The sequence below is a fragment of the Rhinoraja longicauda genome, chromosome 23, assembly GCF_053455715.1.
Source record: "Rhinoraja longicauda isolate Sanriku21f chromosome 23, sRhiLon1.1, whole genome shotgun sequence".
Lineage (NCBI taxonomy): Eukaryota > Metazoa > Chordata > Chondrichthyes > Rajiformes > Arhynchobatidae > Rhinoraja > Rhinoraja longicauda.
Window position 1 is genome coordinate 30,869,428 of NC_135975.1, and position 72,089 is coordinate 30,941,516.

General features: G+C 46.9%; 1 protein-coding gene across 1 annotated transcript; it reads right to left on the reverse strand.

Moving 5' to 3' along the window:
- Positions 1–497: 497 nt before the first annotated feature.
- Positions 498–20,097, reverse strand: ldhba (lactate dehydrogenase Ba). The gene is made up of 8 exons (XM_078419977.1): positions 19,943–20,097; positions 15,680–15,811; positions 14,352–14,469; positions 13,335–13,508; positions 12,214–12,387; positions 9,208–9,325; positions 6,319–6,442; positions 498–840 (listed from the first exon to the last, which is right to left on the reverse strand). The coding sequence occupies exons 2-8, from the start codon at positions 15,803–15,805 to the stop codon at positions 673–675; spliced, it is 1,002 nt and encodes a 333-aa protein (XP_078276103.1). The 5' UTR covers positions 15,806–15,811; positions 19,943–20,097; the 3' UTR covers positions 498–672.
- Between the last annotated feature and the right edge of the window lie 51,992 nt (positions 20,098–72,089).

The following is a 72,089-nucleotide window of genomic DNA, read 5'->3' on the forward strand; positions in this document are numbered from 1 at the left end:
CCTCAAACCTTGACGCTCCAGAGAAAACAATCCAAGCTTGTCCAACCTCTCCTTGTAGCTAAGACATCCTAATCCAGGTAGCATTCTGGTAAATCTCTTCTACACCCGCTCCAAAGTCTCCAGGTCCTTCCTGGAATAGAGGCGACCAGAACTGCGCGCAATACTCCAAATGTGGCCCAACTAAAGTCTTATGGAGCTCGATCGGGACTTATTGGCTCTTACACTCAATGCCCCGACCAATGAAGGCGAGCATTCCACACGCCAAGAAAAGGCAGGAAGTGCTGGAGTAACTCGGCGGGCCCGGGACTCTGACGCGGCAAGACAGCAACCCTATCAACTGTGCCACATGTTCCCCCAAAGATGCTGCCTGACCCGCTCAGTTACTCCAGCACGGTGTGTCTTTTTTTTTTTGCTCAAGATTCCAGCACCTGCAGTTCGTCGCGTGAAACACCTGCAGAATTTATTTTCAGTACTCCAAGGGCCATCAACAATTGTGAAACAATGGAAAAGGCACAGAGGCGAATGCATTTTATTGTTTGTAGGTAGGTGACAACCACATTAGGGGTTATCAGCTGTATTTAGTATACGTATCAGTCATGGGTATACATGGTAACACCACCACTCTCAATGCAAGACTGTTCTATATATGGTTGGTTTACAGTTAGCTTATCATTACAGATCCTTCAGTTCCTTCTGAATGGCCCAGAGAGTGTCTGCACTCTTCCTCAGCTGGGCCACCTCCTCTTCCTTCAGGGTTTGGTTGATGACGGCAGTCAATCCTTCGGCACTCAGGACGCAGGGCAGACTCAGGAAGACCTCATTTGGAATGCCGTACAAGCCCTGGGGATAAGGATACGTCACACAGTCAGAGGGGAGCAGGGCACTGTTTACAGACAATCAAACCTTGTGTTGCATCCACATAAAGGCCAACTTTAGTTTCGTTTACGGACACAAAATACTGGAGTAACACAGCGGGCGGGACAGGCAGCATCTCCGGGTGACATTTCAGGTCGAGACCCTTCTTCTGACTGAGAGTCAGGAGAGGGGGAAACTGGAGACAGGGAAGGGAAAGGTGTGAAAACGACAGATCAAAGCAGATGCTGCTCAAGGAAATGTAGAATTTCTCCACTTCTACAAATGTAGAACTGTGAGTGGGTGGGTGAATCTCGGGGAGGGTGGAGAGGAAAGTGGATGGGAAACCGGGGGAGTATAGACTTCAGTGATCATGGATCCTGGATATGGAGAGGATGTTTCCACAAGTGGGAGAGTCTAGGACCAGGGGTCATAGCCTCAGGATTAACGGACGTTCCTTTAGGAAGGAGACGAGGAGAAATTTCTTTAGTCAGAGGGTGGTGAATTTGTGGAATTCTTTGCCACAGAAGGCTATGGAGGCCGTCAATGGATATTTTCAAGGTAGAGATTGATAGATTATTGATTAATACGGTGTCAGGGGTAATGGGGAGAAGGCGGGAGAATGGGGTCAGGAGGGAGAGATAGATCAGCCATGATTGAATGGCGGAGTAGACTTGATGAGCCGAATGGCCTAATTCTGCTCCTATCACTTATGAACGGGATTGCCCCAAGAGCCAGTATAGATTCGAAGGGCCGAACCATCTCCTGTGTTGCAAGATGAATATATATATGGAATTATCTGGGTTAAACAAACCAGTCCTGGTGCCTGCAAAGCAAGGCACGATTTAGGAGCAGAGGGGGTGCAGAAGACTTGTGTGACCGACAATGAATGATTCTAGGTCACATCAGCTCCATGCTAGGGTGTTGCAGACAAAGCGTAAATTATCCCTGGCGCACACACCTCATTCTGCAATCATTCTTAATTGCCGGCAATATCAGTCATACTTTTCGGCAAGAAAGTTACACAATGTATTCAAAGTGCTGCTTTGAACACGTGTAACTAGTCCTGTGTTGATCTGCGTGGGAGGAGATGGATTGGCAGCCTCCCCCTGCCCAAGCGAAGTCCTTTGGCCATTTTTCTGTCACTTACCATGATTGAGATACGGCACTAAAGCAGGCCCTTCAGCCCACCGAGCCCACGCCGACCATCAATCACCCGCTCACGCTAGTTCTACGGTATCCCACATCTACTCCATACACACTAGGACGGCAGAGTTGCTGCCTTACAGCGCCGAGAACTTGGTTTGATCCTGACCACAGGTGCTGTCTGTACGGAGTTTGTATGTTCTCTCCGTGACTGCATGGGTTTTCTCCGGGTGCTCTGGTTTCCCCCCACACTCCAAAGATATGCAGGTTTGTAGGTTAATTGGCACTGGTAAAGTTATAGTGACCCTAGTGTGTAGGAGTGATTACTGGTCAGCACGGACTCGGTGGGCCAATGAGACTGTTTCCGCGCTGCATCTCCAAAACTAAAAACTAAAGTACTAGGGGAAAAATCACAGAAGCCAATTAGCCTACAAACCCGCACGTCTTTGGGATGCGTGAAGAAACCAGAACACCCGGAGGAAACCCACGTGGCACATGTGACAATAAAATCACCATTGAATCGATGATAACTGACCTATTTTTCTCCCACTTAACCCCATTCTCCTGCCTTCTCCCTGCAACCTTTGACGCCCTTACTAATCAAGAATCTTTCAACCTCCACTTTAAAAATACCCTATCACCCGTACGCTTGTTCTATCCTACACACGAGGGACAATTTACACAAGCCAATTAACCCACAAACCTGTCCGTCTTTGGAATGTGGGAGGAAATCGGAGAAAACCCATGCATTCACAGGGAGAATGTACAAACACTGTTCAAACAGCACCCGAGGTCAGGATCAAACCCGGGTCTCTGGTGCTGTGCCACAGTGCCGCCCTTAAGTCAAGTCAACTTTATTTGTCACATACATATACAAGATGTGCAGTGAAATGAAAGTGGCAATGCCTGAGGATTGTGCTAAAACTACAAAACAGATTTTTTTTTTTAAACACAAAAAATAAATTAATACAGTGAATTAAATTAGTCCCTGGTGATGTGAGAGTTAACAGTCCTGATGGCCTGTGGGAAGAAATGTGCCTTACTATAAACTTAAATATATTTCCTAACCGATCTCAGCCAATATCAAATTCTTCATAACATTTCCACATTACCAACTGGAAATTTCTATTTATCTGATGATTAAAAGTGCAAACTGCATTGGAACATATCAAACTTAATATCAGACTTAGAATTAAGTGTAAAAAAAGTTAACATCTCTCAGCTGAGGTAGGGGAAATTATCTTGCTTCATGCATTTAAGCAATCAGGAGCAATTAACAAAAAAAGAGAGATAGTGCTTAAGTATCTCAGCGAGTCAGGCAGCATCCCTGGAAAGCAGAGATAGAAGACGTTTTGTGTCAAGATCCTACTTCAGACCTGAAAAGTCATCTATCCGTGTTCTCCAGAGATGCTGCCTGACCCACTGAGTTATTCCAGCACATTGTCTCTTTATTGTTAAACAGCATCTCAGTTCCTTGTTACCGCACTTAAATCATTTGTAATTTCAGTATATACTTCACACAAGTCTTGCTTTAACATAGCTCTACAAATATTAAGGAAATAGAGTCCTCATCTGTCATCGATGGGTTAAACCAGCTGGGAAATGCGTGCAGTTCTGTGGAGAACCACATTAATAATGCAGTCACCCACTGGAATGGATAGAAATGGCCGAGCGATATTTATATTGCTTTGTTTTAATTGCAATTACTTTAGTGCTTCCAATTATTCAAGTAATTTTTTTAAATTAGATTTTTTTCCCTTCAAATTCAGATTTTAAATAAAATAATTTTGCAGGTCATTCCACATTAGTTCAGTCCCTGATAGTTTTGAGTTGAACACATTATCACGGAGATAATTAATAATGCAGACATCTACTTGTGGTGAGGGAACATTGAATGGAGGCACGCAGAACATTTTTATTGAAAGCTACAATACAAAGGCTAAATTGGCTTCTGCAAATTGCCCCTAGTGTGGATGTGATAGTGGGACAATATAGAGCTAATGTGAGCGGGTGATCGATGGACAGCATGGAGTCGGTGGGCTGAAGGGCCTGTTTCCATGCTGTATCTTTAAACTAAATTACAACAAGAAACCGCACTGGTAAGGGAAGTATGGCAAATATTAACAGGTCATTTACTGGAAACAATTCCCTTGCCGGTATAGAAACAAAGAATTGCAGATGTTGGTTTATTAAAAAAAAAGACACAAAGTGCTGGAGTTACTCAGTGGGTCAGGCAGCATCTTTGGAGAACACGGATAGATAACGTTACAGGTCAGGACCCTTCGTTAGATCCGAAACGTCACCTATCCGTGTTCTCCAGAGATGCTGCCTGACCCACTAAGGTACACCAGCACTTTGTGCCTTTATTTTTGTAAGCCAACATCTGCGGTTCCTGGTTTCTAAACCTGGCAAGGGAATTGTTTCCAGTTAATATTTGCCATAAACAAACCACCTGCTTTATTTCAATAAGCAGTAATTAATGGATGGAGATGGTGTGGGGAAGTGATGGGTTAAGTTTATTATTGTCACTTGTACAGAGAAATGGTGATGTACAGAGAAATGGTGAAAAGCTGTTTTGGATACTATCCAATCAGATTAAATACTATAATATATAAATAGTTCATAAATTCTAGGATTAGAATTAGGCTATTCTGCCCATCAAGTTTACTCCACCATTCAATCATGGCTGATCTATCTTCCCCTCTCAATCCCATTCTCCTGCCGTCTCCCCATAATTCCTGACACCCGTATTAATCACAAATCTGTCAATATCTGCCGGTGTCAATATCGATTGACTTGCCGTCCACAGCCGTCTGTGGCAATAAATTCCACAGATTCACCACCCTCTGACTAAAGAAATTCCTCCTCATCTCTCTAAAGATCAGAGCAGCACGGTGGCGCAGCGGTAGAGTTGCTGACAACGAATGCAGCGCTGGAGACCCGGGTTCGATCCCGACTACGGATGCTGTCTGTACGGAGTTTGTACGTTCTCCCCGTGACCTACGTGGGTTTTCTCCAAGATCTTCGGTTTCCTCCCACCCACCAAAGACATACATGTATGTAGGTTAATTGGCTTGGTTAACGTAAAAATTATCCCTAGTGTGTGTAGGATAGTGTTAATATGCAGGGATCGCTGGTTGGCACGGACCTGGTGTGCCGAAGGGCCTGTTTCCGAGCTGTATCTCTAAACTAAACTAAATAAATGAAGCTCCCCCCCTCATCTTTCTAAATAAAATCAAGTTAAACTCAAGTACAATAGACAGAGCAAAGTGGAAGAAACAGAGAGGCGAATTGCTATTGAGGGCGTGCAGCGTAGGTTTACTAGGTTAATTCCCGGAATGGCAGGACTGTCATATGTTGAAAGACTGGAGCGACTAGGCTTGTATACACTGGAATTTAGAAGGATAAGAGGAGATCTTATCGAAACGTATAAGATTATTAAGGGGTTGGACACGTTAGAGGCAGGAAACATGTTCCCAATGTTGGGGGAGTCCAGAACAAGGGGCCACAGTTTAAGAATAAGGGGTAGGCCATTTAGAAACTTTTTCAGTCAGAGAGTTGTGAATCTGTGGAATTCTTTGCCTCAGAAGGCAGAGGAGGCCAATTCTCTGAATGCATTCAAGAGAGAGCTAGATAGAGCTCTTAAGAATAGCGGAGTCAGGGGGTATGGGGAGAAGGCAGGAACGGGGTACTGATTGAGAATGATCAGCCATGATCACATTGAATGGCAGTGCTGGCTCGAAGGGCCGAATGGCCTCCTCCTGCACCTATTGTCTAATATAGTTTATGTTTAGGGCTACTATTATCATGTACCGTGGTACAGTGAAAAGCTTTGTTTTGTACGCTATCCAAACAGATGAGATATACCATACATCGATACAAGCAAGGCAAACTCAGGTAGAATAGGTAAAGCAAAGGGGAAGATACAAATGTTGGATATAGTAATACATTGACACAAGGAACTGCAGATGCTGCTGTATAGAAAAGACACAATGTGCTGGAGTAACTCAGTGGGTCAGGCAGCACCTCTGGAGAACATGGACAGGCGACGTTGTGGGTCAAGACCTTTCTTCAGATTCATTTCAGGTTGGGATCGTTACTATACGTTATACCATATATAAATACAACCAAGCCAAACTCAAGTACATTCGGTCGAGCAAAGGGGAAGATACAGAAGGGAGACACACAATGCTGGAGAAACTCAGCGGATCATGCAGCATCTCAACAATGTTCTAGGCATCGTAACACGTTAGTAGGTGTGGAGAGCTCAACCCTCTGACACGTGAAGTAAATCAGTAAGTAATGCAATAGGCTTCATACCTTCACCATGGTGGATACTGGGTGAACTCTCTTCAGATTCTTCAAAATGGACTCAGTCAGTTCAGCAACACTGAGACCAATGGCCCAGTTGGTGTATCCCTTCAGTTTAATCACTTCGTAGGCACTAGGAGAGATCCACATTTATATCAGCCATATTTGCATCCGATAGTCACCTCAACCGAAACTCTGACAAAGATAGGCGGCACAGTGGTAGAGTTGCTGCGTCACAGCGCCAGAGACCCGGGTTCAATCCTGACTACGGGTGTTGTCTACATGGAGTTTGTGTATTCTCTGTGACCATGTGGATTTTCTCCGGGTGCTCCGATTTCTTCCCACACTCCAAAGACGTGCAGGTTTCTAGATTAATTGGCTTCTGTAAATTGTTCCTAGTATGTAGGGTAGAGTTAGTGTATGTGTAATCACTGGTCGGTGTGGATTCAGTGGACTGAAGGGCCTGTTTCCATGCTGTATCTCAAATTAAACTAAACTGAAATGGAATGGAGAGAAAATTGATGTTGCAACTCATGATAGGCAGATGGACATGCAGGGAATGGATTACATGCTGAAAGAGGAGGATATAGATTACATGCTGAAAGAGGAGGATATGGATTACATGCTGAAACTTGGCATATGTTTGACATGGACACTGTGGGGCCTGTTCTTATGACAATAGACAATAGGTGCAGGAGTAGGCCATTCAGCCCTTCGAGCCAGCACCGCCATTCAATGTGATCATGGCTGATCACTCTCAATCAGCACCCCGTTCCTGCCTTCTCCCCATACCCCCTCACTCCGCTATCCTTAAGAGCTCTATCCAGCTCTCTCTTGAAAGCATCCAACGAACTGGCCTCCACTGCCTTCTGAGGCAGAGAATTCCACACCTTCACCACTCTCTGACTGAAAAAGTTCTTCCTCATCTCCGTTCTAAATGGCCTACCCCTTATTCTTAAACTGTGTCCTAAGTTCTTATTCTTGTGCTGTACTGTACAGCGAATGCAGCGCCAGAGACTCAGGTTCGATCCTGACTACGGGTGCTGTACTGTAAGGAGTTTGTACGTTCTCCCCGTGACCTGCGTGGGTTTTCTCCGAGATCTTCGGTTTCCTCCCACACTCCAAAGACGTACAGGTATGTAGGTTAATTGGCTGGGTAAATGTAAAAATTGTCCCTAGCGTGTGTAGGATAGTGTTAATAGTGTTAGTGTGCGGGGATCGCTGGGCGGCGCGGACTTGGTGGGCCGAAAAGGCCTGTTTCCGCACTGTATATATATGATATGATATGTCCTATATATTGCGAGATTGTTGGTGAGAAACTGTGATAATGTAAAACTAGTGGTGAACGGGGGATCGGCAGTCGGTGTGGACTCGGCGGGCTGAAGGGCCCGTTTCCATGCTGTACGAACACAAGAATTAAATCTAATGTTCATAAGTCATAGGAGCAGGAGGCCATTTGGCCTATCGAGTCCAGTCTACGGTACATTGGGGATCTGAGGCAATGAAAGATGTATAAAATGACGGCAGAATGAAGAAAATGGCACGATAGGGTGGGCAGCAGATTGGGCAAAACCGAAAGTGCTGGAGAAACTCGGAGGGTCGGGCAGCATCTGTGGTAGGAAGGACAGGTGTTGTTTCGGGTCAGGACCTTTCTTTAGACTCGGACTTAACATTGGGGTGTTTCAGAGTGATGGAGGATCGAGGATGATCAGACTGTGTGGAAACAGGCCCTTCGGCCCAACCTGCCCACACCAACCAACATGTCCCATCTAGACTAGTCCCACCTGCCTGCATTGGGCCCATATCCCTCTAAACCTGTCCTACTCATGTACCTCCCTAAATGTTTCTTAAATGTTGCAATAGTACCTGCCACAACTACCTCCTCCATACATCCACCAGTTTGTGAAAAAGTTCCCCTCGGGTTCCTATTAAATCTTTCCCACCTCACTGTAAGCCTCCACCCTCCATAAGAAGAGGTGGTCTCAGGAGTTACTGCAAGCCATACACTGACGTGGTTCAGTGTTCGTTGCCCAGCGGGACTATACCCTGCAATGCTTCAAAGCAGTGTTGCCCTGGGGAGTGACGTCCTCCAGCACATCTTTGAAATTGGGTCTTGGCAGATGGGGAGACTTAGAACCTAGAACAGTACAGCACAGAAACAGGCCCTTCGGCCCACAATGCCTGTACCGAACACGATGGCAAGTTCAACTCATCTCTTCTGACTACATATGGTCCATATCCCTCCATATCCTGCATATCCATGTGCCTGGCCAAACATCTGGATCTATCCAAACATCTGGCCTGATGTGTCTGCTCAAACATCTGGATTGAATAGTCACCATCTCATCTCTCCCTCTCTTTGGCGAACAAAAAGGGTTTGGCTGCTCAATGCCGACTAAAATAGCAATGCTGTTGAATTTATAGGCATCTTTCATCTTTGAACAATTTGGGCAGCATGGTGGCTACTGCCTTACAGCGCCAGAGACCCAGGTTCAATCCTGACTCCGGGCGCTGTGTGTACGGAGTTTGTACGTTCTCCCCGTGACGTGCGTGGGATTTCTCTGGGATCTCTGGGTTTCCTCCCACACTGCAAAGACATAGAGGTTTGTAGGTTAATTGGCTTGGTATCATTATAAATTGTCCCCAGTGTGCAAGATAGTGTCAGCGTGCGGGGATTGCTGGTAGGCACAGATTCAGTTGGCCAAAGGGCCAAACTAAACTAGCTGTTGGCAAGCAACTGAAAGTAGATTTCAAATGCCTTTATTACATCTCATTGTGTCTCAACTGATTTTATTTGTGATGTGTGGTTAAAGCATCATTTAACTCCAATAAAGGCCCAAGACACTGACCTCTATACAATTGGCTTATACCAATCTACATTCAAGCATGATCAGGTACCTGTCCACGACCATCTTATGGACATCTTTCCAGTCCTCCTTGTCCTGAGCAGTTCCAATATCTGGATTCAGCTGCTGGAGTCCAACTCCGGCCACATTGACGCCACTCCAAACGGGAACTATTAAAGCAAAGCATCTGAATGTAGACTGTCTCCCGATGCTATTCCACAGCAGCCAGGGCAAAACGCCATCAAACTGTTACGTGCAGCCTCCAGTGTTAAAGGCGCAATGAAACTTATAGCGCATCGCGTTCAACAATGCGACACGCTCCAATTTTAACACCTTTGTGCAGCTAATGCTGGTTCCAACTCAAAACAATTGAAATATCAAAACACTAAAACTCTCGTTCGTTTGTTTGTTTGTTCCTGAACTACAGCCAAAACGGTACACGATAGCGCGACTGTTTTAGGCCCACCTTACTCACCGTCGTCCCTTTGGTGCTAATGGAAGAAGTTTAATTGAAATCGGTGTTATAGTTTTAAAGTTATTCACATTTTAAAGTTTAAATCTATCTCCGAGGGAGGGGGGTGGAGGAGGGATGATTAGGGGGGTTGAGGGGGATGGAGTGGGGGAGGGGAAGGGGGGGGATGGGAGGAGGGGGGGCAGAGGGGAGTGGGGGAAGGAGAGGATGCTCCACTAATGCAGGAGAGGTTTGGGCCCAACGGGTCCACTTGGTCTAGTTTGTAATAAAAAAGGAACTGCAGATGCTGGTTTATACCAAAGATCGACATACAATGCTGGAGGAACTCAGCGGGTCAGGCAATATCTCTGGAGAAAATGGATAGGTGATGTTTCGGGTTGGGTGTGAAAGGTCCCGACCCAAAACATCACCCATCCATTTTCTCCAGAGATGCTGCCTGACCAGCTGAGTTACTCCAGCATTTTGTGTCTTTAATTGATTCACCAATGTGGAACTAGTTTAGTTTGTTACTGTCACGTGTACCGAGGTATTGAAAAGCTTCTGTTTGCGCGGTAACAGGCAAAGAAAAGACGACACGTGAATCCAATCGAGCTGTCCACAGTGCATAAAGGGAACAGTTAGCACAAATCAACATAGCATATCTTATGCCAAAAAATCCCAGCTGGTTTACAGATGTATGTCAGTATTTCCAACTTTATTCCCAAGGCTCTGAAAAATGTAATCCATGACAAAAGTAGGATGAAAACCACAATCCGTTTTAACTCATTAGACACCGTTGTTGGGCTGACTGCAAAAAGCCCGTAATATTGGGCTCAAACCATTAGCTACCGACTGTAAACATTGCCAATTAGTTCAACGTTTAGTCAAATATTTCAAGTGTTTCGAGTTGGAAATAGCTCACCTCCGATAAACTTCCCATGTAAAATACACGGATAAACACCCTATTCGAGTGGACATTTGGAAAGATGGCAGTGGACGGAAGACAAGGTTGGTGCCGGTGAGTGGGCGGTGGGCTCACCTCCCCTGCCCTAGGTGGCGCTCTGGCGGTTTCCGGGGTCTGCTGTGGGAGGCACCCACCCCAGGTCATGGAGGCTGAGCGGTGGCGGGGGGGGGGGGGGGAGGGGCCGTGGGTGGAGATGTGGGCAGGGTGGAGTGGGCCGCTGGAGGCCGTGCAGCAGCCGGGGGTCACGTGGGAGGAGGTGTGGGCGGGAGGGAGTGGGCCACTGGAGGCCCTGCAGCAGCCGGGGGTCGCGTGGGAGGAGTGGAGTGGGCCACTGGAGGCCCTGCAGCAGCCGGGGGGTCGCGTGGATCGGGTGCCACTGGAGGCCCCACAGAGGCCAGACGAGCGCACGGATCAGACGCGGCATGCAGCGGCGAACGCACTGACACCTTCGCCAGGCCAGGCCCACCCCTGTAACTCCCACCCAGTACCGTCGCCCGGACAATGGGCCTTTATGGCCAAGATAACACTCAAACATAAATCTTGAAAGGTACACGATGGCACCAGAAACATGGCAACTCTTCGGTGAAGTCTACTATTTTTACATGACAATCATTGTACTCTTGTACTTATGAATGATTGTGCTTATGTATAAGTATGATTTTACTGGATTGCATGCTAAACAAAGAGTTTCATTGTAACTAGGTCCATATGACAATAAATTCATAAGTCATAGGAGCAGAATGGGGCCATGGCTCCACCATTCAATCATTGCTGATCTATCTTCCCCTCTCAACCCCATTCTTCTGCCTTCTCCCCATAACCTTTACTAATCAAGACTCTGTCAATCCCCGTCTTAAGAAATACCCAAAGTCTAGGCCTCCAGCCTGTATGGCAAAGAATCCCACAGATTCATCACCCTCTGACTAAAGAAATTCCTTTTCATCTCCTTCCTGAAGGTACGTACTTTTATTCTGAGGCTGTGACCTCTGGTCCTAGACTCTCCCACTGGTGGAAACATCCTCTCCACATCCACTTTATCGAGGCTTTTCACTATTCAGTAGGTTTCAATGAGGTTCCACCTCATCTTTCTAAACTCCAGCCTGTACAGACTAGGGAACCCTCAGATGGTAAACAATGCTGGTTTCAAATGAATAACTAAACCCTGTGGTTTTAACTTTATCAGCCCAGATTCACTGAGATTGTAGGGTTAGAATGAACTCCATTTGATTCAACCAAGGAGTGTGCAATATCTGTGACCCTTACTAATTTGGCAAGATACATTTAAGGGCGGCACATTGGCGCAGCAGGTAGAGCTGCTACCACACAGCAACAGTGACTTGGGTTCGATCTTGCCCTTGGGTGCTGTGTGGGTGTGTGTGGAGTTTGCACGTTCTCCCTGTGACCGCGTGGGTTTCCTCCGGGTGCTCCGGTTCCCCCCCCCCCCCCCACATCCCAAAGACACCAGGGGTTTACAGGTTAGTTGGCCCTCTATAAGTTGCCCCTAGCGCGTAGGGAGTTGGTGAGAAAGTGGGATAACGTAGAACCAGTGTGAGAGGGTGATCGATGGTCGGCGTGGACTGGGTGGGCCGTGGGGCCCGAGGCCACGTTGTATCCGTGAACTAAATGCAACCGTCGAGCCTTACCGCTGGAATCGCCATGTTCCCCGAGCACCCAGCCGTGGCAGCTGGTGGGATGCAGACCGAGCTTCTCCGCCATCAGGTACCGGAATCGGGCAGAGTCCAAATTGCAGCCGCTGCCAATGATGCGATTCTTCGGGAAACCACTAATTTTCCAAGTGACGTAGGTCAAAATGTCCACTGGAGCCACAAACAAAAAATAACAAGAGGCCTTCAAAATTGAAATGGTTCACAGTGAAATCAACCATAAAACAGCTGCCCAATGAAGGCAGGTATTACCGTAACATTTAAGAAACATTTAGACAGGTATATGGATAGGATAGGTTTAGAGGGATGGGCGAAATGCAGGCTGGTGGGACTAGTGTAGATGGGACATGGTCGGTGTGGGCAAGTTGGGCCGAAGGGCCTGTTTCCGCACTGTACGACTCTAATTCAACTCTTACTGGGTTAATAAGCTGCTGGCTGTGACAAGGGTTAGTGAAGTAGATTGCTTTAAAAATACCCATTGATTTGGCATCTACAGCTGTCTGTGGCAATGAATTCCACAGATTCACCACCCTGGGCATAGCTTTTGAACAACGAGCAGACTTCAAAAGTGGGAAAGTTAAGACAATCTGTCCAAGGACTTTGGACACAAAATGGCAGAGAAACTCAGCAGGTCAGGCAGCATCTCTGGAGAACTTTAATTTATTATTTTTTTAACTTAGGCGTCACATGGCAGTGGTAGAGTTGCTGCCTTACAGCACCAGAGACCCAGGTTCGATCCTGACTACAGGTGCTGTCTGTACGGACTTTGTACATTCTCCCTGTGACTGCGTGGGTTTTCCCCGGATGCTCCGATTTCCGCCCCACATCCCAAAGTCGTGCGGGTTTGTAGGTCGATTGGCTTCTACCAATTGTCCCTAGTGTGCAGGATAGAAATGGTGTGTGGGCAATGGATGGTCGGTGCAGACCCGATGGGCCTGTTTCTGCACCGTCCCTCGTGAAGTCTAAACCTCAGCGAGCCAGGCAGCATCTCTGGACAACATGGATAGGTGACGCTTCGGGTCGGGACCCTTGCTGCTGATACTAATGTTGTAGCTGCCAGCTTTGGGAAGCCAATCTCCCCTCAAGGTCGGTGCCGTTACCTGGATTGGCGACCACGATGATGGTGCAGTTTGGGCTGAATTTCACGATCTGGGGGATGATGAACTTGAAGATGTTGACGTTCCTCTGGACGAGGTTCAGGCGGCTCTCTCCCTCCTGCTGGCGGGCCCCGGCAGTCACCACCACCACCCGCGAGTTCGCAGTGATGGAGTAGTCTGGGCGACAGGCGGGTCAAACCATTCAGTCACAAACGCACAAGACTCAACAAGTGAACTACAACTTGCAACCTGCCTGCATGTCTGTTTTTAAGGTTTCTCTCCCTGCAATCCACAATGCGAGCAAGAACTAAAATAAGAAAAATTGTGGTCAATGCTCACGATCAAAGGAGCACGGCGGGTAGAGCCGCTGCCTCACGGCACCAGAGGCTCCGTTTCGATCCTAACCTCGGGTGCTATCTGTGTGGAGTTTGCACTTTCGCTCTGTGACTCTGTGCGTTCCCCCCCCCCCCCCCCCCCCAAAAACATTCATGTTTTCTGCCACATCCTGACTGGGCCAGATTCAATTGGGGAAAGGTATTTTTTTTTTTTAAAGGGCGGCACAACCGCGGCTTCTCCGCACCACAGCCCCCGGTTCCATCCCTGCCTCGGGTGCTATCTGTGTGGAGTTTGCACGTTCTCCCTGCGACCACTTGGGTTTCCTCCGGGTGCCCCTGTTTCCTCCCACATCCCAAAGACGAGCAGGTTTGTAGGTTGATGCACCCTCTGTAAACTGCTCCTTGTGCAGGAACGGATGCGAAAGTGGGACAACATAGAACTAGTGTGAACAGGTAGACGCTTGATGGTCGGCCTGGACTCAGTGGGCTGAAGGGCCCGTTTCCGCGCTGTGTCTCTAAAGTAAAATCCCAATGACGTGCAGGTCGGTAGGTTAAGTAGCTATACATTTCTCCTAGAGCTTGGGAGAATGGTAGAATCTGATGGGAATGGGAGCAGGACAGGTGCTGGGTGGTCAGTGTGCAACTTGAGCCTACATTGCAGTACCACACAGTAATCCTCAGTCACCTTTGTTAGCCATGATCTTTGGAGTCTTAAGGAACAGACTGCCATGAAGAAGATCCATCATTTCTCCTTTCAGTTTGTCTTCCAGAACATCCACCAAAGCCATATCGTCCGTAAGTTCCTGAGAAAGGGAGTGGTGTTTCGTTACAGTGGTGCACTTTTCTCACTCCCACTCCCACGTCTGAAGAAAGGTCTCGACCCGAAACGCCACCTAGTCCCTCTCCCCCGAGATGCTGAGTTGCTCCAGAATGTTGTGTCTATCCGTCTATATCTCTCCTATCCAGGTATCTGTAGTACTTATGTAGGGCTTGATTATTTGGAGTATTGCGTGCGGTTCTGGTCACCACATTACAGGAAAGACATGGAGCCCTTGGAGAAGGTGCAGAGGTGGTTTACTAGAATGCTGACTGGATTTGAGGGTATTAGCTACAGGGAGAGGTTGGTTAGACGGGCGGCACAGTGGCGCAGCAGTAGAGTTGTTGCCTTACAGCGAATGCAGCGCCGGAGACCCGGGTTCGATCCCGACTACGGGTGCTTGTCTGTACAGAGTTTGTACGTTCTACCCGTGACATGCGTGGGTTTTCTCCGAGATCTTCGGTTTCCTCCCACACTCCAAAGATGTACAGGTTTGTAGGCTGATTGGCTTGGTAAATGTAAAAATTGTCCCGAGTGGGTATAGGATAGCGTTAATGTGCGGGGATCGCTGGGCGCCGCGGACCCGGTGGGCCGAAAGGGCCCGTTTCCGCGCTGTATCTCTAAAACTAAAAAACTAGACTTGGACTAGAATGCTGGAATTTGAGGGGACACTCGATAGAAGTATATAAAATTATGAGAGGGAAGAATAAGGTCATCAGTCAGAACCACTTCCCCTTCTCCCCTTCTCCCCCTCTCCCTCTCCCCCTCCCCCCCCCCCCCCCAAGATAAAAATGTCCAACGTTAGCAGGCATAGCTATGGTGAGGGGAGTCAAAGTTTAATGGTAAAGGGCGGGGTACACAGAGTAGAGGGGCCTGGGGTGGTGTGAAGGCAGATACAATAGTGATGTTTAAGAGTGATGTTCTAGATGGGTGCATGTATATGCAGGGAATGGAGGGATGTGGATCGTGTGCAGACAGATGAGTTCAGTGTAACTGACACCGTGTTCGGCACAATCATTGTGGGCCAAAGGGCCTGTTTCCATGCTGCACTGTTCTATTTCGATGATTATACTCCTGTAACAATATGTTTGACTGGATAGCATCCAAACAAAAGCTCCACACCGTATCTCGGTACACGTGACAATAAGTAAACCACTGTCAACATTGAAACAGATGGGACACGAGACCGAACGTACCCTCAAGAGAATGCTGACAGCACATGCCATGCCAACCTGGCCCACGCCCACAATGGTGACCTTATTCCTCGAAGCTTCACCTTGAGCATGAGAGACGGGAGTGATCAGCTTCTCCACAGTTGTCATGGTTTCCTATGACGGAAATAAAAAAGAAACACATTTCATAAAACATTAATGCAGTTTGTTTCACTTTCAAAAAATGACTAAATAGTCGTATCTCTTTAGCAAGTGCTGCTGAGGTTTCAACACGAGGTGACGTGCTGAAAGAAAGTTTAACTTAGAGATACCGCCTGGAAATAGGCTCAACAAGTCCACGTCAGCCATCAATCGCCCATTCATACCAGTTCTATCTTATCTCACTTTTGCATCCACTCCATATACACCAGGGGCAATTTACAGAGGCCAATTAACCTTAAAAAAACCACATATCGTGGGAGGAAACCGGAGCATCCGGAGGAAACCCACACAGTCACAGGGAGAACGTACAAAACACAGAGACCATTTGAGGTTAGGATGAGATCTGGCTCTTTGGCGTTGTGAGGCAGCAGCTCTACCAGCTGTGCCACCCTAAAGTGTGTTAACTAAAATAAATAGTTTCATTATCAGAAAGCTGCATGCATTACAATGATGAAGCAGCCTTTATGCTGTGCTAAGAAAGGCTTACAGTGCAGCCTGAAGCATCATCTTCAACAGGCTAAATGCCGCTTTAGAGATCTGTTTTAATCCTGCAGTATATCCGTGTTCAATGGGGGTCAGAGATTCTTTCCACTACAGGCACTCAGCATGCGTGCCACACATTCCCGGGTAAGAACCCTGTGTAACCCGTCCATGCCTCAACCCGAATAGTGCAAGTAGCGAGCACCTGTCACGGTTTCACAACTCTCTGGTATAATAGAGGTGGCAAAAACTAAAGAGCCTGGGCTGCTAAGAAAGAGACCCAAAGAGGCTTAAGAAGGATCAGAGGAAGAGTTCTTTCACCCAGAGAGTGGTTGTAATCTGTCATATTATTTCAGGAGTGCTGGTGGAAGCAGAGTTTGCCACAACATTCTCAGCACAGTGGTGCAGTTGGTAGAGCCGCTGCCTCACAGCGCCAGGGCCGCTGGTTCGATCCTGACCTCGAGTGGTGTCTGTGTGGAGCTTCCACGTTCTCCCCGTGACTGCGCATGCTTCCTCTGGGTGCTCCCGTTTTTTCCCACATCCCAAAGACGTGCGGGTTTGTAGGTTGATTGGCCCATTCACATTGAATGGCGGTGCTGGCTCGAAGGACCAAATGGCCTACTCCTGCACCTATTGTCTATAAATTTTCCGCTAGTGCGTAGGGAGTGGATGAGAAAGTGGGATAACATGGAACTAGTGCGACCGGGTGATGGGTGGGCCACGTGGACCCGGTGGGCCAAAGGGCCCGTTTCCCTGCTGCATTTATGAACTAAACAAAACTTATGCATCTGGGTGAACAATTGAATCTACAGGAAATTGCAATTGGAAAAATGTCCATGCTGGAAAAAGTGCAGTGGACATTTATAGGGATGTTGCCAGGACTCGAGGGCCTGAGCTACAGGGAGAGGTTGGGACCACTCCTTGGAGCACAGGAGACTGGAGGTTGATCACAACTGAATGGTGCAGTTGTGATGGGGGCCTGGAACGCACTGCCAGAGGTGGAGGTGGAGGCAGATACGATAGAGGCTTTTAGACAGGCACATGGAATGGAGGGATATTGTTTACATGCAGGCAGAGGGGATTAGTTTAATTTCACATCATGCTCTGTCTGCATATTATGGGATGCAGGCCTGTTCCTGTGCCATATTAATTTTTCGAAGACCCTGGAAGAGATGGAGTATTTGACAGCCATCAAACTAATCACTAACCCAAGATAGATACAAAATGCTGGAGTAACTCAACTGGGCAGGCAGCATCTCTGGAGACAAGGAATAGGTGACGATTTGGGTCGAGACACTTCTTCTATTTGACAATAGACAATAGGTGCAGGAGGAGGCCATTCGGCCCTTCGAGCCAGCACCGCCATCCAATGTGATCATGGCTGATCATTCTCAATCAGTACCTCGTTCCTGCCTTCTCCCCATACCCCCTGACTCCGCTATCCTTAAGAGCTCTATCTAGCGCTCTCTTGAATGCATTCAGAGAATTGGCCTCCACTGCCTTCTGACGCAGAGAATTCCACAGATTCACAACTCTGACTGAAAAAGTTTTTCCTCATCTCAGTTCTAAATGGCCTACCCCTTATTCTTAAACTGTGGCCCCTCGTTCTGGACCCCTTGAAGAAGGGTCTCGACCCAAAACATCACCTATTCCTTTTCTCCAGCGATGCTGCCTGACCCACTGAGTTACTCCAGCATTTTGTGTCTATCTTAAGGGTAAACCTGCATCTGCAGTTCCTTCCCACACACCACTAACCCCCAACACATCTTCACACAATCAATGGCCACTTGTTCCATTTATTTTGGCTTTGTAAACTTGCCTATATATAAATGACCTTGCAGAAAAGTCAACCTCTCAGTATAAATACACAATAGCTGGAACCCTACTTAAAATGCCAAAATAGATGAAGGCAATTTTCCAAGTCTCTATTCACTTGAACTCATCCAAAATAGCTCCCCATGCACCTCGATGATAACAGCAAATGCACACGTGCTTCGATTGCAGTGGCAGCTAGCTCTCTCGTTTAACATGCGCTCGCGTTAAATCCCCTTCAAAGCTTTTACCCTGCCCTTTCCCCATGACCTCTGGCCCTCCAAAACCCCCGTTTCTCACCCCCTCCCCTCCATCTTTCAGTTTGAAGACGGACTCAGACCCGAATCGTACTATCCCTGTTCTCCTGAGATGCTGCCTGAGCCACTGAGTTACTCCAGTACTGTCTCTGTTCCACCCTTACTGGCCTCTTGCATGCGACTTCTCGTTCCCCCTCCCCCCTACTCTCCCCACTCTCTCCCACCCCTTCAACTGAGAGACCCAACTCTCTCGCCATCTTGTCCTCAACCTCCCCAAAATAATCTTTCCTCGAATGAGATTTGGTTTGAAACCTCTATTGCCCCCTCTCTTTTCGTTTTGTGTTATTCATCTGGGAGCCTCCATCAGTTTAAAACTGTTGTGCACGTACAGATGAGACACTCTGCCAAGATGCATTCTTTGGTTGAATGCCCACTGTCGGACTCGCAGCGGGTTTGAAGAGGCGTTTAAAAAAATAAAAAAATAAAAACTTTCCCCCCCCCCTGACGACTTGCAAAGCTGAAGTCTTTTGAAAAATTGGTAAATAACTTGGACGTCAGGAATGAAGTTAGACACATCTTAGATATGGAACACAGGGCATGTACCACAAGGTGACATTCAAAGCCCGCACCGTCGCTGGCTACTTTCAACCGCTTCACTTCAACCAAATATCAATTTACATTCCAGCAATAAAAAAAAGTTGTTTTTTTGCTAAATAAAACTGCGAATTAACAAATGCAAGACAGTACATCATGCATCCTGAATCTCTTTTGAGAGTCAGAATTGAATGTGGACTGAATCAAAGGATAAGGGGGGAAAAAGCAGGAACGGGCTACTGATTTTGGATGATCAGCCATGATCATATTGAATGGTGGTGTTGGCTCGAAGGGCCGAATGGCCTACTGCTGCACCTATTTTGTTTCTATGTGTAGAGTGGATGTATGGTTTTTTTTCGAACAAGTATCAAGATTCATTTCTTCCACGCTTTTATTGTCTTCACGGTTATTTGAAGAATCTAACGTGGTGTAAAACGAAGACCTCTCTTTGTCTTCGCCTCTTACTTGAAGGTCAGACTTATTGGGCCGAAGTGGCCTGATTTGCAGGCGAGGCGAGGCGAGGCGCCCAAGATTACATTGGCAAACAAACACAGCGACCAGCCACATACCGATGCAATGTTACATTCATTTCACAGAACCGCATGCATTCGCAGCCAATTCGCAGCAACTTTTTTTTAACAAAACGCACAACTTCTAAACTTGGGGGAGCACATTTTATTTTTAAAGTATTCAATTAAAAAATATATACTCCTGGCCTTGAAAGAATGAGAAGCACGTAACTGATCGCTGTAAATACTGCCACGTTACCAAGGAATGCAAAGTCAGACACAAACGACTCAATTATGAAATGCGAATTAAGTTAGAAATCCACACTCGGGCGGTAAAAACAGCAAAATGTTGTTTTTTTAAAATACAAGGCAATACTAAACTGTTTGCAATCTGTGCATTAAGGCACGTATTAGAAGAAAGCCTCCCTCTGTACCTTCTTGTCTGCCGCTTGCTTGCTCGCTCGCTCCTCAGTTTCTTTGCTGTTGAAATGAACTTTTTCTTGCCCTTGTTTCGATGTGATTGGCCGTTCACGTCACACTGACTGAAAGGAAACCGAGCCTCACTTCCTCGGCTCTGATCCTCCCGGGTCACGACTTTGCCTGTGGTTTTAGCTTTATTATTATTGTCACGTGTAGGTAGGTCTGTAGATTAATTAGCGTCTGAGACCAGTTCCAGGGTGAACCGCAGGATGAGTGAGGCCATGCTCTTTGGCAACTGGCCCGACCGATCTACCATCCCCTTCACCATCAAGCCTGACTTCTTCAAGGTGCTGGCGGTCTGGTTTGGGGGGAGAATTGGCTGGAGCGGATAGCCGAAGTGGGGAAGAAACTGGAGCTGGGGAACCAGTGATCCCTCTCCATCACGGGAAAAATCTTTGAGGTGCTCTGGGGTCTGCTGTACTTGGCGCAAGTGTGGCCCGTCCCACCCTCCTACGCCACAGGGATCACCCAGGCCGTCTTCCGCTTCATCTGGGGGTCGAGGATGGACCAGGTGCGACGGGCCACAATGCACAAGTCAGCAGAGAAAGGGGGTAAAAGCGTGCCCAACGTCGCCCTCATCCTGATGGCCACCTTCGTGTGTGGCTGCATCAGGCGGAGCGTAGAGCCAAGGCACGTGGGCACCAAGTGCCACTACCTGCTGAGGTTCTACCTGTCCCCGGTGTTGCGAAGGATGGGCCTGGCACAGATGCCACGCAATGTGCCAGTCAGCTGGACATTGCCGCACCATCTGTCGCCCGTGGAAAGGTTCTTCCGGACCAACACCTTTGACCACAAGTCCATCGGGCAGTGGTCAGCACGGAACGTCCTGCAGGCACTGCAGGGGAATGACTCCATGGGTCCTGTGGCGTGGTTCCCAGAGCAGACTGCCCAGCTTGTCTGGCAAAATGCCTCATCGCCAGAACTCACCAACAAGCACCAAGACCTGGCTTGGCTGGCGGTGAGGGGAGCCCTCCCAGTCAGATCCTTCCTGCACCGCTGGAACCTCATCTCATCATTAATAATAATAATATTCATTTATTGTCATTGCAACAAGTACAACGAAATTAAAAAATAGCCAATCCTGACGGTGCGTAAAAACATATATGCAATAAATGCAAAAACAAATAAATACAATTATATTAAGTACAAAAGTTTTAACAGTGTTGCCTAGTGCAGTGTTCAGTTCTCGTATGGCCCTGGGGTAAAAACTGTTCTTAAGTCTGTTTGTTCGGAATTTGATCGACCTGAAACGTCGACCAGAGGGCAGATGAACAAACAGACGGTGGCCGGGGTGGGATAGATCTTTTATTATTTTGCCTGCTCTACTGAGGCAGCGTAGGCTGAACAGGTGCTCCAGGGAGGGCAGTGAGCAGCCGATGATCTGGGCCGTCGTGATGACCCTCTGAAGGGCCTTCCTGTCCTTTTCTGAGCAGCTGGCATACCATGTGGTTATACAGTATGCCAGCACACTCTCGATGGAGCAGCGATAGAAGGACATCATGAGCTTCTCCTGCAGGTTGGTTTTCCTGAGGATCCTCAGGAAGTGGAGTCTCTGCTGTGCCTTCTTCACTGTGGTGATGGTGTTGGTAGACCAGGTAAGATCCTCTGCGATGTGCGTACCCAGGAACCTGAAAGCGGGTACCCTTTCCACACAAACCCCATTGATGTAGAGTGGGTCGTATTCTGCACTGGTTTTCCTGAAGTCTATTATAAGTTCCTTTGTTTTGGAGGAGTTCAGGACAAGATTGTTCACTGAACACCATGCTGCCAGCCTTTGGATTTCATCCCTGTAGGCTGTCTCATCTCCTCCTGAGATGAGTCCAACCACAGTCGTGTCGTCCGCGAACTTGATGATGGTGTTGGTGGGATGGGTGGGGGCGCAGTCGTGAGTGTAGAGGGAGTAAAGGATGGGGCTCAACACACAGCCCTGTGGTGAGCCGATGCTCAGTGTAATGGTGGAGGAGAGGTGAGGGCCTATTTTGACGGTCTGGGGGCGGTTGGTCAGGAAGTCCTTGATCCATTGGCAGATGGTTTGGGAAAATCCAAGGTCAGAAAGTTTGGTGACCAGTCTGCTCGGGATGCCGTGTTAAAGGCAGAGCTGAAGTCGAGGAAGAGCATCCTCACATAGCTCCCCTGGTGTTCAACGTGGGTCAGTGCAGTGTGAAGAGCAGTGTCGATGGCATCCCCTGTAGACCTATTTGCTCTGTAGGCATATCCCTCTTTGGAAGGATATGGACCAAATGCAGGCAGGTGGGACTAGTGTAGCCGGGACATGTTGGCCGGTGTGGGCAAGTTGGGCCGAAGGGCCTGTTTCCACACTGTATCACTCCATGACTCTGTAGGCCCTTCGACCCAACTCATCTGTGTTGACCAAGATTACCCATCTAAGCTCATCCCATTTGCCTACATTTTCCCATATCCCTCTAAACATTTGCTTTCGATATACTCGTCCAAGTGTCTCTTAAATGCTGTTATAGTACCTGCCTCAACTATCTCTTCTGGCATCTTGTTACATATATCTACCACCCTCTGTGTGAAAACGTTGCCCCTCAGGTTTCTATTAAATCTTGGCCCTCACCTTAAACATATGCCCTCTCCTTTTGATTCCCCTAACTGGGTAACAGGCTGCATGCATTCACTCTATCTATTCCCCTCATGAATAGAAAAGGACAGAAAACCATCATTATACGGACCATAGAAGAGGGAATGGTGTCCGTTATTACAAATTGTCCGCAGTAATTGAGTCAGGTATCATCAATGTAGTAGTAGAAACAACAAAACTGCAGTTGTTGGTTAATACACAAAAGGACACAAAGTGCTGGAGTAACTCAGCGGGTCAGGCAGCATCACTGGGGAAAAGTCATTGCATTTTATTCTGCCAATATTTCAAACAACTCCACAAGAATCCCCTGCGAATCTGCAATTACTGAGAGTAATTCAGAATGGCCAATTAACAAATACAATACAATACAATACAATATATCTTTATTGTCATTGTACAGGGGTACAACGAGATTGGGAATGCGACTCCCATACGATGCAATGAATTAATTAGCTAGTCAGTATTAATTTAAACAACCCAATGAAACAAATTGTAACAGTTTTAAAACAGAATAAAGTGCAAGTAGATCTGTGCCGGTTAGTTGGTCTGAAGAAAGGTCTTGACCCGAAACGTTACCCATTCCTTCTCTCCAGAGATGCTGCTTGTCCCACTGAGTTACTCCATCCAGCATTTTGTATCTATCTTTGGTTTATACTATAACTAGCATCTGCAGTTCCTTCCTTCAACAAAGCAACCCTTTGCCCTTGAGAAAATTCCAAGCAATTTTGATCACACTTCCTCCGAGATATATTTGCTGCAGTTACTGATTAACCCTGTACCAACTAACCAGCGTTCTAGCAAACCAGACCTCTTCAGAGGACAGTAAAGAGTTAACTCTATTTGAACCAGCACCTGCAGTTCCTTGTGTCCACAAAGAGTTAAACGTGTGGCTGTGGAACCAAAATCACACACTCTAAAGTCCAGGTAAACACACTTATTTCCTCAAGGTTATCATGAGTTGCTTTGAATTACAAGGGCAAATAATATTAAAGAAAGGAGATGTGAGGAATTGCAGATGCTGGAATCTTCAGCAAAACACAAAGAGCTGGAGGTACTCAATAGATCTGTGGAGAGAATGAACAGATGATGTTTCGGGTCAGGACCCTTCTTCAACGTATAATAATAAAGAAATACAACTTTTACACGATTGATTGACAATATGCAAAAGCTTCAGTAAAGTTTGAACAAGGAAACTGTGATTTTCGGCTTTGCCAAAAACTTTTTCGTAATTTTGGGACTCAGTGCTCGTTTCCAACCTAAAGCCAAAGAAAGCTGTTTCAAACATTTTTGTGGAGACTTTAAGAATCTGAGTGAGTTAAGCCATAAGATTTTGGTTGGACCGCATTTGTTGTAATGAGCGAAGTTACAAGAAAAACGTGGAGGCTTTGGAGAGGGTGCAGAATAGAATGTTGCCTGGGTTAGAGGGTATTAGCTACAAGGAGAGGTTGACAAACTTGGATTGATTTCTCTGGGACGCCAGTGGTTGAGCGGAGAAGTGCGGGTGTCAGGGGTCATTGGGGAGAATGGGGTTGAGAGGGAAAGATCGATCAGCCACGATTGACGGGGTAGACCTGAGGGCCTAATCCTGCTCCAATAACCTGTGAATTTATGAACATATGGAATTCTGAGAGGCATCGATAGGGTAGACACTCACAACCTTTTTCCCAAGGTGGAAATGTCAACAACTAGAGGGCATAGCTTTGAGGTGCGAGGGGTAAAGTTTAAAGATGTGTGGGCAAGAAATCGGTGGGTGCCTGGAAATCGGTGGGTGCCTGGAACGCCCAGCGAGGGGATGGTGATGGAGGCAGATACGACAGTGGCGTTTAAGAGGCTTTTAGATAGGCACATGGATATGGAGGGATATGGGTCACGCACAGGCAGCTGAGATTACTTTGACATCGCATGATGTTTGGCACAGACATTGTGGTCTGAAGGGCTTGTTCCTGTGCGCTCATGTTCGATGAGAGTGGCTGGCCTTTTGTGAGAGTGGCTGTAATAGAGACAAGATTTTAGTACCCAGTTCCAAGCTGTTCTTGTGTGAAGTTTAATAATACTGTGAAGAACATCATTGAGGCGTGAACGTAGTTAGTCCACCGTGAGGCAAAGACAGACATAAGATTAAGAAGTAATGAGAGAGAAAATAAATAATTAAAACCGCAGAAATGGTAAATAATCGGGACAGTGGATATCATTTCATCCCGAGGTAGTGGAAGCTAATTCACTGGATGTATTCAAGAGAAAGTTAGATTTAGCTCTTAGGGCTAACGGAATCAAGGGATATGGGGAGAAGGCAGGAGCAGGGTACTGATTCTGGATGATCAGCCATGATCATATTGAATGGAGGTGCTGGTTCAAAGTGCCGAATGGCCTACCCCTGCATCTATTTTCCATGTTTCTGTTTCTGTTTCTAAAACTGCTGATTCACACCTCCACCAGCCTGCTGTCATTCCTAACCTCGGGTGCTGCCTGTGCGGAGTTTGCATGTTCTCCCTGTGATGGTACGAATTTCCGCTGGGCGCTCCGGTTTCCTCCCACATCCCAAAAGAGTCCGGGATGGTAGATTGCCCTTCATGTGCAGGTGAGTGGTAGAATCTAAGGTGGAGCTGATGGGAATGGTGGTGTATACAATGTCAGGGCAAGATTAATGTATTCAAATGGTGTTTGCTGGTCGGTGATGACTTGGTGGGACAAAGGGCCTGTTTCTATGCTGTACGACTCGATGAATGAATGAATGAATGAATGAATGAATGAATGAATGAATGAATAAATAATCTTTAGTGTGCAAGTATGCATATACAAGGAATGTGCCTGGTACTCCACTCACAAATGACAACACAAACATACAATTAACAATTAAGAATAAAGCATAACCACATCAAAATAATAAGGATACAACATTACATGTGGGTGAAAATAAACCAGAGCAAAAAAGAGACTCCAGACTTTGGTTATTGAGTAGAACTACCACTCGTGGAAAAAAAGCTGTTTTTATGTCTGGCTGTGGCTGCTTTGACAGTCCGGAGTCGCCTTCCAGAGGGAAGTGTTTCGAAGAGTTTGTGGCCAGGGTGAGAGGGGTCAGCGATGATCTTGCCCGCTCGCTTCCTGGCCCTTGCAGTGTACAGTTCGTCAATGGGGGGAAGGTTGCAGCCAACAACCTTCTCAGCTGTGCGAACGATCCGTTGCAGCCTCCGGATGTCGTGCTTGGTGGCTGAGCCAAACCAGACCATGATGGAGAAGGTGAGGACGGACTCAATGATAGCAGTATAGAATTGGACCATCATTGTCTGTGGCAGATTGTGTTTCCTCAGTTGCCGCAGGAAGTACATCCTCTGTTGGGCCTTTTTGACTGTGGAGTTGATGGTGGCCCCCCCCCATTTAAGGTCCCTGGAGATGATGGTTCCAAGGAACTTAAATGACTCCACAGATGTGACTATGGTGTTGTTGATGGTGAGTGGGGGGGGGGGGGGGGAAGGGGGGTCTCTTCGAAAGTCTACAATTAGTTCCACTGTCTTGAGAGCATTGAGCTCCAGGTTGTTGCGATGGCACCAGGACGCCAGCTGTGTCACTTCCCATCTGTAGGCAGATTCCTCCCCATCCTGGATCAGTCCAATCAGGGTAGTGTCATCCGCAAACCTGCGGAGCTTGACAGAGGAGTCTGTGGAGGTGCAGTCGTTGGTGTAGAGAGAGTAAAGGAGAGGGGAGAGTACGCAGCCTTGCGGTGCTCCTATGCTGAGGGTCTGCGGGTCCGAGATGTGCTATCCCAGCCTCACATGCTGCTTCCTGTCTGCCAGGAAGTTGGTGATCCACTGGCAGAGGGGTTCAGGCACAGTCAGCTGGGAGAGTTTGGAGTGTAGTAGCTCTGGCACAATGGTGTTAAACGCAGAGTTAAAGTCCACAAACAGAATCCTGGCATAGGTCCCCTTGCGGTCTAGGTGCTGGAGGATGAAGTGCAGGCCTAGGTTGACTGCATCATCCACCGATCTATTGGCCCTGTATGCAAACTGCAGGGGGTCCAGCAGGGGGTTTGTGATGTTTTTCAGCTGGGACAGTACAAGTCTTTCAAAGGTTTCCATGACTACAGAGGTAAGTGCGACAGGCCTGTCGTCATTAAGACCAGCGATCCTTGTCTTTTTGGGTACAGGGACAATAGTGGAGACCTTGAAGCAGGCAGGGACTGTGCAGGTTTGCAGGGACTGGTTGAAAATGTCTGAGTAGATCGGTGCCAGTTGTTCGGCACAGAGCTTGAGGGTAGAGGGGGAAACATTGTCCGGTCCTGGAGATTTCCGGCGTTTCTGTTTTCTGAATAGCCTCTTCACCTCCGCAATTTCTATTGTTAAACTGGAGTCATTCTGTGAGGATGTGCAAATTGGTGATTGCAGAGAGGGGGGGGGGGGGGGGGGGGCAGTCTTTACAAACTCCAGATGTTCTGACACAAACAGTGAGAGTTCCTGATTGACCAAGAATCATTGGTTGTGACATGGATGGGTGGGCTTGGATTTATTTACTTCAACATCAGACCATCTAGTGCCCTGTTGTGATGTGCCGCATGTGAGCAATAAGTCACAGGAACTGCAGAGTGTTCACTGCAAATGAGATACCATTGAGTTCACCCTAACAGGCACCAGTGGAGAGTCCCTTGGCTGCTCGACTCCAAAATGAACCAGGACTGGTTTGATGAGAATGATAAGAATGGTGAGACTGATTTGGGCTGGCACAGGGACATAGCTGGTGGAGCTGCTGCCTCACAGCGCCAGAGACTCGGGTTGGATCCTGACCTTGGCTGTTGTCCGTGTGTGGAGTTTGCAGGTTCTCCCTACAATCGCTTGGGTTTCCTCCGGGTGCTCTGATTTCATCCCATATCCCATATGACAGGCGAGATTGTAGGTTAATTAGCCCTCTGTAAATCAACCCGAATGTGTAGAGAATGGAAGAATAAGTGGGATAATATAGAGCTAGTGTGAACAGGCCATCGGCGGTCAGCATGGACTCTGTGGGCCGAAGGGCCTGTTTCCATGTTGCATCTTTCAATCAATCAATTTCATTAGGAGATTCAGGAGCTAATTAACTCCAGGGCATCCTTGGACTGGAAAGTCCATCATTCCTGAAGAGGGCAGAAAAACTGTCTTGGAACCCGAAGGCCAATTTTCAATATAACACCAAAGTTGTACCCACCGAGTCCATGTCAACCCTTGATCACCAGTTCACACTAGTTCACCCTTACCGCAACCATCGACTCCGCCGATCCTCGCCTCTCCCCCGACTGCCAGCAGGTCAGGGCCGTCAGTCAACTCACCTGGATTCCATGCCTCGTTCCGGACCGAGAGTCTGAAGAAGTGTGTCGACACGAAACGTCACCTATCCATGTTGTACAGAGATGCTCCTGACCCGCTGAGTTACTCCAGCACTTTGTGTCCTTTTGTGTATTAACCAGCAAATACAGCAGTTTGTTTTAACTACTTATACAATGATAATACGTTACTCCATTATAACGGACATTTGGTAATAACAGACACCCCCTCCCCACTATGGTTCATTATAATGAGGGTTTACTGTCTTTTTTTATGGTATATCTGTTTAGACAGCATGCCAAAACACAGCTTCTCTCACAGTACTCAGTACACGTGACAATAATAAAACTAAAACTTGTTCTCTCTCTCTCTCTCCGCCTCTCCAACACCGAGGAATCTTTTCTATCTACTCTGTCCCCTCTCTGCATAGCTTTATTTACCTGCACTCTTTCATCTAATGGAAAGGCCTCAAGTGTTTCCAGCCATCGTTTAAGTTGAATATGCCACAATGTAGCGCAGCTGGTGGAACTACTACCTGACAGCGCCAGAGACCTCCGTTCGGTTTCCACTCACACTTCAAAGACTTACAGGTTTGTAGGTGAATTGGTTGTTTCTGCGCTGTATCTCTAAACTAAACTAAACTAAACTAAACTAAACTAAACTAAACTAAACTAAACTAAATTAAAGTAAATTTGTGTCAATGTTACAGCTGGCTGTAAAATGCTCTGCATTGTATCAATAGTGCCTGTTAAGTTGAACTGAAAAGAACAAATATAATTAAATTGCACAGTGTTAAGGTTTGGGTGGGCCTTGTGTGCTTAATCCTTGCAAGGCCTCATTAACTTGTGTGACGTTACACCCGCTGACTGCACTTTAAATAAAGCTGGTGTGAAATCTGTAATCTTTGATCTATAACATTCTTGTTACACAGTTTGGTTTAGTTTAGTTTCGAGATACAGCGCGGAAACAGGCCTTTCGGCCCACCGAGTCCGCACTGACCAGCGATCAACACACACCATCCTACACACACTCGGGACAATTTACATTTATACCAAGCCAATTAACATACAAACCTGTACCTCTGTGGAGTGTGGGAGGAAACTGAAGATCTCGGAGAAAATCCACTCAGGTCATGGGGAGAACGTACAAACTCCGTACAGACAGCACCCGTAGTCAGGATGGAACCCGAGTCAAGGCAGCAACTCTACTGCTGCGCCACCGTGCCGCCCTGACTTTAGTCCTAATCACCGCTCCTATTTACTGCAAAATAATTCCAGAGCAGGTTACGCTCCTGGGGAATTGATGCTTCTTTTAATTCTACATGTACCCTGAAGATTTGTCCTGTGTCAACCCATCTCAATCACCTTCTCACTGACCCCTTTTTATTATTTACCAACAAGAACAAATCCTGCTTTTTCCCCATAAAAGTCACAAGAAGTGCTGGAGTTACTCAGCGTGTCAGGCAGCATCTGCGAAGAACAAGGATGGGTGACGTATCAAGTATGAAGAAGGGTCCCGTTCCAAGACGTCACTCGGGTCTCGACCCGAAATGTCACCCATTCCTTCTCTCCAGAGATGCTGCCTGTCCTACTACGTTACTCCAGCATTTTGTGTCAATCTTCGGTTTAAACCGACATCTGCAGTCCCTTCCTACACCTGTCCTTGTCCTCCTGACTCGCTGAGTTACTCCAGCATTCTGTATCTTTTTTGTTAAATTAGAATCTGCAGTCTTTCGTGTCAACCCTGAAATGAAAAGAAAAATAAAAGAGTGTCAGCTAAGGAGAGACGAGGAGTGGAATGTAAATGCAGATGGAGGGATGTGGGTGGAAGGTGAGAGAGGGGGAGATAAGAGTGATATGGCAACTTGAAGGTGGCAGATGAGTATTGGCGTAGAATGTGTTTCTGTTTTGAGTGTAATCTGCAATTTGAGCCACAATCCTTTACAAACCTTTTACAAAAATATTCCTTGGTATAATGAAAGGGTTTTAGATGGCAGAGTTTGACGTGTAACATGGACGATAGATAACAAATACATATTTACTCACGGTATTAATCCATCGGCTGGGAGTAACCTGATTTTAAAGTAGAACATAGAGATTCCTCTCTCATCCTTCTGAACTCCAGTGAGTACAGGTTTCAAATGCTCCTCATACGTTAGCCCAATCATCCTCGAGATCATTGGGTTAACATGTGAGGAGCGTTTTCACGAGAGTTTCAAAAGGATATTTCAAAAGGATATGTATCATTCCTTTTGAAATAAAGTGAGTTTCAGATGTTGCTCCTACAAAAAATGGGGAGCATCTTCAGAGAGAGAGAGAGAGCTTATTATTAAATGCAATTGAATATGAAGTCTGGGAGTAGATTTTGTAGAACTGAATTCTCAGGTGAGCAATGTCTTATGTAGATGGAAAATTTAAAAGAGAATATTGCACAGTAGTTTGATTTCTCCTTTCAACTCGTTGCAGATGGCACATTTTTTTAATCTTCTCTGAACATACTCCCATGAGGGTGAAGTCTGTGGCAAGTCTTGAAAGCAAAAATACATATAGGACAAACTGATGGATTTAGTTTAGTTTAGTTTAGGAATACAGCGTGGAAACAGGCCCTTCGGCCCACCCAGTCCGTGCCGACCATCGATCACCTGTACACTAGTTCTATCCGACGCACTAGGGACAATTTACAGAAGGCAATTAACCTACACGTCTTTGGAATGTGGGAGGAAACCAGAGCACCCGGAGAAAACCCACGCGGTCACAGAGCGAATGTACAAACTCTGTACAGACAGCGCCCTTAGTCAGGATCGAACCCGGGTCTTTGGCGCTGTCAGGCGGCAACTCTACCGCTGCGCCACTGTGCCGCCCAGTTCCCTTGTTGCTGTATCATTGTGCGCTCTGAATTGCTGTAATCCTTGATGTGCTCTGGGTTGCGGCCTTTATAGATACATGAATGAATCTACTGGATGTGCAAGGGACAGCAGATGTTGGAATCTGGAGCAAGACACAAAGTATCCCCGATCACCCGATCTCTGCATCTGGGGAGAGAGAAAGAGTGTAGTTTCAGGTCAATGACCACTGAGAAAACAAGTGTGTTTTACGTTGCAAAGAGGGAGAGGACTGGAGAGAACAGAGGAGGTGTCAGAGAAAGGGGGACAGTGTGTGGACCACACTCAAACTGGAGGAGCATCACCTCATATTCCACTTGGGTAGCTTACAACCTAACAGTATGAACATTGATTTCTCATATTTTAGGTAACCTCTATCTCCCCCCTCCCCCTCCCCTTCCCCCTTTCTCCCCCTCTCACCTGTTCCCCACCTGGATTCAGGACCCTATTTCTCTCACCCCCTCCCATCTACATTCCTTCCTATAGCTTCACAATTTGCAACTCTTCAATCCTTTTGTATCGTGTCTTCTGTTTTGCCACCTCTGGCCTTTATTCCAACACCATGCCTCTCAAACCCCCCTCACCCTCACCCGTGTTCACCTATTACCTGCGAGGCTTTGTCCTGCCCTCCCTCTCTTCCAGCTCTCTGTATTCATGTGCACTCTATGGTGCTGCTAATTGTTTTATCAATGTGTGCCCTCCTGTTTTCCAAGGTGTTACTGTACACTATTGTGTGGACTACTCCCATGTGTTGCTCTGCCGTGTGTTTGTTTGTACGTATAACTGCTGTGGCATTGCCTCCTCTGCAGTTTCCCATAATTGCCCCTCGCATTGTCCGCTGCTTGGTGATCTTAATTGCCACATTATTACGTACTCCACCGTTTCCTCAATTCCTGTATCATTCTGCACGTCAGGGCTTTTGAAACCATTGTGACATTGTACATTTTACCGTCTTTGACAGCTGGGACCAGTCGTGGTGATTAGTTCAGTAAATAACTTGCAGGCAGCATCGAGACTATTATATTGGATTCGCGGATCATTTTGGCTGTGAACATTATAAACTAGTGAGGTTCAGCCCTTCATTTTGACCCCCCCCCCTCCCCCTAATTGTCCAGTGCATTAATAAAGTAATACTCCTTTTGTTGCGGAGCTGGAGAGGGAAATTGATTTGGAAACTGCACATAATGGCTCTGGTATTGTTCGGCCAATTTTCACAAAATGAGAGAGAATAATTTTTTCCCCTCATTCCTTTCAACTCTGCCTTCGTGTGGAATATCAGTCTTCCATCCAGACTTTTAAGAATAGACTAGACCAAGTGGACCTGTTGGGCCCAAACCTCTCCTGCATTGGTGCAGCACCCTCTCCTCCCCCCCTCCCCTCTCCCCTCTCCCCTCTCCCCCCTCCTCCCTTCCCCTCTCCCCCTTCCCCCTCTTCCACCCCCTTCACCCCCTTCCCACCTCCCCCCCCCCTCCCCCCTCCTCTTCCCCTCCCTTCCCTCCCCCTGCCCCTCTCCCCCTTCCCCTCCCCTCCCATTCCATCCCCCTCAACCCCCCCTTATCCTCCCTCCTCCTCCTCCCCCTTCCTCCCTAGGAGATGGATTTAACCTTTAAAATGTGAATAACTTAAAAAATATAACACCGATTTCAATGAAACTTCTTCCATTAGCACCAAAGGGACGACGGTGAGTAAGGTGGGCCTAAAATTGTCGCGCTATCGTGTACCGTTTTGGCTGTAGTTCAGGAACAAACAAATAAACAAACGAGAGTTTTAGTATATAAAAAATTTAGATGTTTGGTTTTGGTAGACACAAAACGTCGGGGTAACTCAGCGGGACAGGCAACATCTCTGGAGAGAAGGAATGGGTGACGTTTCGGGTCACAGCCCTTTTTCAGACTTTATTGGTATTGGTTTATTGTTGGCACTTGGGCCATGATACAGTAAGGAACCTTGTGTGCTTGACATGATAAGACCGTAAGACATAGGGGCAAATTTAAGCCAATCAGCCCATCGAGTCTGCTCCACCAGTCCACCATGGCTGACCTATCTTTCCCTCTCAACCCCATTCTCCTGCTTTCTCCCCGTAACCTTTGGCATCCTTCCTAATCAACAACCTATCAATCTCTGCTTTAAAAATACCCAATAACTTGGCCTGCACCGGCAATGAATTCCACAGGTTCACCACCCTCTGGCTAAAGAAATTCCTCCTCATCTCCATTCTATAGTTTCGAAACGATTTGACCGGATAGCACATTGGCGCAGAGGTTAGAGATGCTAACTCACAGCGCCAGGAACATTGGTTCGATCCTGACCTCAGGTGCTGTCTGTATGGAGTTTGCACGTTCTCCCTGATATAGCTGGGGTTTCTCCCACTGAGTTACCCCAGTACTTAGTGTCCTTTAGTGGATTAGCAACTAATCCAGCGTCCTGATGCATCGCACTATGAAGATGGACTGGACGGGAGGAAGTGACGGGCTTGCAATGGACTGGGCTGTGTTCACCACTCTCTTGACCATCAATTTCAGGCAGTCAAGGGCAGGGCATTAGCCAGACCAGTCTGAGATGCACCCTGCCAAAATACTTCCTGCAGTGCATCTGCAGAAGCTCAAGGGAATTCTCAAGGAAGCCTAAGAAAATCATCACTTTAATCTTTAGAGATACAGCACGGAATCAGGCCCTTCGGCCCAATTTACAATGTTTACCAAGCCAATTAATCTACAAAACTGTATGTCTTTGGAGTGTGGGAGGAAACCGGAGCACCTGGGGAAAACCCACGCGGTCATGGGGAAAATGTACAAACTCTGCACAGACTGCACCCGTGGTCAGGAACAAACCCGGGTCTCTGGCGCTGTAAGGCAGCAACTCTACCGCTGCGTCACTGTGCCACCTGATCAGTGTGAAGGAATCAGTGAAGTTGCTGGTGACATAACTGCCTAGGAAGTTGAAGCAGTCAACCATCTCAATACCAGCTCCATTGATGAGGACAAGGTTATGTTCACCACCATCCCTCCCTCCCTGCTGCTTGCTTAGGTCAACAACCAACCTTTGTCTTGCTGGAGGATACAACATGGAAACAGGCCCTACTGCCTGAAGAAGGGTCTAAAGGAGGGTTCCAACCCAAGACCTCACCCATCCTTTTTCTCCACAGATGCTCCCTGACCCGATGAGTTACTCCAGTTATTTCGTGTCTACCCTCAGCCCACTGAGTTCATGCCGATCTTTGATCACCCGTCCCCACTAGTTCTATGTTGTCCCACTTTCTCTACCACTCCCGACATATTAGGGGCAATTTACAGAGGGCCAATTGACCCACAAACCCGCACATCTTTGGGATGTGGGAGGAAAGTGGAGCACCCGGAGAAAACCCACGCTGTCACAGGGAAAACGTGCAAACTCCACATAGAGAGCACCCAAATTCAGAATTGACTTTGTGTCTCTGGCACCGCGAGGCAGCAACTCCACCAGTGCCAGAGATTAAGTTGGCACCATACTTGATAATTGGTCACACTGCTTGATGCAAACAACATCCTAAAATTCATGATTAGTTCATTGAAATGCTGTAACGTTTGTTAATGGAACCTTACATCTAATCCTGCGTCATTTCATTCTGTGCATATAGCAATTAATATAATTGTTGTTGGAAAGATGAAGTTTATGCATTACATGGTAACAATTGTGTTGAGTGCCATTGATTATAATTCAAATGATTAATTTAGTCCATTGACTGCCATCTGCAGGACAAAATTACCAGTCTAACATTATTCCACGGTCCTCACTGTAGGAGGTACAAGAGGCTGCAGATTCTGGAACCTGGAGCAAAACCTAAGCTGTGCAGGAAGTAACTGCAGATGCTGGTTTATACCGGAGACAAACACAAAATGCTGGAGTACCTCAGCAGGTCAGGCAGTATCTCTGAAGAAAAGGAATAGTTGATGTTTCTGGTTGAGACCACTTCTTCAGACTGAGAGTCAAGGGAAACTATTGGCCGTTCCAGGTCAATTGGAACTAACCAATATAATGTCCTCAACTAACCAATATAATGTCCTCATCTTCACTGTATTACCATATTCTGTTCTCTGTATTGTCCCCTTTGCTCTACAAACTGTACTTGAGTTTGACTTGATTGGCTTCAGTTCCAAAGGTAATTTTTGAGCACCCAACATTATCAAAGACCTTTCCCACTCCGGTCATTCCTTCTTTTCCCCGATCCCATTTGGCAGAAAGTACAGAAGCTGGGAGGTGTGCAACACCAGACTCGGGAATTTCTTGATTAGTACGGGTGTCAAGGCAGGAGAATGGGGCTGAGAGGGAAAGATAGATCAGCCACGAATGAATGGCGGAGTAGACCTGATGGGCTGAATGAGCTTCATTTACGCATGGCGTTCTTCAAAGAAAAGAATCTTTGATGACCTTGGGGAATTCTGTAACTCTCTATAGATAATAATAACTCTATCGAAAGAGCAGTCACTTGTGTAATGCAGGAGATAACGGAGGCAGCTTAGTTTAGGAGGTTCCCACAGATAACGGTGCCTTCTGCCACAGAGGTCTGGTCCACATCACAATGCAACAGAGGGATTAGAATAACAGATAAGAATTTAACATTTGTCGAACTGCTGATAGTTTTAGGTGCAGTGCTATTGACATTTCAGGCATGCAAGAGCTGGATGTTTAAGTGGGAATGACATTTAATATGCCATTGTATACATAGATATATTTTTGGTATTCGGTTTAGATAGGCTGCTTCTTTAAAAGACAATAAATTTAAATGAAGCACAGGACAGCACGGGTGGCGTGTCGGTACAACGACCGCCTGACAGCGCCAGAGACCCGGGTTCGATCCTGACTGTGGGTTCCGTCTGTATGGAGTTTGTACGTTCCCCACGTGACCTGCGTGGGTTTTCTCCGGGAGCTCCGGTTTCCTCCTACACTCCAAAGATGTACAGGTTTGTAGATTAATTGGTTTTATAACATTGTAAATTGTCCCTAGTGCGTTAATGTCCGGGGATCGCCGGTCGGCGCGGACTCAGTGGGCCGAAGATCCTGTTTTCGCGCTGTATCTCTAAACTAAAGGTGTTTTTATTTTAATTCATTTGATTCAGTTCAGACCATAAAGAGACAAAAATATAACCCTTCTCCTTGACAAAGCAAGTTAAAAAAAATGGGATTTCTAAACATGCAATCTCCTTTTGTAAATGCTTTGAATTATTACGTTGATGCATTTCAGTGAAATGCTTCAATTCTATTTCTGAGGCATGTTATAGAAACCAAGTATTGTAAGGCAAATTGCAAGGGTGGGCGAGTGGCGCAGCGGGTAGAGCCGCTGCTTCGTAGTGCCAGAGACCTTGGTTCGATCCTGACCTCGGGCACTGTCTGTGTGGAGTTTGCACCTTCTCCCTGCGGCCACGTGGGTTTCCTCCGGGTGCTCCGGTCTCCTCCCACATCCCAAAGACCTGCTGGTTTGTAGGTTTGTAGTGGACCTCTGTAAATTGCCCCCCCCCCCCCCCCAGGGAGTGGAGGAGAAAAGGTATAACATAGAACTCGTGTCAACGGGCGATCGATGGTCGCGTGGATTTTTTTCCATGCAATCATTCAGATTTGATGCTCGTTCCTGGTAGTGAGGCTTGAAGGGAGGGCAACATCAAACCAGTGTCGGCATTTGATTGACATAATTAATTGAAAGAATCAACTTGGAACCAGGCCCTTCGGCCCAACGAGTCCACACTGACCCATTCTGCGTCTGTGCTGACCTAGACTTTTTCTCGAACTGTAAAGCTTTACAGCAATACAGCTCGAGAGAAAGTGCAGATTAAAAAAAGTTCCAGGGCCACAACGAGGTAGGTTGGAAGATTGGGAATTCATCGTTATCTTATGAGAAGTCTGTTCAGTAACCTAATACAAGCGAGGGGCAAGAGACTTTGGAGCTACAAATAATTTTCCAGAGGAACTCAATGGGTTGAGCAGCGCTCTGGAGGGAGGTGTGTGGGGAGACAGGGTTGTGGAAATTTAACTTGTTTTATGTCTTTATTAGTTCTGATAAAGGGTCTCGGATTTGAAATGTCAATGGAAAAGGACACGAAGTGTTGGAGTAACTCAGTGAGTCAGGCAGCATCTATGGAGAACATGGATAAGTGATGTTTCATAAGGCCATAAGTGAACTGGGCCATTTGGCCCATCAAGTCTACTCCGCCAATCATTCGTGGCTGATCTATCTCTCCCTCCTAACCCCATTCGCCTGCCTTCTCCCCCTAACCTCTGACACCTGTTTCGGGGCTGGGCCCTTCTTCAGACTTAGACAATAGACAATAGACAATAGGTGCAGGAGTAGGCCATTCGGCCCTTCGAGCCAGCACCACCATTCAATGGCTGATCATTCTCAATCAGTACCCCGTTCCTGCTCCCCCCCCCTACCCCCTGACTCTGCTATTCTTAAGAGCTCTATCTAGCTCTCTCTTGAATGTATTCAGAGAATTGGCCTCCACTGCCCTCTGAGGCAGAGAATTCCACAGATTCACAACTCTCTGACTAAAAAAGTGTTTCCTCATCTCTGTTCTAAATGGCCTACCCCTTATTCTTAAACTGTGGCCCCTGGTTCTGGACTCCCCCAACATTGGGAACATGTTTCCTGCCTCTAACATGTCCAACCCCTTAATAATCTTATACGTTTCGATAAGATCCCCTCTCATCCTTCTAAATTCCAGTGTATACAAACCCAGTCGCTCCAGTCTTTCAACATATGACAGTCCCGCCATTCCGGGAATTAACCTAGTAAACCTACGCTGCACGCCCTCAAGAGTAAGAATATCCTTCCTCAAATTTGGAGACCAAAACTGCACACAGTACTCCAGGTGCGGTCTCACTAGGGCCCTGTACAACTGCAGAAGGACCTCTTTGCTCCTATACTCAACTCCTCTTGTTATGAAGGCCAACATTCCATTGGCTTTCTTCACTGCCTGCTGTACCTGCATGCTTCCTTTCAGTGACTGATGCACTAAGACACCCAGATCACGTTGTACGTCCCCTTTTCCTAACTTGACACCATTCAAATAATAATCTGCCTTCCTATTCTTACCACCAAAGTGGATAACCTCACACTTATCTACATTAAACTGCATCTGCCATGCATCCGCCCACTCACACAACCTGTCCAAGTCACCCTGCAACCTCATAGCATCTTCCTCACAGTTCACACTGCCACTAGCTTTGTATTATCGGCAAATTTGCTAATGGTACTTTTAATCCCTTCATCCAAGTCATTGATGTATTTTGTAAATAGTTGCGGTCCCAACACCAAGCCTTGCAGTACCCCACTAGTCACTGCCTGCCATTCTGAAAGGGACCCATTTATCCTCACTCTTTGCTTTCTGTCTGTCAACCAACTTTCTATCCATGTCAGTACCCTACCTCCAATACCATGTGCTCTAATTTTGCCCACCAATCTCCTATGTGGGACCTTGTCGAAGTCTTTCTGAAAGTCGAGGTACACCACTATCTACTCACTATCCCGTGGTCTAGGCTTAAGCTCACTACTCACTATCCCGCGGTCTAGGCTTAAGCTCAGGGGTGACCGCGCTTTTGCGGTTACAGCTCCTAGACTGTGGAACAGCATCCCTCTCCCCATCAGAACTGCCCCCTCCATCGACTCCTTTAAGTCCAGGCTCAAAACCTATTTCTACTCCCTAGCGTTTGAGGCTCATTGAGGAGGCGCTGTGAACTGTTTGCGTGCTACTGTATGTTTCATTTTTTTTTCTTCCATTGGAACCTAATCAGATGTACAGCACTTTGGTCAACGTGGGTTGTTTTTAAATGTGTTATACAAATAAAATTGACTTGACCACATCCACCGGCTCTCCCCTGTCAATTTTCCTAGTTACATCCTCAAAACATTCCAGTAGATTAGTCAAGCATGATTTCCCCTTCGTAAATCCATGCTGACTCGGAACGATCCTGTTACTGCGATCCAAATGCTCCGCAATTTCGTCTTTTATAATTGACTCCAACATCTTCCCCACCTCTAATGTCAGACTAACTGGTCTATAATTTCCCGTTTTCTCTCTCCCTCCTTTCTTGAAAAGTGGGATAACTTTAGCTACCCTCCAATCCACAGGAACTGACCCGGAATCTATAGAACATTGGAAAATAATCACTAATGCGTCCACAATTTCTAGAGCCACCTCCTTAAGCACCCTGGGATGCAGACCATCAGGCCCTGGCGATTTATCAGCCTTGAGTCCCATCAGTCTACCCAAAACTTTTTCCTGCCTAATGTGGATTTCCTCCAGTTCCTCTGTCACCCTAGGATCTCTGGCCACTAGAACATCTGGGAGATTGTTTGTATCCTCCTCAGTGAAGACAGATCCAAAGTACCGGTTCAACTCGTCTGCCATTTCCTTGTTCCCCATAATAAATTCCCCTGCTTCTGTCTTCAAGGGACCCACATTTGCCTTGACTATTTTTTTCCTCTTCACATACCTAAAAAAGCTTTTACTATCCTCCTTTATATTATTGGCTAGTTTACCCTCATACCTCATCTTTTCTCCCCGTATTGCCTTTTTAGTTATCTTCTGTTGCTCTTTAAAAGAGTCCCAATCCTCTGGCTTCCCACTCTTCTTTGCTATATTATACTTCTTCTCTTTTATTTTTATGCTGTCCTTGACTTCCCTTGTCAGCCACGGGTGCCTCTTACTCCCCTTAGAATCTTTCCTCCCCTTTGGGATAAATTGATCCTGCAACTTCTGCATTATTCCCAGGAATACCTGCCATTGCTGTTCCACAGTCTTCCCTGCTAGGGCCTCCTTCCAGTCAATTTTGGCCAGCTCCTGCCTCATGCCTCTGTAATCCCCTTTGCTATACTGTGATACTGACACCTCCAATTTTCCCTTCTCCCTCTCAATTTGTAGAGTAAAACTTATCATATTGTGGTCACTGCCTCCTAATGGCTCATTTACCTCGAGTCCCCTTATCAGGTCAGGTTCATTACATAACACTAAATCCAGAATTGCCTTCTCCCTGGTAGGCTCCAGTACAAGCTGTTCTAAGAATCCATCTCGGAGGCACTCCACAAACTCTCTTTCCTGGGGTCCATTACCAACCTGATTTTCCCAGTCTACCTGCATGTTGAAATCTCCCATGACCACCGTAGCATTACATTTGTGACATGCCAATTTTAGCTCCTGATTCAACTTGCACCCTATGTCGAGGCTACTGTAGGGGACTTATTGTAGGGGAGATTGTGGTGGGGGGGGGGGAGAGGGGGTGAAGAAAGCTGGGAGTGAGGTGGGGCAGGACAAAGTGTGGCAGGTAATAGGTGGACACAGGCAAGGGGGTTGCTTGACAGGCCAGAGATTAAAAGAGAGGGCATGAGATGAAAAGATTGAAGGGTTGTGAATTATGAAGCCGGAGGAATGAGTGAGGGTGGAGGGGGAGGTGAGAAAATGTTAACAGTTTTGCATCCCATTCAAGAACACATTAAACTAAAGACCATCTGTGATACAACTGTGTTCATGAGACTGTGAACTACTCACGGATCTCAAAGCCCTTACCTGTTCAAAACAAATTTGATGTGTGTAGATCTGGTCTTTGTAGCTTCATATTAATTTGCCCCTTTACAGTTCAATTTCTATTTGCTCAATCAGTTTAGGCGTTACTGATGGAAGTACCCCCTGAGAATGTTTTCCACAGTAACTTAATCGAATGGAGACACAAGGAACTGCAGATGCTGGAATCTTCAGCAAAGCACAAAGTGCTGGAGTAACTCAGCGGGTTAACTCTGCATCCCTGGAGAACATGGATAAGCAACGTTTCTGGTCAGGTCCTTTCTTCAGACTGATTTCAAGAGCGGGGAGAAAGCTGGAAAAGGCTAGCCATGTTCTCCAGAGATGCTGTCTGACCCGCTGAGTTGCTCCAGCATTTTGTGGCGTGAACTGCAATTTTTTTTAAAATTATCTAATTAAATAAAAAAAGACAACAAATCAGTCCTTTTGAGTCAAGTCTATTTTCTGTGTCTGGTGGTTGCGTGTGGTTTAAATCTATGCAACGATATCACCAGATCTAATGAGCCCAGTGGCTGTGCTTTGAGTACTTTAGGATGGGGAAGCCTGTTGTTCTACATTTTACCCCAGGCAAATTCCAGGATGTCATTCGAGTGGAAGGGAAACATCCCATAGTCTGAAACATTTCATGCGGAAGCTCCTTTGCTGAAGCCCTGAAAGATTACAGAGCACGGTTACTGAACTCTGCAAAAGTGCTTAATTGAACTTTGCTCCACAGAAAAATGAAAAACAGCCAGTCAAATTAGAATGCTATTTTTGACGATTGTGCTGTTTAATATTTGGAAGATCTCACTTTGATCTTGTTTTAGATTTGGGATCTTCACAAATCGCAGTATACATTAGTTCGGTTTAGTTTATTGTCACGTGTACGCAGGGACCGTGAAGAGCTTTTTCGTTGCGTGCTATCTGGTCAGCAGAAAGACTAGGCATGATCACAATCAATCTGCCCACAGTGTACAGGTGCGGAATGAGGGGAATAAAGTTTAGTGCAAGATAAGATCCAGTAAAGTCCGATTGAAGATAGTCCGAGGGTCTCCAGTGAGGTAGATGGTAGTGCAGAACATTGTTCTCAGCATTGAGGCTTGATTCCTGGGATGGCAGGACTTTCATATGAAGAAAGACTGGATAGACTCGGCTTGTACTCGCTGGAATTTAGAAGATTGAGGGGGGATCTTATAGAAACTTACAAAATTCTTAGGGGGTTGGACAGGCTAGATGCAGGAAGATTGTTCCCGATGTTGGGGAAGTCCAGAACAAGGGGTCACAGTTTAAGGATAAGGGGGCAGTCTTTTAGGACTGAGATGAGAAAGTTTTTGTTCAAACAGAGAGTGGTGAATCTTTGGAATTCTCTGCCACAGAAGGTAGTTGAGGCCAGTTCATTGGCTATATTTAAGAGGGAGTTAGATGTGGCCCTTGTGGCTAAAGGGATCAGGGGGTATGGAGAGAAGGCAGGTACGGGATACTGAGTTGGATGATCAGCCATGATCATATTGAATGGCGGTGCAGGCTCGAAGGGCCGAATGGCCTACTCCTGCACCTATTTTCTATGTTTCTATGTTTCTATCAGTTCCACAGACAAAATCCCATAGTGTGGAGGTGAATTGAACAGTACCCTAGTTTATGGAAGAATTGACCACAAGCCTGATAACAGAGGGGAAGAAGCTGTTCCTGAGATGAATGGTGCATAGTTTCAAGCTTCTGTATCTCCTGCCTGATGGGAGCAGCAATAAGGCACATTTTTAAGGCAGAGATAGATAGATTCTTGATTAGTACGGATGTCAGGGGTTGATGGGGAGAAGGCAGGAGAATGGGGTTAGGAGGGAGAGATAGATCAGCCATGATTGAATGGTGGAGTAGACTTGATGGGCCGAATGGCTTAATTCTGCATCACATGACCTTATGAGCTAAGGACGATGGGACAAGTCTGATTATGTGGGCTCCTTCCTCAAGGCAGCGTGAAGTGTAGATGGAATCAGTGGTGGGGACTCGTCTTTACCTATTCGATGATCATGTATTTTTTTCCTTTAAGACTTTACTTAAAATGTATTTTTCTAACATGGTATTTGGTCACCTAGAGGACCCCTGGTTAAATTTAGGGTTTGATTACACATTTATAAAATTCATTGGGGGGTTTGCTGCTGTGTTAAACCAGAAACATCAATATTAGAGACTGGAAAAACAAACTGCTAGAGGAATTGAACAGGTCAGGCAGCGGGTCAGGCAGCATCTCTGGAGAACATGGATAGGTGATGTTTCACAGAGTGCTGGAGTAACTAAGCGGGTCAGGCAGCATCTCTGGAGAACATGGATAGGTGACGTTTCACAGAGTGCCGGAGTAACTCAGCGGGTCAGGCAGCATCTCTGGAGAACATGGATAGCTGTCCTTTCAGGTCAGGACTCTTCTTCAGACGGATAGTGGTTGATTGAAGAACGATCCTGAACTGAAATGTCGTCCATCCATTTCCCTCCACAGATGCCACCTGACCTGCTGAGTTCCTCCGGCACTTTTATTTTCACTGGAGATTCCAGCTTCTGCAGTCTCTTGTGTCTACAACATAAATGCTAGCTGACTGCCATCTGGTGTTCGTTGACAATACTGCAATTTGATGTGCTCTAATTTAGCAGCAAGAACTGGAGAAACATGCAGTGCAAAAGGTGCTTCCAGGTTAGGGATCACAACATTTATAACCTCGTGTGTTTACATAGCTTTCTCTTCAAAGCATCAGTGCTCTGCACCCCAACATCTTCAGCACGGTCTCACTTCTCTCTGCCTGCTGAAACTTCTTGTTAGTTTAGTTTGAAGATACAACAGGCCCTTCGGCCCACCAGTGTCCATGCCGACCATCGATCACCCATTCACACTAGTTCTATGTTATCCCTCTTTCTCATCCACTCCTTACACACGAGGGGGAATTTACAGAAGGAAAGGTAGATCATTCAGGATTGAATGGCGGAGCAGACTTGATGGGCTGAATGACTTAGTCATTCTGCTCCTATGTCTTATGAACTTATCCCACTTTCCCATCCACTCCCGACACACCAGGAGCAATTTACAGAGGGCCAATTAACCTACAAACCCTCTGGGATGTGGGAGGAAACCAGAGCACCCGGAGGAAACCCACGTGGTCACAGGGGGAACCTTGCAAACTCCCACGCATAGACAGCACCCGGGGTCAGGATCGAACCTGGGTCTCTGGCGCTGTAAGGTGGCGGCCAGCCCCCGGAGGGCCAGGCACCAGAGTCATATCCCGGCAGGCAGCAGGGACCGGGAACCCCGCCCGGAGTTGGGAATCTTGTCCGAGGCTCGTCTCCTGCTTGTCCCCGACCACTGGGGACCTGAGAGGTGGTGGAGGAGAGAGTCGGCGACAGTGGCAGACGTAGGAGAAAAGTGCCGGCAAGAAGAGCTGGCAGAGTTGCCTCCAGCACCCTGAAGGCTGTGGGATGCACCCGCCCAGAGGAACGAAGGCTCAAGGTGGCCGGGTGAGGTGAGGGACGGAGGTACGCAGGACAACTGGCCAGAGGTGACGGCTGCCATGGGCCTCTATGACCATTGGCAGCTGGGACTGTGAAAATGGCAGAAGGCAGTGGAGGCCAATTCTCTGAATGCATTCAAGAGAAAACTGGATAGAGCTCTTAAGGATAGCGGAGTCAGGGGGTATGGGGAGAAAGCAGGAACGGGGTACTGATTGAGAATGATCAGCCATGATCACATTGAATGGCGGTGCTGGCTCGAAGGGCCGAATGGCCTCCTCCTGCGTCTATTGTCTATTGTCTCGACCCATTCCTTCTCTCCAGAGATGCTGCCTGACCCGCTGAGTTACTCCAGCATTTTGTGTCTACCTTCGATCAAAACCCAGACTTTGGGTCGATCCCTGTTCCTCCCCTGTCTGTGGTTCTGCTGCTTGTGGTTTAGTTTAGTTTAGTTTAAAGATGCAGCACAAAAACGGGCCCTTCAGCCCACCGAGTCCGCACCGATCCAGTGATCCCGCACACTAATGCTATCCTACACACTTGGAACAATTTACAATTTTCACCAAAGCTAATTAACCTACGAACCTGCACGTCTTTGGAGCGTGGTAGGAAACCGGAGCACCCGGAGAAAACACGGTCACAGGGAGAACGTACAAACTCCGCACAGACGGCAGCCGTAGTCAGGATTGAACACTAGTCTCTGGCGCTGTAAGGCAGCAACTCTACCGCTGCGCCACGTGATTCGATTATGTGTCACATGATCTATAATCCTTTCATTGACAGGTCCCAAGGACTGATGGCTCTGTTGAGGGTTGTAGGGCTGGAAGGTGAAGATGGGTCCCAAAATGAAACATTACCTGTCCATTCCCAGCACATTGTCTTTTACTCTGTTAAGTCAACTAGGTGCATGTTACCCTGTCTAGACCTCCGATAAGCTTAGTCTCAGTCTCCTTTGTCTAGACCTCCGATAAGCTTATACCTCAGTATCCTTTGTCTAGACCTCCGATAAGCTTATACCTCAGTCTCCTTTGTTCCAAAGAAAACAACCTCAGGAGAAGCATTCTTTTTTGTCGACAAAATGTTGCGGGAATCTTTAGTTTTAGTTTATTTAGACAATTTCCAATTTTTACCAACGCCAAATTAACCTACAAACCTGTACGTCTTTGGGATGTGCAGAGCACCCGGAAAAACCCCACGCCATCACGGGGAGAAAGTACAAACTCCGTACAGACGGCAGCGGTGGTGAGTTACACATCAATATTGTTTACTGTACATCAATTGAGTTGTTACGTTTTTTTTAAAGAGGTGCCGGTACAGAGTGCCGGTACAGTAGTCGCCCTGCCCAGGAGTGCCCAGAAGTGAATACACTTCTCTACGCAAGGAGTGGAGGGATATGAAACACATGCAGGCAGAGGAGATTAGTTTATCTTGGTATCATGTCCAGCACAGTTATTGTGGGCCGAATGGCCTGTTTCTGTGCTGTACTCTTCTGCGTTCCGTGCCTACAAAATAGACACGTTAGTGTATAAATGCTACTTGTGTAAGAAGGAACTGCAGATGCTGGTTTAAACCGACGTTAGACGCAAAAAGCTGGAGTAACTCAGTGGGACAGGCAGCATCTCAATGCTACTTCTTTTGAACCTTGCATCGTCCCTTATTGGCGACATACTTTAACCAGAGAGCACAGCAGAAAGGAATTAACCCGATTTTTCGAGTTAATTTAATCAAAAGTATTTTAGAAACATAGAAACATAGAAACATAGAAAATAGGTGCAGGAGTAGGCCATTCGGCCCTTCGAGCCTGCACCGTCATTCAATATGATCATGGCTGATCATTCAGCTCAGTAGCCTGTACCTGCCTTCTCTCCATACCCCCTGATCCCTTTAGCAAAAAGGGCCACATCTAACTCCCTCTTAAATATAGCCAATGAACTGGCCTCAACTACCTTCTGTGGCAGAGAATTCCACAGACTCACCACTCTCTGTGTGAAGAAATGTTTTCTCATCTCGGTCCTAAAAGACTTCCCCCTTATCCTTAAGCTGTGACCCCTGGTTCTGGACTCCCCCAACATCGGGAACAATCTTCCCGCATCTAGCCTCTCCAACCCCTTAAGAATTTTATATGTTTCTATAAGATCCCCCCTCAGTCTTCTAAATTCCAGCGAGTACAAGCCCAGTCTATCTAGTCTTTCCTCATATGTAAGTCCCGCCATCCCAGGGATCAATCTGGTGAACCTTCTCTGTACTCCCTCTAAGGCAAGAACGTCTTTCCTCAGGTTAGGAGACCAAAACTGCACACAATACTCCAGGTGCGGTCTCACCAAGGCCCTGTACAACTGCAGCAGAACCTCCCTGCTCCTAAACTCAAATCCTCTTGCTATGAATGCCAACATACCATTCGCTTTCTTCACTGCCTGCTGCACCTACATGCTTGCTTTCAATGACTGGTGCACCATGACACCCAGGTCACGTTGCATCTCCCCTTCTCCCAATCGGTCACCATTCAGGTAATACTCTGCTTTCCTGTTCTTGCCGCCAAAGTGGATAACCTCACATTTATCCACATTATATTGCATCTGCCATGCATTTGCCCACTCGCCTAATCTATCCAAGTCACTCTGCAGCCTCCTAGCATCCTCCTCGCAGCTAACACTGCCACCCAGCTTCGTGTCATCCGCAAACTTAGAGATGTGCTCCGCTCTTGCTCCCCATCCCCCCACTCGCAACAAGGACAGGATCCCCCTCGTTCTCACCTTCCACCCCACCAGCCAGCGGATCCAACATATCATCCACCAACATTTCCGTCACCTACAACAGGACCCCACCACTGGCCATATCTTCCCATCCCCTCCCCTCTCTGCATTCCGCAGAGACCGTTCCCTCCGCAACTCCCTGGTCCACTCGTCCCTTCCTACCCAAACCACCCTAACCCCGGGCACTTTCCCTTGCAACCGCACGAGATGCAACACCTGTCCCTTTACCTCCCCCCTCAACTCCATCAAAGGACCCAAACATTCTTTCCAGGTGAGACAAAGGTTCACCTGCACCTCCTCCAACCTCATCTATTGCATCCGCTGCTCTAGATGTCAACTCATCTATATCGGCGAAACCAAGCGCAGGCTCGGCGATCGCTTCGCTGAACACCTGCGCTCGGTCCGCATTAACGCCACTGATCTCCCGGTGGCCCAGCACTTCAACTCCCCCTCCCATTCCCAGTCTGACCTCTCTGTCATGGGCCTCCTCCAGTGCCATAGTGAGGCCCGCCGGAAATTGGAGGAGCAGCACCTCATATTTCGCCTGGGCAGTTTGCGGCCCGGTGGTATGAACGTCGACTTCTCCAACTTCAGATAGCTCCTCTGTCCCTCCCTTCCCCTCCTCCTTCCCAGATCTCCCTCTATCTTCCTGTCTCCACCTATATCCTTCCTTTGTCCCACCCCCGACATCAGTCTGAAGAAGGGTCTCGACCCGAAACGTCACCCATTCCTTCTCTCCCGAGATGCTGCCTGACCTGCTGAGTTACTCCAGCATTTTGTGAATAAATCGATTTGTACCAGCATCTGCAGTTATTTTCTTATACTTAGAGATGTTGCATTCAATTCCCTCGTCCAAATCATTAATATACACTGTAAATAACTGGGGTCCCAGCACTGAGCCTTGCGGTACCCCACTAGTCACTGCCTGCCATTCCGAAAAGGACCCGTTTATTCCTACTCTTTGCTTCCTGTCCGCCAACCAATTTTCTATCTGATAAGCACGTAGACCCATTCAAAAAACAACGAACACAAGTGCTTTCGAGTCTGTTGTTGGTTATAGGATATCGTTTTTCAATCAGTATCACACATTTAGATTACAATGTTGGCTAACTAGCTCATTGTTACGAAGTGGTCGTTTTGTAAATAGAACATAAAAATAACCTGCTCCAGACAAAAAACTAATTTCCATAAAATTATTATCTTTTGTTCTCTCTTTTATGAAGTGCGCAGTTTGGCACAATGCTCCAGTTTTCAATAGTTTGTTTCTCTTCCATTAATTTACCACTGTAAAGGCCATTTGTATTTAGCTACACACAATTGCGATTTTGATTCAGAGAAGGCAACAAAAGATCCCAATAGACTAAAGCAAAGCACTCCAAATTCCAGATATCAACTGACCTGTGCTTGTTCAGGTGCTTTTACTCAATGTGGCCTTGGTTGTATTCAGTATTTTTTATTTGGCTTCACAAACGACAAGCAATTATTTAGAAAGAGAACAACAACTCCATTTGCATGTGACACATATCTGTGTATTAAGTGATGGCTAGCACAGCCACATCGAAACAAAGGCCAAGAAAGCACACCAATGCCTCCACTTCCTTGCAAGGCTTAGGAAGTTTGGCATGTCCCCAACAACTCTCACCAACTTCCACAGATGCACCGTAGTAAACATCGGGATGAACAGGATGCATCATGCATTTAGCGAGATGTATAACAGCATGGTTTGGGAACAGCTCCATCCAACACCAGAAGAAATTGCAGAGAATTGTGCGCAGAGCCCAGACCGTTACACAAACCAACCTCCCATTCCTTGGATTCCATTTACACCTCACGCTGCCTCGGCAAGGCCACCAGCATAATCAAGAACCAGTCTCACCCCAGCCACTCCCTCTTCTGCCCTCTCCCATTGGGCAAGAGGTATAGAAGTGTGAAAACGCACACCTCCAGATTCAGGGACAGTTTCTTCACAGCTGTTATCAGGCAACTGAATGAACCATTCAACCAACAGCTAGAGAGCCGTCTTGAGCTGCTGTCTACCTCATTGGTGACCCTCGGATTATTTTAGATCGGACTTTACCTTGCACTAAACGTTATCTCCTTTATCATGTAACCTCAGTACACGTGACAATACACAAAACTAAACTTCTCCTCTCTCCCATCAGGCAAGAGGTACATTTGACATGTTGACATTTTTTTTGTTTTGCAGCCCAGATTCTGTTTTGTTTCGTTTTTTTTTGTTTGTTTGCTTATTTTAGTTTAGAGGGGGTAAATGTTTTTTCTTTTTTTTTTCTTTTTATCTTTAAAAAAATAAATATATATATAAGTTCTCTTTTAACCTTTTATCTATAATTACATAGAGACTGGGAGGTCTATACCCTATATGTATTTTGAAATTTGATTTATATTAAGGCTACATTTGTTGTTAATGTAATCCTGATCCCTATGTATCAATATCACTGTTATGCTTATTCTTTTTGAAATTTAATAAAAAGATTTGAAAAGAAAGAGGTACAGAAGTTTGAAAATACATATCTCCAGATTCAGAAACAGGCTTTATCTTGCACTAAATGTTGTACCCATTATCCGTACATTGTAGACAGCTTAATTGGAATAATGTAGAGTCTTTGTTTGGATAGTACACAACAAAAGCTTTCCACTGTACCTCAGTACACATGGCAATAATAATAAACGGACTAATCTAACTAACACAAATCTAATGATGCAAACCGTTATTGCAGAACTGAATATACAGGTGTTGATATCTTTCAAACAAAACATGAAACTATGGTCAAGCAGAAAGCTAATGTTAGTGTAGAAAATCCCATGGCATTCTTTGCGGAAGGGCAGAATGTAAAGGAGAAAAGGGGATTTAAGGGTTAAGGTGTATGTGACCAAATGCTACATGAAGATGAACTGTCACTAAATTAAAATGCATACCTCAGATGCCGGCAAGTCTACTTCTGTGTAGATGCTGGCTTGAGATTGCAGAAGAGGTGTTGTAATCTGACAAAGGACAGGAAACGGATACAAAGGAAGAGCACCGAGTAGACGCCGAGCCTCTTAACAATTACCGAGCCTCTTAACAATTACCGCAAGGTTGAGCCCCAGGAAGATGTGTTTATGTTAATATACTGAATTAATGACCTCGGACAATGGCCAGTGATAGTGGGTGATGATTCATTGAACTCCTAACCTCTTGCAAGACCACCTGTGTTGGGTGTCTGGTTCTGTTATCACTTCTAAAAACCCATTGTATTTGGTGCATAAAAATGTTGCTGAAACACTCTGTAGGTGAGTGGGGTCTTCGAGTGACTACTAGTTGCAGCTCTCCCACTCCTGCTGGCGTAATAAAGACTCTAATGTTTTACCACTTTATGGTATTGTTGTCTGTCTATTAGAATCGAACTTTAACAAGGGTGCTCTTCAGGTTTTCTTGAGAATCTCAGGAGGCTACAGAAAATGGTGGGCATTTCCTGGTCTATCACAGATATCAATCTCCCCACCATGGTGGGGCAGCTCAAACAACAGCAAAGCATCACTCCCAGATAAGCTCAATGCATTCTACACACACTTTGCCAGGCAGAACACTGATGTGGCTTCCCAGGTCCCCATAACCCACAATAGTGTTAGTCTCAGTCACAGAGGCCCAGTCCATCGCAGGTACAGTACAGACACAGGTACAGGTGCTGCCACTGCCTCCCTCTCCCTCCTCTCTGCCTCCTCCCCCCATCCCCCTCCCTCTCCCACTCCCCCTCCCCCACCTCCCTCCTGCCTCCCCCTCCTGCCCCCCCTCCCCATCACCCTCCCCTCCCCCACCTGCCTCCCCCCTCCTGCCCCCCATCCCCATCCCCCACCCTCTCCCACTCCTCCTCCCCCACCTGCCTCCCCCCTCCTGCCCCATCCCCATTCCCCTCCCTCTCCCACTCCTCCTCTCCCACCTGCCTCCCCCCCTCCTGCCCCCCTATCCCCCTCCCTCTCCCCATTTCCCCACCTCCTTACTGCCTCCCTTATCCCTCCTCCTCTCCCCCTCCCCCCCTCCACTCCTCTCTCCCCCCCCTAAGGAGTGCAGAATATAGTTCTCAGCATTGTAGCGCATCAGTTCTATTGACAAAGTCCAATGTCCACAATGGGGTAGAGATGAACCGGACACCTCTATGGAGTTTATAGAGGGACAGTTCAGAGGGGAAGCCAGACAACAGGGGGGAAGAAGCCGTTCCTGGGTCTGGTGGTGCACGCTTTCAAGCTTTTGTACCTTCTGCCCGACGGGAGCAGCGAGAAGGAGGATTGACCGGGGTGGGACAAGTCCTTGATTATAGAAACAAGGAAATGCAGATGTTGATTTACAAAAAAGACACGCAAAAAAGACCCAAAGTGCTGGAGTAACTCAGCGGGTGAGAAAACATCTCTGGAGAACATGAACAGGTGACTTTTCAGGTTGGGACACCTCTTCAGATTTGGACGGCATGCACATGGATATGCAGCGAATGGAGGAATATGGTTTACGCGCAGGTAGAAAAGAGATGGCCTTGGAATCATGGTCGGCACTGACATAGTCAGCTGAAATACCTGTATCTGACCTATGTTTATGTTCTCAGGAACTCTGCTGCAAAATCAGAAAGAAATGTACAGGTATCATCTTATTTAATAAGCAGCAGCTCTGGAAAGAGTCTAACGTGGACAACCTGGTCTTGGACAAATGGTTTAATGCGGACTGGTGGCATGCTTTAGATTCATTGGCTTTGGCTGGTGTTTCTGGAAGGAGTTTGCTTGTGAAGATTACTCCCTGTCCTCTATAGTACCGCCATGCCTACACTTCGGACGCATTGGCTTCCACTGACTAATGGAGATGTGCCAGGGGAAAAACGGACCCTGGCAGCCACCCAGAACAAAGACCCAGTGGCCACCGAGAACAAAGGGCAGCACGGTGGCACAGTGATGGAGTTGCTGCCTTGCAGCACCGGAGACCCAGGTTCAATCCCGACTACGGGTGCTGTCTGTACGGAGTTTGTACGTTCTCCCCGTGACCGCGAGGTCTTCGGTTTCCCCCTGCACTCCAAAGAAGTACAGGTTTGTAGGTAAATTGGCTTGGTGTATGTGTAAATTTTTTTAGATTTAGAGATACAGCGCGGAAACAGGCCCTTCGGCCCAACGAGTCCGCGCCGCCCAGCGATCCCCGCACATTAACACTATCCTACACACACTAGGGACAATTTTTACATTTTACCCAGTCAATTAACCTACAAACCTGTACGTCTTTGGAGTGTGGGAGGAAACCGAAGATCTCGGAGAAAACCCACGCAGGTCAAGGGGAGAACGTCCAAACTCCGTACAGACGGCGCCCGTAGTCAGGATCGAACCTGAGTCTCCGGCGCTGTATTCGCTGTAAGGCAGCAACTCTACCGCTGCGCCACCGTGCCGCCGTGTGTATAGGACAGTGTTAGTGTGCGGGGATCGGTGGTCGGCGCGGACGTGGTGGGCCGAAGGGCCTGTTTCCGCGCTGTATCTCTAAACTAAACTAAAATATATATATATGGATATACAGAGGCAATTGGGCATGATACCAGATCAGCAACGAACAAACTGACACGCATGCACAAAGATGAACTCACCCAAGAGCATCTAGGTTCATCCCGGAAGTTTCCCAACCTCCCCCCTCTGGCTGGACTTTTTATAAGAACAAGAATCAGATTAATTGGTCCAATATCCATGAATCTGATGGAGCTAAGGCTCGTTTACCTGTGATAGCACCCGAGCCTTGGATCAAACCCGGGTCTCTGGCTCTGTGAGGCAGCGACTCTACCAGCTGTGCAACCATGCCATCCTATTCAAGGTTGAGCTGAGATAGGTATTTCAATATTTGAAAGATCGATTATTGTGAGGGACATTGTGGGGAACTTGCACAGTAGAGGAGTTGAGGCCCGTATAGATCAGACATGACCGTATTGAGTGGTGGGGCAGGCTTGAGGAAGCTGAAAGCCTACTCATAAGTTCATGTGGGAAAATAACTGCAGATGCTGGTACAAATCAAAGGTATTTATTCACAAAATGCTGGAGTAACTCAGCAGGTCAGGCAGCATCTCAGGAGAGAAGGAATGAGTGACGTTTCGGGTCGAGACCCTTCAGACGTTCATAAGTTTATAATAAGTTCCAGGAGCAGAATTGGACAATTCGGACCATCAGGTCAACTCCGCCATTCAATCATGGCTGGCCCATCTCTCCCTCTCAACCCCATTCTCCTGCCTTCTCCCCATAACAGTATAACAGAGCTTTATTTGTCATTCGGTACCGAGGTACCGAACGAAACTACATAGCAGTCATAAAAAAAAGAACACAAGACACATGACCCCAACACAAACGTCCATCACAGTGACTCCAAACACCCCCTCACTGTGATGGAGGCAACAAAACTTCCACTCTCTTCCCCACGTCCACGGACAGACAGCTCGTCCCCGACCGACCCGCACAGTCCCCGCAAGGGGATGGAAGTTCCCGCGGCCGAATCGCACCGGGCGCTGAAACGTCTCGCGGCCGAGCCGGGCGATGAAAGGCCCCGCGACCAAGCCTTGCGCAGCTAAGTCCCGTGGCCGAGCCGCACCAGTACTAATCGTGAATCTATCAATCTCCGCCTTAAAATCTTCCATTGACGGCCTCCCATGCCTCTGTGGCAATGAATTCCACAGATTCACCACCATTCGACTAAAGAAATTCCTCCTTTCTAAAGGTACGTCCTTTTATTCTGAGACCATGGCCTCTGGTCCTAGACTCTCCCACTCGTGGGAACATCCTCTCCAAATGCACTCTTTCACCATTCGGTAAATTTCAATGGGGTCCCCCTCATCCTTCTAAACTCCTTCTACTCTTGCTCCAACTGTTCCCATCTGCCCACCCCACATCCCTTATTTGCTCCCATTCTCCACCCTCCTTTCCCATCGCCCCAGTTGCCTCCACCGATCACTCGCCAGCCCCTGTCTTATCTCCACCCCTCTCCCCCCACCTAACTCCATCCACCAACCCACCCCTCTTCTCCTGGACTCTCCTATCGCCTGCCATTCCTTTGCCCTCCCCCCCTTCTTTATACTTCTTTATACTGCTTACCTGCCCTAATCTCCTTCAGTCCAGAGGAAGGGGCCTAACCTGAAACGTCCTCTGTCCATCTCCCTCCACAGATGCTGCCTGACCCACTGAGTTCCTCCAGCAGTTTGCTTTTTGATCCAGATTCCAGTTTTAGTTTTAGATTCCAGCATTAGTGTCATAGAGTCATCGAGTCTAAAGCATGGAAACAGGGCCTTCGCCCCAACTTGCCCACACCATCCAACGTGTCCCATTTACACTAGTCCCACCTGCCTGCATTTGGCCCATATCTTCTAAACTTGTCCTATCCATGTACCTGTCTAAATGTTTCTTAAACGTTGTGATAGTACCCGCCTCAGCTATCTCCTCCGGCAGCTCGGTCCATACACCCACCACCCTTTGCGTGAAAAGTTGCCCACCAGTTTCCTATTAAATCTTTCCCCCCTCACCTTAAACCTATGTCCTCTGGTTCTTGATTTCCCTACTCTGGGCAAGAGACTCTGCTTCTACCTGATCTATTCCTCTCATGATTTTGTACACCTCGATAGAATCACCCCTCGTCCACCTGCGCTCCAAGGAACATAGCCCCGGCCTGCTCAACCTCTCTCTTTAGCACAGGCACTCGAGTCCTGGCAACATCCTCGTAAATCTTCTCCATAAACATTCTCTCATGTGTGCAGTGAAATCGTAGAAACATAGAAAATAGGTGCAGGAGGAGGCCATTTGGCCCTTCGAACCAGCATGGTCATTCATTGTGATCATGGCTGATAGTCCACAATCAATGACCCGTGCCTGCCTTCTCCCCATATCCCTTGATTCCACTAGCCCCTAGAGCTCTATCTAACTCTCTCAAATCCATCCAGTGATTTGGGCTCCGCTGCCCTCTGTGGCAGAGAATTCCACAAATTCACAACTCTCGGGGTGAAAAAGCTCCTTCTCACCTCAGTTTTAAATGGCCTCCCCTTTATTCTAAGACTGTGGCCCCTGGTTCTGGACTCGCCCAACATTGGGAACATTTTTCCTGCATCTAGCTTGTCCGGTCCTTTTGTAATTTCTTTGTTTCCATAAGATCCCCTCTCATCCTTCTAAACTCCAGTGGCAGTTTTCAAATGATGAGATGTGTCCACTTGAGGGCGCTGTAGGCATGATCAGCGCACCAGAGGGAACGTGTTAAACTCTGCGGGCGGAATTAATCCACACAGTGCAAGTGGAAAATTACTCACCCCACACTGTCTCCACTCCAGCACCAAGGTCACGTTAACCTCAGCATCGACCTGCAAGATGTAAACAGTACTTGCACATGTGCCCGTTGGTGGATTAACTCCAGAGTTAGCTCTCTCTGAAGCAGAAGTGTCTTTCAACACGAAATTCACCTTCGAGGTTTAGGTTTATTATTGTCATGTGTACCGAGGTACAGTGCAAAGCTTCGTCTTGCACGCTATCCAAACAGATCCCCCATGCACAGGTCCACCACCGATTTTTTGTCACCTTTGGTTCCACAGCCTTGCTGGATTATCCGCTTTGCCCGACCAACAGAGGTCACGGCCTTGGGAGGGTGTGGGGGGGGGGGTGGGGGGGTGGGAGAGGGGGGGGGGGGCGGGGGAGGGGGGGCGGGGGAGGGGGGGGAGATACCAGCCCACAAAGTTGGCCTTGGAAGTCGGCCGTGGGAACGGATCTGCCAGTTCCGGCCAGGCCGGAGTTTCAGGGCCTCGGCCGAAGGGGGCAAATTCGACTCGCCGATTGGCCGCAGAAGTCCGGATGAGGTCGGGATCGGCCATCTCACCCGGCCAGGACACCACAATTTCGGGGGGAGTTCCGAGGGAGGGATTTCAAGCGCGCTCTCTTCATTTTGTCCGGATTAAAGGAGGTGATGGGCCACCAGTTGCCAGAAATTCAATGGTGGATCTCTACCATATATACGATCAAGTCAATCTCAATTACAATAGATAGAGCAAAGGGGAGAACGAAGACCCAGTGGCCACCAAGAACAAAGGGCGGCATGGTGGCGCAGCGGTAGAGTTGCTGCCTTACAGAGCTTGCAGCGCCGGAGACCCGGGTATAATCCTGACTACGGGCACTGTCTGTGCGGAGTTTGTACGTTCTCCCCGTGACCGCATGGGTTTTCGCCGAGATCTTCGGTTTCCTCCCACACTCCAAAGATGTACAGGTGCTGTATGTAGTTTAATTGGCTTGGTGTACGAGAAAATTGGCCCTAGTGTGCGTAGGACAGTGTTAATGTGCGGGGATCGCAGGTCGGTGCAGACTCGGTGGGCCGAAGGGCCTGTATCTCTAAACTAAACTAAACCAAGTGGCCATCAAGAACAAGGACCCGGTGACTGCTGAGAACAAAGACCCGTTGGGCCACCGAGAAGAAAGACTGACCCGGCAGGCCGCTCACGGCCGCGTGCGGCAGCAGGCCTTATTGCCCAATGGCCGCCGCCAAGGAGGACCAGGCAGGCCGCTGCCTAGAGGGGAAGCTCGGAAACCGCCGAGCTCGGCCCTAAAGACCGCAGAGTGGAAGAGAAGGGAGCCGCTTGTGACAACGGACATGAGGAGTGGGGACGTGAGGAGAGGGAGCAGGGTCATTATTCTTCGCTTTGCACTATTATTGTTTGTTTATTATAAGAAAATAACTGCAGATGCTGGTACAAATCGAAGGTATTTATTCACAAAATGCTGGAGTAACTCAGCAGGTCAGGCAGCATCTCGGGAGAGAAGGAACGGGTGACGTTTCGGGTCGAGACCCTTCTTCAGTCTGAAGAAGGGTCTCGACCCGAAACGTCACCCATTCCTTCTCTCCCGAGATGCTGCCTGACCTGCTGTTACTCCAGCATTTTGTGAATAAATACCATTGTTTGTTTATTTGTCTGTTTGTTCTTTTCATGTATGCACTGAACTTTTTTTGTTGTTGTTTACAATGAGTTTTAACAGAGTATTATATTTACATAACTGTTGTGCTGCTGCAAGGGAGAATATCACTGTTCTGTTTTGGGACATATGACAGTAATACAGTTGAGTCTTGCACCTTGGCCAGCATGGAAGAGTTGGGCCGAAGAGCCTGATTCCCTGCCGTATGACTGAATGCTCTAATGACGCGGGGATTCGGTCAACCTCTGCTGTCTCAGAGACGTACAGGTATGTAGGTTAATTGGCTGGGTAAATGTAAAAATTGTCCCTAGTGGGTGTAGGATAGTGTTAATGTACGGGGATCGCTGGGCGGCACGGACTTGGTGGGCCGAAAAGGCCTGTTTCCGGCTGTGTATATATATGATATATGATATATATGATAAAATGAACCTTAAACCTGGAAGTGGGAAAGGTTGGAAGGACCGTGTTGCCAATGGTGTCTCCACAAAACACAGTGCCAAGACCTTTGGCTGACCGCCGGCTCTCGAACCCTTGCTCTGCGACGCTCGTTACAGCACGTTGCTAGTCTGGCTGAGACTGGATAACTGAGCACAAACAGGGGAATGAACTCAGTGCCTGCCCGCGCGCTCTGGAAGTCTTGGTCAGGCAACAGCGTAAACTAATGACCTTTCGTGGGAACAGGCACGTCAGCCCTGCTTGTTACATGTTTCAGCTACACAAGTTGTTGGTTTCCCAAGAGAAGAGGGGGAGTGCGGGAGATTTGAAAAGCCGCCATTAAATTCAGGGCTCTTTAGCTTCGGAATAAATCGAATCTGCCGCTGCCACACACTCGTCCTGTATCTGAGATGCTTATCTAATATATTGGGTGGCCACGGTGGTGCAGCGGTAGAGCTGTTGCCTTACAGCGCTTGCAGCGCCGGAGGCCCGGGTTCGATCTCGACTACGGGTGCTGTCTGTACGGAGTTTGTACATTCTCCCCATGACCGCATGGGTTTTCTCCGAAATCTTCTGTTTCCCCCCACATTCCAAAGACATAGAAACATAGAAAATAGGTGCAGGAGTAGGCCATTCGGCCCTTCGAGCCTGCACCGCAATTCAATATGATCATGGCTGATCATCCAGCTCAGTAACCTGTACCTGCCTTCTCTCCATACCCCCTGATCCCTTTAGCCATAAAGGCCACATCTAACTCCCTCTTAAATATAGCCAATGAACTGGCCTCAACTACCTTCTGTGGCAGAGAATTCCACAGACTCACCACTCTCTGTGTGAAAAATAACGTTCTCATCTCGGTCCTAAAAGACTTCCCCCTTATCCTTAAGCTGTGACCCCTGGTTCTGGACTTCCCCAACATCGGGAATAATCATACAGGTTTATAGGTTAATTGGCTTGGTATATGTGTAAATTGTCCCTAGTGTGCGTAGGATAGTGTTAATGTATGGGGATCTTTAGTCTGTGCGGACTCGGTGGGCCGAAGGGCCTGTTTCCGCGCTGCATCTCTAAACTAAACTAAACCAAACTAAATATGTATCTGAGTGCTTATGTATAGTGATACTTGTACTGAACAGTATACAAAAATGAATTTCACTGTACCTCGGTACAGGTGACAAATAAAGGACCATTGAACCAGTCAGAGAGTTGTGAATCTGTGGAATTCTCTGCCTCAGAAGGCAGTGGAGGCCAATTCTCTAAATGCATTCAAGAGAGAGCTAGATAGAGCTCTTAAGGATAGCGGAGTCAGGGGGTATGGGGAGAAGGCAGGAACGGGGTACTGATTGAGAATGATCAGCCATGATCACATCGAAGGGCCGAATGGCCTTTTCCTGCACCTATTGTCTATTGTCTATTGAACCAAAAGGGAGTCAGGCTATACTGGAGTGGCCATTTTGAAGTGGCTATGTTTGATTTCTGAGTGCAACATTCGAGAAGCCAACCTAATCTTCTCACCATTGACTCCGTCTATACTTAGAAACATAGAAACATAGAAACATAGAAAATAGGTGCAGGAGTAGGCCATTCGGCCCTTCGAGCCTGCACCGCCATTCAATATGATCATGGCTGATCATCCAGCTCAGTAGCCTGTACCTGCCTTCTCTCCATACCCCCTGATCCCTTTAGCAAAAAGGGCCACATCTAACTCCCTCTTAAATATAGCCAATGAACTGGCCTCAACTACCTTCTGTGGCAGAGAATTCCATAGACTCACCACTCTCTGTGTGAAGAAATGTTTTCTCATCTCGGTCCTAAAAGACTTCCCCCTTATCCTTAAGCTGTGACCCCTGGTTCTGGACTCCCCCAACATCGGGAACAATCTTCCCGCATCTAGCCTCTCCAACCCCTTAAGAATTTTATATGTTTCTATAAGATCCCCCCTCAGTCTTCTAAATTCCAGCGAGTACAAGCCCAGTCTATCCAGTCTTTCCTCATATGCAAGTCCCGCCATCCCAGGGATTAATCTGGTGAACCTTCTCTGTACTCCCTCTAAGGCAAGAACGTCTTTCCTCAGGTTAGGAGACCAAAACTGCACACAATACTCCAGGTGCGGTCTCACCAAGGCCCTGTACAACTGCAGCAGAACCTCCCTGCTCCTAAACTCAAATCCTCTTGCTATGAATGCCAACATACCATTCGCTTTCTTCACTGCCTGCTGCACCTGCATGCTTGCTTTCAATGACTGGTGCACTATGACACCCAGGTCACGTTGCATCTCCCCTTCTCCCAATCGGTCACCATTCAGGTAATACTCTGCTTTCCTGTTCTTGCCGCCAAAGTGGATAACCTCACATTTATCCACATTATATTGCATCTGCCATGCATTTGCCCACTCGCCTAATCTATCCAAGTCACTCTGCAGCCTCCTAGCATCCTCCTCGCAGCTAACACTGCCACCCAGCTTTGTGTCATCTGCAAACTTAGAGATGTTGCATTCAATTCCCTTGTCCAAATCATTAATATACACTGTAAATAACTGGGGTCCCAGCACTGAGCCTTGCGGTACCCCACTAGTCACTGCCTGCCATTCCGAAAAGGACCTCTGACACTGCCTCAGAAAAGCAGCCAGCAAAATTAAAGACTAGTCCCGCCCCGTTCATTCCTTCTTCTCCCCGCTTCTATCGAGCAGAAGGTACAGAAGCTTGAAAGCGCGCACCACCAGACTCAGGAACAGCTTCTTCCCCTCTGTTTTTAGGCTTCAAAATGGTCCTTCCATAAGCTAGGGTCCGGTTCAACTCTCCCCCCCTTGTGGACATTGGACCATGTCTCTGGAACTGATGCGCTACAATGCTGAGAACTATATTCTACACTCTGTATCTTCCCCTCTGCTCCACCTATTGTACATGAGTTTGAGTTTGATTTTTCTTTGGTATTGTCTGACGTTATCGGATGGCATGAGGATGGTGGGTATCTGGAACACCCCTGAAAGCAGATATGACAGTGGGATTTGAGAGACTTTTGGATAGGCCCCTTGGATATGCAGAGAATGGAAGGATATGGATTATGTGCAAGCAGTTCGGAGTTGGTCTTGGCATCATGTTCAGCACAGACATTTGGGAATCAAAGGACCTGTTCCTAGTATTGTGCTGTTCATACCTCAGTACACATGACAATAACAAACCTAAACCTAAATCTGAAACCTAAAGCTTCGGCGAGGAGAGGTATAAGTAAGAACAGGTAAGGTCTTTTAACTCCACTCTTCACAGATGTGTATGGTATGATTGTATCATGCATTGTATAATCTGCATACAGAGCCTGCAGTACAAAGTTTGTCACTGCAGCTCAGTACATGTGACAACATTAAGCCAATAACCAATGCCAAAGGTGGACGTAGTGCGTGCCTTCAGTAAATTTCACCGCATTTATTCACCACAGCTACTTCAACAGAATCTCCCGATCATGCTGTTTTCACCAGCAAATAGTCATCATGCAGCATGGAAACGGGCCCTTCAGTCCAACATGCCAATACCGACCAACATGCCCCATCTACACCAGTCCTTCTTGCTTGCGTTTGGCCCATAACCCTCTAAACCTGTCCTGTCCATGTACCTGTCTATAGGGTGTGCGAACACTTGTAGGGGGAACACCACTGCATTTGTGGAATTCTCTGCCACAGAAGGCGGTGGAGGCCAATTCACTGGATGAATTTAAAAGAGAGTTGGATAGAGCTCTGGGGGCTAATGGAATCAAGGGGTATGGGGAAAAGGCAGGCACGGGTTACTGATTATGGATGATCAGCCATGATCACAATGAATGGCGGTGCTGGGTCGAAGGACCAATTGGCCTACTCCTGCACCTATTTTCTATGTTTCTATACATTACCCTCCAAGAGGTTCACTTTCCTCATTTGAAAAGTAACTCGAGTCCTTCACTGTCACTGGGTAGGTGCCTTTGTGCCATCTCCAATGGTCTACGAAGGTGGTCCACGACCACTTTCTCAAAGGGATGTAGGGATGGGCTATGTGCTGGCCTTGCCAATTCCCAGTAACCAATATAAAAGAAGGAAGATTCTGCTGGAGTCCTGGCTAACCTTCCTCCCTTGACCAGATTAACTGGCCTTCAGTTGCAAATTTGGCTTCTGTGTGAGAAACAACACCCATACTCGTGAATGTCACTAAATGAATGTGTAGCATCTGAGAGTGAGGCCTTTCAAAACATTAGCTTCATCTCACACTGCTCAAAAGAGCTGGCTGGACAAAATGAAAGCCAGGAAACAATTTTTTTACAACAAATATTTTCAAGAATATTTCTCCCCAGTTGGGAAGGCACCGGAGATCTGGGTTTGATCCTGACCTCGGGTGCTGTCTGTGTGTGGAGTTTGCACGTTCTCCCTGTGATTGTGTGGGTTTTCTCCGGGTGCTCCGGTCGCAGGTTTACAGTTCAATTGACTTTGGTAAATTGTCCCCAGTGTGGAGCATGCAACTAATGTACAGGTTATCAATGGTCGGCTCAGACTCGGGTGGCCGAAGGGCCTGTTTCCATGCTTTACCTCTAAACTAAACTAATCTAAGCTTAGGACATTTATTCGACTTGGAACTAGCGTAGACATTTAACCTTAGCTCTGCTATGGTTAGATTGAGACTAATTTGACACCTTAATTAACACCTTAATTCACACATTCTTGAACCCACAAAGAGTCGGCTAAAGTCCAGGAAAAGAAGTTGAACCAAATGCTGGAGCAAAGAGGTCCTTCTGCAGTTGTATAGGAGCAAAGAGGTCCTTCTGCAGTTGTACAGGGCCCTCGTGAGACCGCACCTGGAGTACTGTGTGCAGTTTTGGTCTCCAAATTTGAGGAAGGATATTCTTGCTATTGAGGGTTTGCAGAGTAGGTTTACTAGGTTAATTCCCGGAATGGTGGGACTGTCGTATGTTGAAAGACTGGAGCGACTAGGCTTGTATACACTGGAATTTAGATGGATGAGAGGGGATCTTATCGAAACATATAAGATTATTAAGGGGTTGGACACGTTAGAGGCAGGAAACATGTTCCCAATGTTGGGGGAGTCCAGAACCAGAGGCCACAGTTTAAGAATAAGGGGTAGGCCATTTAGAACGGAGATGAGGAAAAACTTTTTCACTCAGAGAGTTGTAAATCTGTGGAATTCTCTGCCTCAGAAGGCAGTGGAGGCCAATTCTCTGAATGCATTCAAGAGAGAGCTAGATAGAGCTCTTAAGGATAGCGGAGTCAGGGGGTATGGGGAGAAGGCAGAAACGGGGTACTGATTGAGAATGATCAGCCATGATCACATTGAATGGTGGTGCTGGCTCGAAGGGCTGAATAGCCTCCTCCTGCACCTATTGTCTATTGTCTATTGTCTATTGAGTTGCATTATGGGAAGAGAGACTAGCCAACCTCCCATCAACGACATCCATGTCCATAAGTGCCAAAGGAAATCTTCCTCCTGAGGCTGAATGAAAATGGGCTAAATGGAAATGCCTCAACAGACTGAGAGCTGGCTCTGGTCGTTGTAAAGCCACTCAAGAAATGGGGTTATCTCGACACTGAAGACGTCATCTGCACATGTGGCACTGAACCATAAACTACGGAGAACCTACTGAGATGTCCTCTATTGGAGCACCAATGCAAAGCTGAGGGCCTCGCAGAGAACAAAGATATTGCTAAGAGTTGTGTTCAGTTTTAGCTGAAACACAATATCCAGCAAGTGTGGACACGATAAGAAGAAGAAGACTAATTCTTTATCCAATTCTCAGGATATGCCCACCTAAGATGGAAATTCCGACAATCACAGACTTGGTATCTCGATTGGCCTCTGTCCCACATCCCTCAAGGGCAAAAACATAATTATTACCCCCGTTATGTAGACATAGAGTGTAAAACAATACAGCACAGGAACATGCCCTTCGTTCAAATGATAGCTGTGCCGACTTTGATCCCAAATTAAACTAATCCCACGTGTCCACACGTGATCCATGTCCCTCCATTCCCTGCACATCCATATGCCTATCTAAAAGCTTCTTAAACGCCACTATCGTATCTGCCTCCACCACCACCTCTGGCAGCACGTTCCAGGCCCCCACCACTCTCTGTGTAAAAAAATTTGCTACGCACATTTCCTCTAAACTTTATCCCCCTGACCTTAAAGCTATGCCCTGGAAAAAGCACTTTCACTATCTATCCTCTCCACGCCTCTCATAATTTTATATACCTCTATCAGCCTCTGGTGCTCCAGAGAAAACAATCCCTTTGTTCCAGTCTCTCTTAGCTAATGCTATAAAAAATATTCCTTGACTTGTCTCCTAAATGGCAAAGCACTAGTTTTAAGAATTTTGTTCTCCATTTTCTTACCAGAAGAATGATCTCATAAATGATAAATATTTTGAGCAATTTTCGATCATGCCCCAGCTTACTAAAATCGTAGGAATATACACAAAGTTGATGCAATTTGACTTAGACACATGGGGTCACACAGCATGGAAGCAGGCAATTCGACCCAACTCGTCCATGCCAACCAATGTGGCCCATCTAAGGTAACCCCATTTTCTTGCGTTTGGTCCATATCCGGTTTGGACCCAATGGTCCACTTGGTCTAGTATCCCTCTAAACCTTACCTCTTCGTGTACTTGTCCAAGTGTCTAATAAATGTTCTTATAATACCTGCCTCAACCACTTCCGTCGTTTTGTTGAGTCACATTGTCTGTAACTCGTTTTCACCTAGCACACAGCTAACAATGGCCTGTCCCTTTACTGTCGTTACTTTCTTACATATCTTTCATTCATTTGTTCTACATCTCTCTTCATCACCGTCTATATCTCTTGTTTCACTTTCCCCGACTCACAGTCTGAAGAAGGGTCTCAACCTGGCACAATGGCAGTCACTTATAATGCTGGAGGAATTTTAGAGATCGCAGTTTATCCTTGTTAATGTTGAGAGCAAGGTTCTTGTCCTGGCACCATTCAATCAGATTTTCAATCTCCCTCCTATACTCTGACTCATCCTTACCCATAATCCTTGGGTCAGGACCCTTCTTCAGACAATCTTGTTCTGTAGGTTAATTGGCTTCTGTAAATTGCCCCTAATGTGTAGAATTGTGGTAGTGTACGGGGTGATCGCTGGTCAGTGTGGACTTGGTGGGCCGAAGGGCCTGTTTCCGCGCTGTATCTCCAACCTAAACTAAAGACATTCTGGTCTCCAATTCAGGCCTTGCCTCGTGCCAAAGCACCAAAATGCAGTAATTATGGAGTGTGAGTGGGATTTAAAATGATATATGTGCACGGAGCTTTCTCCTGGACTAAAGCAGAGCTTTGTGGTGTCAACATTGGGTCGTGGGAATCCGCTGACATACTCATTGGTACCCCAGTTTAAAAAAATGTAATCATCCAGTTCTCAGCAACCACTGGGGTCAGTTTTGGGAGATGTCAGTCCCTGTCATAGTTTTCTTCCAGCTGCATCCTGTTATGCAACACACAGAGGCTGGTGGTTCCCTGCAACATCTTTCAATGCAGAGGGAATTCTTTTAGACTCACAGAACCAGAGGATCCAAGGAATAGGCCATGCTTCAGTTTGGCAAATACATATCAAGGATGCACAATGTGTGTACTTATTTAAGGGCAACACAGTATATATAAAACATAGAACTGTACAGAAGATAGTCACAAAATGCTGGAGTAACACAGCGGGACAGGCAGCATCTCTTGAGAGAAGGAATGGGTGACGTTTCGGGTCGAGACACTTCTTCAGATTCTGAAGAAGTCTGAAAAAGGGTCTCGAGCCGAAACGTCACTCATTGAGTCTGAAGAAGGGCCTCGACCCGAAACGTCACCCATTCTTTCTCTCCAGAGACGCTGCCTGCCCCGCTGAGTTACTCCGGCATTTTGTGTCTATCTTCGGTTTAAACCAGCATCTGCAGTTCCTTCCTACAAAGAACAGGGCAGCACAGGGATAGGCCCTTTGCCCACAATGTCCATTCCTAACATGATGCCAAGTTAAAGAAATTAAACCAATAGAAATGTGAAAATGCACACCTCCAGATTCTGGGACAGGTTCTTCTCAACTATTAACATGCAACTGAACCATTCGACCAATAACTAGAGAATGGTCCTGAGGTAATATCTACCTCATTAGAGACCCTCAAACTATCTTTAATCGGACTTTACTGGACCTTATCTTGCACTAAATGATAATCCCTTTATCATGTATTTGTATACTATGGATGGCTCGATTGTGATCATGTGTAGTCTTTTTGCTGACTAGATAGCACGCAACAAAAAGCTCTTCACTGCACACGTGACAGTAAACTAGACTGAACTAAACTTAACTGAACTAAACTAATGTCCTCTGGCTGCTTGTGATCCATATCCCCCCTAAAAACCTATTGAACACCACTGTTTCATCTGCGTTCACCACCACCCCCGGCAGCGTGTCCCAGGTCCCCACCACCACTCTGTGTAAAAACAGGTCATGGAGTCTGTGCCACCCAATAAGTACCTTGAAAACACTGAGCATAGAAATGTACGGGACAAGAACAGGCACTTCAGCCCAGTGTCTGTGCTGAACATGCTACCAGGTTAAACTAATCACCTGTGGTCTCCATTTATTGAAAAGTAAATGGGTTTGACACAGGACTAAAATTAAAAAATTTAATTAAAAGTTGAAACTTGAGTTTAGAGTTGGATGTACAACTGTGGTTATTGTCTCCCGGATCTACCCCCTTTAAGTTTTATAGTTATAACTCTTTTTTTATTCTCTCTTCTCAATAGTTTATAGTTTTTTTTCTTTTTCCATCCTTCTTTATTTTTATTTTCTCTCTTTAAAAAAAACAAAAAACAAAAAAAAAAACTAATCACCCCAGCCTGCACATGATCAATATCCCATAATTTCCTGCATATCCATATCCGTCCATTTCCTGCAAAGAAATGCCCCTATCATATCTGCCTCCACCGCCAACCCTGGCATCCCCTACCAGGTGCCCACCACTCTGTGTAAAAATGTTCCCTCGCGCAACTTCCCTCCTCTCATCTTAAAGCTACGCCCTCTAATCTTTGATATTTCCACCCGAGGGAGAAAGGTTCTGACTGTCTACCCTATCCATGCCTCTCATCATTTTATATACTTCGATAAGATCTCCCCTCAACCTCCTACACTTCAGAGAAGACAATCCATGTTTGTCCAACCTCTCCTTGTAGCAAATGGCCTCTAATCGAGGTAAACCTCTTCTGCACATTCTCCACAGCCTGCACATCCTACCTGTAATGGGGTGACGCAATACTCCAAATGCAGCCTAACTAAATCAAATAAAGTTGCAACATTAAAAAAAAGGTTTTTGTGACATTATTTATTTGTAACACATATCTCCCTCCCATTAGGCGTCGGGAGTCAAGAGTATCAAATCAAATCAAATTGCTTTTATTGTCATTCAAAAATAGATTTGAATGAAATTGTCATTACCATGCAGTCATAAACAATAAAGAGCACAAGATGCACAATTAGTATAAGTAAATAACTGCAGATGCTGGTACAAATCGAAGGTATTTATTCACAAAATGCTGGAGTAACTCAGCAGGTCAGGCGGCATCTCAGGAGAGAAGGAATGGGCGACGTTTCAGGACGAGACCCTTCTTCAGACTGAAGAAGGGTCTCGACCCGAAACATCGCCCATTCCTTCTCTCCTGAGATGCTGCCTGACCTGCTGAGTTACTCCAGCATTTTGTGAATAAAAGACACACAATTACATAAGTTTAACACAGACAACCATCACAATGATTCCTCCAGGCACACCCTCACTGATGGAAGGCAAAGAAAAGTCTTATCTCCTCCTCTGTTCTTCTCCCACCATCAGGCAGTCAAACTGCTGCTTCGTGGCGATCGAGGCTCCTGACTTTTGAAACCCCCGCCGGACGATGGAAGGGCCCAGGGCCGACCCGAGCAGGCCGATGAAGGTCCTCAGCCCCCACTGGGCGATGGAAGGTCCCAGGCCGAGCCGAGCAGGCCGATGAAGGTCCTGCGAACGGGTCGATTGAGCCTTGCGATTCGGGGCAGTCGAAGCTGCTACGGCTGGAGCTCCCGAAAGCCGGTCGCCAGCCAGGGACCTGCGAGCTCCCAATGTTGCGGTCCACAGGGTCCGCGGCCGAAGCCTCCGAAGGTGGAGTCGCAGCCACAGTCACGGCGCCACCACAACCTCCGAAAGTCGGCCAGCTCAGAGATGGTAAGTCCAGGCCCTGCGACCGGAGCCTTCAAGGTTTATCCCAGCTGGAGCCCACCAACTCCACGGTGTTAGGCCGTAGCGCGAACGGAGATACGACATGGAAAAAGGTCGCATCTCCATTGAGGAAGAGATTTTAAAAAAAGGTTTCCCCCACCCCCCACCATCCCCCACATATACACAGCTAAAAATAGGGCTATACATACATCTAAACGCTAACAATAGACAAAGAAAGAAAAAAGACAGACAGACTGCCGGTGAGCCACAGCCGCAAGGCGCAGCAAAAATCCTAATAAGGATTCAATAAGTATAAGTTCAAGAAGGTGAAAATTAAATGTTGTTGTGCTCTGTGAAACTACGTCTGGTATACCACAACCAAGTTTTTGACGTTGCTCAAGAGTCTACAGACAAGAGTGTTTAATTGTCATATGTCCCGACAATGGAACGTTGAAATTCTTATTTAATTCACAGGTCTGTAAACACAGTACACATGGATAATATATAATAAATAACAATTCATTAAATTAATAACCCAGATATTAGTACATAAAAACACAAAGTCTTTAGTGCAACCAAAGACGGCCCATAGTTAATGGTTGAGGTTTATGTTGTGCAGTGTTCAAGAGCCTGATGGTTGTTGGGAAGAAGCTGTTGTTGAACCTGGTGGTCACGGTTTTCAGACTCCTGTACCTTTTTCTCGACAGAAGCAGCACAACAGGCCTGTTAACTCATCGATAACACATAATAAACAAAATTTAAATGAACTGATAACTATAATACCAGTGCAAAGAAAAAACAGAAGTCAGTAATACAACCGTAGACACAATGCGTAGAAGTTCATAGTTGAGGTTAGTGTTGGGCAGTGTTCAAGAGCCTGATGGTTGTTGGGAAGAAGCTGTTGTTGAACCTGGAGGGCATGGTTTTCATGCTCTTGTACCTTCTACCTGACGGCAGGAGTGAAATGAGAGTGTGGCCAGGGTGGTGTGGGTCTTTGATGATGCTGGTTGCCTTTTTTGAGGCAGCGACTCCTGTAGATCCCTTCAATGGTGGGGAGGTCGGTACCCGTGATGAACTGGGCAATGTTCACCACTTTTTGCAGTCTCCTATGGTCCTAGGTGTTTGTTGCCGAACCAGGCCGCGATGCAACCAGTTCTCTACCGAGTTCTCTACCATGGTAGTTCTCTACCATGTTCTCTACCGCACATTTGTAGAAGTTCAAGGGAATATTTGTCCTCATAATGAATCTCCTCAATCTTCTGAGGAAGTAGAGGCGTTGATGGGCTTTCTTTATGATTGCATCAATCTGCTGGGCCCTGGACAGGCCCTCTGAGATATGCAGGAACTTGAAGTTGTTGACTCTCTCCACCACCAATGGAGACAGGTTCGAGAATTCTCAGCTTTCCCCTTCTAGAGTCAGCAATCAGCTCCTTGGTCTTGCTGACATTGAGAGCAAGGTTGTTGTTCTGTTACTGTTCAATCAGATTATCAATCTCCCTCCTACGGTCTTACACATCATTAACTATTATGCATCCAACAGCAGTGTTGTCATTGGCAAATTTAAAGATACCATCAGAGCTGTGCCTAGCCACAACCAGGCAATCACTGGACCTGTTTAGTTTAGAGATACAGCGCGGAAACAGGCCCTTCGGCCCACCGGGTCCGCGCCGACCAGCGATCCCCGCACACTATCCTACACCTACACCCACTAGGGACAATTTTTACATTTACCAAGCCAATCAACCTACCAACCTGCGCTGTGTCCAAAACTAAACCAAACATCACCATTCCAATGTTTCTTCAGTGGTCCCCTCAATTCACTGCACGCGGCATCTGTCTCAAGACTTAATTCCCAGCTAATGATTCTCAGATCTTTCCCTCGGGAAGAAATAAATTCCACTTGCAGATTAATTTCTGTGTTGTTCGCAGATCGGGATGCTGCTCCTGTGATGCATTCAGCCAGATCGTGGTCATTCACTAAATCTCCCAGCTCTGGCATTGAGCAATCGGTTTTTTTCCAGTCTATATTTGGTTGATTGAAGTTTTGCATTGGACTTTAGAGTTTCGAGATACAGCGCAGAAACAGACCTTGCGGCCCACCGAGTCCGCTCAGACCTGCGATCACCCTTGTACACTCATATTGTCCTACACACTAGGGACAATTTACAATCTACAGAAGCTCGTTAACCTACAAACCTCCACGTCTTTAGTTTAGTTTAGAAATACTGTGCGGAAACAGGCCCTTTGTCCCACTGAGACCATCAACCACACCGTACACTAGCACTATCCTACACACTAGGGACAATTTACAGAAGCCAATTAACCTACAACACATCTTTGGAATGTGGGAGAAAACTAGGAGCACCCGGAGAAAACCCCCGTGGTCACAGGGAGAATGGACAAACTCCGTACAGAGAGCAGCCATAGTCAGGATCAATCCCGGGTCTCGGGCGCTGTGGAAATTGTCTTTCTTTATCTGACCAGCTCCTCAAGAGCATATAACAAGTTCTCTGGACAATCACATCAAATCCATTTTGTAACATCACCCATACATTCTCAGATACGTTAATGGCATTTAAGAGACTTTACTTTGGCACATGGATATACAGGAGATGGAGGGATATGGATCGTTCAATAGTTCTTCATTGTCACATGTATTGAGGTACAGTGAATTATTTTTTTTTGCACACAGTTCAGCAAAGTATTACTATGCATCGGCACAATTTTAGATTAAGTATAAAGTGCATCGAGATAGTCCACTGAGACAAAATGCAAGTCACGAGGATTTGGTGCCATTTTCCAAGTCCAAAGTGCAGCTGGCCATTGCCCCGTTGCCCTGGTGGAATTGCAGGGTCGGCCTGGCCAAGTGAAGCTGTAGGTGTCCTCCACTGCTGCTCCACCCCACTGCGTCCAGTCCATGCACTTGGCCTCTTGGAGCGGCGCCCAAACCAGTTGAGGTTTGCTTGAAGATCACATGTAGGCAGAGAAGAATATTGGCATCATGTTTAATACAGACATTGTGGGCCAAGGTATTATTGACGATTTTGGAAGTCGATCTACACCTTTTTCTGCACTGCAAGGCGGCATAGTGACTCAACTGGTAGAGTTAGTGTAAGAAAATAACTGCAGATGCTGGTACAAATCGAAGGTATTTATTTCACAAAATGCTGGAGTAACTCAGCGGGTCAGGCAGCATCTCAGGAGGGAAAGAATGGGTGACGTTTCGGGTCGAGACCCTTCTTCAGACTGATGTCAGGTGGGCGGGACAAAGGAAGGATATAGGTGTTGACAGGAAGATAGAGGGAGAACTGGGAAGGGAGAGGGGAAGAGAGGGACAGAGTTGCTGCCTTACAGCACCAGAGACCCGGGTTTGATCCTGACCTCGGCTGCTGTCTGTGTGGTGTTTGCACATTCCCCCTGTAACCGTGTGGGTTTCCTCCGGGTGCTCCGGTTTCCTGCCACACCGCAAAGACGTGCAGGGTTTGGGGGTTAATTGGCCCTCTGTAAATTGCCCCTCGTGTGTGGGGAGTGGGTTTGAAAGTGGGATAACTTAGAACTAGCATGAACGGGTGATCGATGGTCGACCTGGTCTCGGTCGGCCGAAGGGTCTATTTCCATGCTGTGTCTTTCCCTCAATTTTCTGTAATATTCCCTGCTGTTTTCCATTCTTCACTCCAGTGAAACTTTCCTAATCGTAAATCCTGCAACAATTCTAGATATGGTCCAACAATTCGAGACGTGGGAATATGAAATCTTTCTTCAGCAAAGGAGCAAATGGGTCAGAGACGGCAGCATTTCATGTGTATAACGAGCTTTTTAAGAGCAAAAGAAATGTGTTAGCTGGAAATAGGATACGAGGGATAGTGAGGGATTATGGGGTTAGAAAGGAGAGATAGATCAGCCATGAGTGAATGGCGGAGCAGACGATGGGCCGAATGGCCTAGTTCTGTTCCTGTCACTTATGAACTTATTAACATGAATTCTCCAGCCAATTCCCTGACTCCAGTAAGCTACATTGCAGAAGAACCCTTGTGAATGATCATGCAATTCAAATATTGTTTTATTACCATCTCTGTACATAAATGTCACTTACAATCCTAAGAATAATGACATTGCTATTAAGTCGTACTGACATTAACATGCGATTTCAAGAGATCTTTGCAGCTTCCTGCTCTTCACAAAACCCAAATTAATTCATAGCAGGCAATTGTTTGACCGAGCACTTCTGCTTAGTCCGCCAAGGCCTGCTGGATTTAGTTCAGTTTAGTTTAGTTTATTATCACGTGTACCAAGGTACAGTGAAAAGCTTTTGTTGCGTACAAACTAGTCAGCCGAAAGATTATACATGATTACAATTGAGCCTTCCACAGTGTACAGGCACATGATAAAGGGAATACCGTTTAGTGCAAGATAAAGTCCAGGAAAGTCCGATTAAAAATACTCTGAGGGTCTCCAATGAAGGAGATGGTAGCTCTAGTTGTTGATTGCATGGTTCAGTTGCCTGATAACAGCTGCGAAGAAACTGTCCCTGAATCTGGAGGTGTGCGTTTTCACACTTCTATACCTCTTGCCCAATGGGAGAGGGAGTGACTGGGGTGAGACTCGTCCTTGACTATGCTGGTGGTCTTGCTGAGGCAGCGTGAGGTGTAAATGGAGTCAATGGAAGGGAGATTGTTTTGTGTGATGGTCTGGGCTGAGTCCACAATTCTTTGCAATTTCTCAGAGGGTGGGTGAGAAAGTGAGATAACAAAGACCTAGTCAACGGTTGATCAATGAGGGACATGGACAATGACGGTGAGCCAAAGGGCCTGTTTCCATGCTACATTACCAAATTTAATATAGGTTATCGAGCTGGAAAGAGTTATAATGACAGGGATCTTTATGGACATGAATTTCAACATTCTGTCTCCAGAGATCAGAAATACTGAAAAAATGCCAGAAAATAATACTGACCATGACATTCCCTCTCATT

Coding starts and splice junctions, on each gene's coding strand:
- ldhba (XM_078419977.1), bottom strand. CDS start 15,805: ATGACAACTGTGGAGAAGCTGATCACTCCCGTCTCTCATGCTCAAGGT. Junction 14,470..15,679: donor CTGTCAGCATTCTCTTGAGG/GTACGTTCGGTC, acceptor TCCCTTTCTCAG/GAACTTACGGACGATATGGC. Junction 13,509..14,351: donor AAAGATCATGGCTAACAAAG/GTGACTGAGGAT, acceptor CCTGTCGCCCAG/ACTACTCCATCACTGCGAAC.